General features: G+C 36.9%; 3 protein-coding genes across 3 annotated transcripts; all 3 read right to left on the reverse strand.

Annotated features, from left to right (window-relative positions):
* Positions 1-41152: 41152 nt before the first annotated feature.
* LOC143621997 (putative mitochondrial protein AtMg00820) lies at positions 41153-41566 on the reverse strand. Its single transcript, XM_077093260.1, has one exon. It carries the CDS (start codon positions 41564-41566, stop codon positions 41153-41155), a length of 414 nt encoding a protein of 137 aa, XP_076949375.1.
* A 1542-nt stretch (positions 41567-43108) lies between these two features.
* Positions 43109-43897, reverse strand: LOC143622017 (uncharacterized). The gene is made up of 2 exons (XM_077093276.1): positions 43763-43897; positions 43109-43702 (listed from the first exon to the last, which is right to left on the reverse strand). The coding sequence occupies exons 1-2, from the start codon at positions 43895-43897 to the stop codon at positions 43109-43111; spliced, it is 729 nt and encodes a 242-aa protein (XP_076949391.1).
* Positions 43898-50452: 6555 nt separating this feature from the next.
* On the reverse strand, positions 50453-51439 carry LOC143622028 (uncharacterized). Its single transcript, XM_077093283.1, has 2 exons — positions 51172-51439; positions 50453-51123 (listed from the first exon to the last, which is right to left on the reverse strand). Exons 1-2 carry the CDS (start codon positions 51437-51439, stop codon positions 50453-50455), a joined length of 939 nt encoding a protein of 312 aa, XP_076949398.1.
* Positions 51440-58240: the final 6801 nt, after the last annotated feature.

The raw sequence follows: 58240 nt of genomic DNA on the forward strand, positions 1-58240 counted from the left end.
TCTAATGACATATTTTTGCAATGAGACTTCACCTTAGAGAACTTAAAGCTGGAAGTAATACTTGTATTTTGTCTATAAACCTTAGATTTATCCTCTTTTAGGTTTTAGTGGTGTGAGTTGAATAACATCTTATTTCAGTCTCATACATTTCTTTTCTTGTACATATGTTGCTGATCAACATACTCATTTTCCTTTTGTACTTATGAGTGTTATAGTTGATACTTAAGGCAACAAATTGTAATAATAGAAAATTTTAGTATGTAATGCATTAGAAAAATGCACTTATTTCCATGTGTGAGACCTTAACTTTATGGGTCATGGTATTGTACATTATGATGTATTCAGTAATGCCATTTAACCTTATAGTTAGAACTTTTAAGGAGTGCATGAATCTTAAGAGTTATTTTGATTAGTCTTAGGAAAAACTAAATCTAGAATAACTCTAGTGATAACATTTATTTATATAAGTTCTTGATTATCATTATCGTAAGAGACATTATGATTGACTCATTTTATTTGTTATGCTCCAGTTTATAATGGAATGATTGTTTTTAGAAAGAGTAGTAGATAGTTATATCATGTCTTAAGGGATAATTAAAACTGAGAAGAGCTAAATATTATTGAAACTCTCTATGATGTAAAAACTTATATTATGCTTTAATTTAAAGTGGATGATTTGGATGAGATAGTTATTTATAGAAGAAAATTATAGCGAATAATGTTATGGGATATTAAGATAATACTATTAAAATTTATGATCATTAGATTAATGAAGGATCATTAATGTGAGGATCATAAATTTTAATATGCATTATCTTAATATTCCATAACAGTACTGATGCGTGCGTGCGGTGCGTTAAAATATTAATGAGTTGGAGATTTAAGCTTTGCACAAGATCGTGTTTTTAAATTTATAAAAATGATTTCTACTAAAACTAAACACACACAAAATAGGCAAGTGTACCTATCGTATATGTAGGATAGTATTGGTAAGAACCAAGTATCTATCCGTGGACACAAATGTTTCTAATAATGAATCTTCGTTTTACTTTAATAAGGTGGTTTAATCATCTTTTAGATTGATTTTTTTTTAAACTTTTTATAAAATGGAATTACTTATATATAATATATAGGTGACAAGAAGAGAACTTCTAAATGAGTAATTCAATTATATGAAGGTTTACCATCTGATATCAAGAACCAACTCCAATATTCCTTGATGATTATTAAATAAATAGGTGATAAACTTGTCCTAAGAATATATAATAGAATAGTCCCTCATTTCTAAGTGAACATATTCTATGACATAAAATAAAGTAGCATGCACATTTTAAAGTCCATCATTTTCTAATGTCATACTGCCACGAGAATGTCAATTTAAGTAGACAAGCAGTTTAGTATAGTAGAACGATTAGGATCGACTTCGATTTCTCAAATACCGATCCAAACAACTTCGAGTGGTTGTAGTTAACTCACACAACCTCCCCTTGGTTGATTTAATTAGATTATAATTACACATTCCATTAACATAAAATTTCTTTAACTAGCATGATAACCTAAGCAATCGTGTTAACAATGTTATTTCAGAATTATCAAAACTAGAGAAATAGATCATAACTTATATCTCATCATTTCTAAGTACAACATAAGGATCCATGTTTTATCTTGAATGCGGTATCAAAGTATTCTTTTTACCATTTCTAGTTTCCAAGAACATGAGTTAACATGAGTGATAATAAATCATCAACTTTGATCTATTGAGTTAAAGTGATAAAACATTTATTCATCAATGGATAATTGCAAAATAACCATGTACTATACCAAACTAAACCAAATGTTTCACATAATCATCAAGTAAAACAAAGCTTCTTCATAGATTAAGATGATAAATGGAGTTTAGCTCATAATGAGCATTGTTATGAATATAAAAGAGATGATGATAACAAACACATGATTAAACTAGAACAATCTAACCAATTGCGGATGAATCTCCCTTCTTAATGATGATGGGTTATGATGATGTTGATGATGATGCATGATGATGATAAGCTCCAAGCCTTCAAACTCCTCACAAGATCTTCAATATGAGTGTAATGTGGGTGTTTTTATAAGAGAAACTCGTTTAGAGATCTACGTCAAGCACACCAAGTGAGTGCAACTTAAGCCTCTATTTATAGGCTGTCTGGAGGGAGGAGCACAGCCGCGTGCTTAATGAGGCACGGCCTCGTATCCACGTGTCCCAGTTGCATGATGTTGTCAAATCTTACATGATGACTCACTACGGGGGTGTGCTTCTGAGGCACGCCCCCGTGCTTTTTATTGACATGTGTCTAAATTCCTTTTTTCTTATCTGAAGGTGACCACGGCCCCGTGGTTGAAGAGGCATGTCCCCGTGATTTTGGCTTCAGTGTTTGTCTTTTCTTGTAGATTTTTGTCTTTTCTTGTGATCAGAAGCATGGGGGCGTGTTTCTTGTCTTTCTTGTGTTTTATTCCATTTTTCTTTGTCTTTTTTCTTGTTTATTCGTTTGAGGCTTGGGTTTACCTGAATTTGCATTTTATTATGATAAGTAGCCTTTGAGCTATGTTATTTGATAGAAGTTGCTATTTTTAGAGATTATTTGATGCTGAAAAGATGTATAATTTTATAACATCAAACATCCACACACTTGAACCTTGCTTGTCCTCAAGCAAGCTACTTATAAATATTCTCTAAAATAGCAAGTTAGGACTATAGCTTCAGATATCCCCAAAAGAGTTCTTAAGAAAATGGGAACAAAATAACCAACCTTAAATCATAGTAATATATGTAGTGATATAAAAATATGATTTTTTTATGAGCTTTTGTTTATGCAAAACGTCACATTCTCACAATGTTCACTCTCACTCTGTTTATATATCTGATCATACCTGTGATGTATGCATGTGAACATTCTTAGTCATGATGTGACATGTGAAAAATAAGCTTGTAACAAGTTCAAATTTCCACCTATGTGAAGGTAATTCGGGTTGGTTTTGTCTGAATCGGGATTGGGTGTTTTGTGGTGGTTCAAGGGTTTCGGTTAATGAGGATGGTGAATAAAACTTCTGTTGATTTCTCGGGAATCTTAAGATGTCTTCAATGGTCAGCTTTTTCTCCCGTTTGTGAAACTCAAATATATATATATATATATATATATATATATATATATATATATATAAAAACAAATCTAGTGACTCTTTTAAGGTCAGATCGTCAGGACCAGTTTTGTCGAGGATGTGAATCAGTTCTTCCTCAATCATGCTCTGAACATAACTCCCAACTCTAATGGATCCTTTGGCTTTGAGCCTAATACCCCCACCCTCATTAGTTCAGTATATTCATGTTGAGACTGACTTTGACTTTTTCTACATCTTCCTTCGTGGGACCAGTTTCCGCATCCTAAGCATCGTTCATATCTTTTTGCTCTTCTTTTCATTGCGCTTTTGGAAACTCCACAAAATGGTGGCCTTTGTTCGTTTTGGCGCCACTTTTTCCTCACCTCATTGCTTAAGAGAAAGATTCTCTCCCTAAGTTCTGTAGGCAACCTAGGTTTTGCACATTGTATGTAGCAAAGGAAATTGAAATCGAAAGAATGCATTTCCAGTTCTTTAGGGTATGTCGATAAAAGGTCAGTGTTGTATTTTACCGGTTTGTGAGGGATAAAGTGGTAAGGTTTTGGTTTAGGGTTTTGTAATTTGAAGAAAGGTTTGAGGGGTTTGTAGTGATATTACCTTCTTCCTTATATAAAGTTTCGTACGGTCTTGAATGACTATTTGTGACAAGTTCTAATTCACACGAAACATATGACTCACTCAAAGCTTCCGAAAAATATATATGGTATGAGGATAATCTCATAGTAACAGAGGGATAGGGTATAAATGCCATATTTTGCATAAATTTATTCTCAATATTACAAAACTTCTTTTTACATTTTCACTTTTTGGTTACATAATAGATTTTTAGTTTGGTTATTTGCAAAAAAAATTCCAAGATTTTCTTTTGGTTATATCATGAAAAATAGTCTTTGTGTGCTACAAAATTTTTAGTTTAATAGAGAATTTTTATAACTAGTTGATCAAGCAATTAAAACTTCTATCAAATAACATAGCTCAAAGGCTACTTATCATAATAAAATGCAAATTCAGGTAAACCCAAGCCTCAAACGAAGAAACAAGAAAAAAGACAAAGAAAAACGGAATAAAACACAAGAAAGACAATAAACACGCCCCCATGCTCCAAGAAACACACCCCCATACTCCAAGAAACACGCCCCATGCTTCTGATCACAAGAAAAGACAAAAATCTACAAGAAAAGACAAACACTAAAGCCAAAAGCACGGGGCTGTGCCTCCTCAACCACGGGGCCATGGTCACCTTCAGATAAGACAAAATGAATTTAGACACATGTCAATAAAAAGCACGGGGGCGTGCCTCAGAAGCACACCCCCATGGTGAGTCATCATGTACGATCTGACAACATGCAACTGGGATACATGGACACGGGGCCGCGCTCCTCCCTCCAGACAACTTATAAATAGAGGCTTAAGTTTCACTCACTTGGTGTGCTTGAAGTAGATCTCTAAACGGGTTTCTCTTATAAAAACACCCACATTACACTCATATTGAAGATATTGTTAGGAGTTTGAAGGCTTGGAGCTTATCATCATCATCCATCATTATCATCAACATCATCATAATTCATCATCATTAAGAAGGGAGATTCATCCACATTTGTTTAGATTGTTCTAGTTTAATCATGTGTTTGTTATTGACGTGTTGCAAAACACATAGCGTTTTATCCCGTTTTTGTGTTGTTTTGTGCATAAACCGTTAACGAATATAACTTGTTCGTGCATGAAATTAAATGTTTGTGTATATGATAGGTCCTATGTTGAAGAGAGAAAACAAACGAGTTTAATGAACAAAGAATCAGCTCAAACGGGATTCGGATGAAGCCGGTATGCGCGTTTGAAGATAAACGAGTCAGAAAACGAAGAAACGAGCACCTATGACCTGGCCGCGCTACGCGACCAAGTCAGACATCGATGCCCGCGCTATGCGACATCCCACATGTCCCAAAGGCTACCAAGAATGCTCAGGAATCAGCTATCCCATCTATTTTGTCTTCTAGTGGGCCTTATAGGCTTGTTTTGGACCTAGTTTGGCTTGTTTATCAAGTTTAATGATATATTTAAGAACCCTAAACCCTATGAACGAAAATATACTTCATACCAGCCGTTCCACATCAGTTATATACGAAATACCAATAAGGAGGAGCTTCCAGATCGGAGTTTCATCAAGCGGTTGTCGGTTTTGCTTGTTTTAACATTTGTGAGTTCGTTTTTGAGTTTTAGACTTTTAAACAAGTTCCAATAAGTTTATAATGGATAATTTGAGCTTAATTATGATTATTATCTGTTGTTCATTCATTATGGTTGGATAAACTTGTTTGAATCGCCTAGGTTTGAAGTTTAACGGTTTAAATTAACTAGTTTAGGGTACTTAACAAGTGGTTGATTGTTTTTCTATTGTAAAGTCCATATTTTGTGATATTATTCCGTGTATACCTGCTGCCATAGATGTATCTTTGGTTGCATGTGCTCCGTGTGGTTGATAGCATGAATTAGTTTTGTGTAGGCGTTAATTGTATGTTTCGGTTAATACTTTGTGTGTTGATTGATTGTGGTAGGCATACCATTAGGGTTTGTGTTTCTTGGATCATTAAAGTCAGTAGGTTCACCACCTTTAAGTTGGACCAAAACCTTAGGTGTCAGCGTATCTTGTTGGTTTAGTTTATTTGGTTAGTCGTTGCGAGACCACGTGCGATTTTCCAGCTGTTGACTAGGTTAGTTTGTAAGTTGAGTTATTTTGTCTTTAGTATTGAATTACCCCTCTTCTTCTAGGTTTGTAATTAGGTCGAGCCTTAGTAAGATCTGTGATTTAGACATGGACCAAGTGATATGAGTCATTAGGGTACGTAGATAAACAACCACGAACTAAAAGCTATCTAGACGTTGTTAGGGTTTTCTAGTAAAACTGACCGTAGGGACCCAGTTGCCGTGATCTCACCTATGTTAGCTCATCTTTAGAACCCGGGTTTCAACCACATGTTAGCACCCGTGTCATCTTATAGCCGTTAAGTCATCCTACCTAGGTGATTCGTTTTCTTATTATCGTGAGTTCCATTAAGTTTCACCGTTAGTTAAGTTAAGTTAGTTAAGTTTAGTTAGTTTAAATAACTAAGATAAATAAATATATTATTTAGGCAGGACTTAGATTTGGGTTAATTATTTTAGCCGTTCTCGCGTGTCTTTGTGTTCGACATTCGGACTTCCATTAGACTGTGCTGCTACGCGATCGGTACACTTGCCGTTTGTGTGAAGCTTAGTTAGGATTGTTTGGTTTTACAAATTTAAGACTTATTGTTGAATTGAGAGAATTAGTTATTAATATTTATATATAGCTTTTCGCACATCAGTTATCATCATCTCTTTTTATATACATAACAATGCTCATTATAGCTAATCTCCAATTACCATCTATAATCTATGAAGAAGCTTTGTTTTACTTGATGATTATGTGAAACATGTGGTTTAGTTTGGTATAGTACATGATTATTTTGCAATTATCCATAGATGAAGAAATGTTTTATCACTTTAACTCAATACATAAAAGTTGATGATTTATAATCATTCATTTTAACTCATGTTCTTGGAAACTAGAAATGGAAAAAGAATACTTTGATACCGCATTCAAGATAAAACATGGATCCTTATGTTGTACATAGAAATGATGAGATATTAGTTATGATCTATTTCTCTAGTTTTGATAATTCTGAAATAATAAGAAGGAGGAGCTTCCAGATCAGTTATATACGAAATACCAAGAAGGAGGAGCTTACAGATCGGAGTTTCATCAAGCGGTTGTCGGTTTTGCTTGTTTTAACGTTTGTGAATTCGTTTTTGAGTTTTAGACTTTTAAACAAGTTCCAATAAGTTTGTAATGGATACTTTGAGCTTAATTATGATTATTATCTGTTGTTCATTCATTATGGTTGGATAAACTTGTTTGAATCGCCTAGGTTTGAAGTTTAACGGTTTAAATTAACTAGTTTAGGGTGCTTAACAAGTGGTTGATTGTTTTTCTATTGTAAAGTCCATATTTTTTGATATTATTCCGTGTATATCTGCTGCCATAGATGTATCTCAGGTTGCATGTGCTCCGTGTGGTTGATAGCATGAATTAGTTTGTGTAGGCGTTAATTGTATGTTTCGGTTAATACTTTGTGTGTTGATTGATTGTGGTAGGCATACGATTAGGGTTTGTGTTTCTTGGATCATTAAAGTCAGTAGGTTCACCACCTTTAAGTTGGACCAAAACCTTAGGTGTCAGCGTATCTTGTTGGTTTAGTTTATTTGGTTAGTCATTGCGAGACCACGTGCGATTTTCCAGCTGTTGACTAGGTTAGTTTGTAAGTTGAGTTATTTTGTCTTTAGTATTGAATTACCCCTCTTCTTCTAGGTTTGTAATTAGGTCGAGCCTTAGTAAGATCTGTGATTTAGACATGGACCAAGTGATATGAGTCATTAGGGTACGTAGATAAACAACCACGAACTAAAAGCTATCTAGACGTTGTTAGGGTTTTCTAGTAAAACTGACCGTAGGGACCCAGTTGCCGTGATCTCACCTATGTTAGCTCATCTTTAGAACCCGGGTTTCAACCACATGTTAGCACCCGTGTCATCTTATAGCCGTTAAGTCATCCTACCTAGGTGATTCGTTTTCTTATTATCGTGAGTTCCATTAAGTTTCACCGTTAGTTAAGTTAAGTTAGTTAAGTTTAGTTAGTTTAAATAACTAAGATAAATAAATATATTATTTAGGCAGGACTTAGATTTGGGTTAATTATTTTAGCCGTTCTCGCGTGTCTTTGTGTTCGACATTCGGACTTCCATTAGACTGTGCTGCTACGCGATCGGTACACTTGCCGTTTGTGTGAAGCTTAGTTAGGATTGTTTGGTTTTATAAATTTAAGACTTATTGTTGAATTGAGAGAATTAGTTATTAATATTTATATATAGCTTTTCGCACATCAGTTATCATCATCTCTTTTTATATACATAACAATGCTCATTATGAGCTAAACTCCAATTACCATCTATAATCTATGAAGAAGCTTTGTTTTACTTGATGATTATGTGAAACATTTGGTTTAGTTTGGTATAGTACATGATTATTTTGCAATTATCCATAGATGAAGAAATGTTTTATCACTTTAACTCAATACATAAAAGTTGATGATTTATAATCATTCATTTTAACTCATGTTCTTGGAAACTAGAAATGGTAAAAAGAATACTTTGATACCGCATTCAAGATAAAACATGGATCCTTATGTTGTACATAGAAATGATGAGATATTAGTTATGATCTATTTCTCTAGTTTTGATAATTCTGAAATAATAAGAAGGAGGAGCTTCCAGATCAGTTATATACGAAATACCAAGAAGGAGGAGCTTACAGATCGGAGTTTCATCAAGCGGTTGTCGGTTTTGCTTGTTTTAACGTTTGTGAATTCGTTTTTGAGTTTTAGACTTTTAAACAAGTTCCAATAAGTTTGTAATGGATACTTTGAGCTTAATTATGATTATTATCTGTTGTTCATTCATTATGGTTGGATAAACTTGTTTGAATCGCCTAGGTTTGAAGTTTAACGGTTTAAATTAACTAGTTTAGGGTGCTTAACAAGTGGTTGATTGTTTTTCTATTGTAAAGTCCATATTTTTTGATATTATTCCGTGTATACCTGCTGCCATAGATGTATCTCAGGTTGCATGTGCTCCGTGTGGTTGATAGCATGAATTAGTTTGTGTAGGCGTTAATTGTATGTTTCGGTTAATACTTTGTGTGTTGATTGATTGTGGTAGGCATACGATTAGGGTTTGTGTTTCTTGGATCATTAAAGTCAGTAGGTTCACCACCTTTAAGTTGGACCAAAACCTTAGGTGTCAGCGTATCTTGTTGGTTTAGTTTATTTGGTTAGTCGTTGTGAGACCACGTGCGATTTTCCAGCTGTTGACTAGGTTAGTTTGTAAGTTGAGTTATTTTGTCTTTAGTATTGAATTACCCCTCTTCTTCTAGGTTTGTAATTAGGTCGAGCCTTAGTAAGATCTGTGATTTAGACATGGACCAAGTGATATGAGTCATTAGGGTACGTAGATAAACAACCACGAACTAAAAGCTATCTAGACGTTGTTAGGGTTTTCTAGTAAAACTGACCGTAGGGACCCAGTTGCCGTGATCTCACCTATGTTAGCTCATCTTTAGAACCCGGGTTTCAACCACATGTTAGCACCCGTGTCATCTTATAGCCGTTAAGTCATCCTACCTAGGTGATTCGTTTTCTTATTATCGTGAGTTCCATTAAGTTTCACCGTTAGTTAAGTTAAGTTAGTTAAGTTTAGTTAGTTTAAATAACAAAGATAAATAAATATATTATTTAGGCAGGACTTAGATTTGGGTTAATTATTTTAGCCGTTCTCGCGTGTCTTTGTGTTCGACATTCGGACTTCCATTAGACTGTGCTGCTACGCGATCGGTACACTTGCCGTTTGTGTGAAGCTTAGTTAGGATTGTTTGGTTTTACAAATTTAAGACTTATTGTTGAATTGAGAGAATTAGTTATTAATATTTATATATAGCTTTTCGCACATCAGTTATCATCATCTCTTTTTATATACATAACAATGCTCATTATGAGCTAATCTCCAATTACCATCTATAATCTATGAAGAAGCTTTGTTTTACTTGATGATTATGTGAAACATGTGGTTTAGTTTGGTATAGTACATGATTATTTTGCAATTATCCATAGATGAAGAAATGTTTTATCACTTTAACTCAATACATAAAAGTTGATGATTTATAATCATTCATTTTAACTCATGTTCTTGGAAACTAGAAATGGTAAAAAGAATACTTTGATACCGCATTCAAGATAAAACATGGATCCTTATGTTGTACATAGAAATGATGAGATATTAGTTATGATCTATTTCTCTAGTTTTGATAATTCTGAAATAACATTGTTAACACGATTGCTTTGGTTATCATGCTAGTTAAAGAAATCATATGTTAATGGAATGTGTAATTATTATCTAATTAAATCAACCAAGGGGAGGTTGTGTGAGTTACCTACAACCACTCAAAGTTGTTAGGATCGGTATTTGAGAAATCGAAGTCAATCCTAATCATTCTACTATACTAAACTGCTTGTCTACTTAAATTGACATTCTCGTGGCAGTATGACATTAGGAAAGGATGGACTTTAAAATGCGCATGCTACTTTCTTTTATGTCATAGAATATGTTCACTTAGAAATGAGGGACTATTCGCTCATATATTCTTAGGATAAGTTTATCACATGTTTATTTAATAATCATCAAGGAATAATGGAGTTGATTCTTGATATTAGATGGTAAACCTTCATATAATTGAATTACTCATTTGGAAGTTCTCTTCTTGTCACCTATATACTTTATATAAGTATTTCCATTTTATAAAAAGTTTAAAAAAAATCAATCTAAAAAATGATTAAACCCTCTTATTAAAGTAAGACGAAGATTCATTATTAGAAACATTTGTGTCCACGGACCGATACTTGGTTCTTACCAATACTATCCTACATATACGATAGGTACACCTGCCTCTTTTGTGTATGTTTAATTTTAGTAGAAATCACTTTTATAAATTTAAAACACTTTCTTGTGCAAAGCTTTAATCTCCAAATCATTAATATTTTAACGCACCGCACGCACGCATCAAGTTTTTGGCGCCGTTGCCGGGGACACGGTACGTTTCTAAGAACGATCCAAGTTTTAATTTAATAAATGTTTATAATTGTACAAATTTTTAACTTTTATTTTATTTTCTTTCACTTATTACTATATTAGAATTAATTATTTTTAAGGCTAGCCTAACCTTTACCTTTAATTACCTTTACCTTTACTTTAGTTTAATTAGCTTATACCTTAGTTTAGTTTTAGAATAGCTTAGATTAACCTTTAGCTTAATCTAAATAGCTTGTTTCTCCGATTTCTGAACCGGAACGACTCTTTCATCGACGAACGTGTAAACGGACTGCAGAAACCTCCGAAACAATCGAAGACGAGTCATTAGACGCCACGGCATCAGGAGGAAATCAAAACGAAGAAATGATGGAAGCATAAAACAATGAACCAAACATGAGCCAGTATGCCAAGCCAACTATCGAAGGCTACGACACTGGAGTGGCTCCACCCGATATCACCGAACATTTCTAAATCAAATCCAGCACCATTCATATGGCAGAATGGGAGAGATACAAAAGTCTTATGAGAAGATGCTCACATCATGGACTGAGAGTATGGTTACAAGTACAAACTATCTTTGATGCCCAATCTAGTCAAAACAAACAGGCCATCGACCAAGTCGCCGGTGGAGACCTGGGATCCAAATCACCTACGAAGCATTTGAAATCAAGGAGAAGGCAACAAAGAAGAGTTTCGCTTATAACCCACCAAGATCTACACCAACACATAAAGGACTGCACCACGTCGATTCCAACACTCTTGTTACCGCACAGCTTGAAGCCCTTACTAAAAAAATTCGAACAACTTCAAGCCGAACTTTCAAAAACCAGAATCACCTGTGACACCCGTGGAGGAAATCATAAGACGAGTGACTGCAAACAAGTAGTTATGGCCATGGAAGAAGTCGATTTCATCGCCCGTCAAAACAACGCTTTCAGCAATAACTACAATCCAGGATGGAGAAACCACCCGAATTGCAGTTGGAAAGACGGAGGTAACACTCAACCTCTACCCGGATTCGAAAAGAGACCGATGAATCAATCCTTCCAGCCTAAACCACAATTCCAAGACCGAAGTTCCAGTAGCCATCAGAATCCAAGCTACTCAAAAATCGAAGAAATGTTAATCCAAATCATGACCAAAACAAATGAAGCATAAAAGAAGGCCGACTCAAGAGCTGTTGATCTCGCGCGGAGTAATGTTGAAACATGAAGTTGAACTAAAAAGTCAGCAAGCATCACTACAAAATCTAGAAACCCAAATCGGATATATTGCCTGACAATTATCCGAAAGACCACCTGGCGGTCTTCCAAGAAACACAATCACCAATCCGAATGCGACGGCTAATGCTTTTACACTCAGAAGCGGTACAACCACTGTTGCCTCACCAACTTCAGAACCAGTTATGGAGAAGGAATCTCCTGACAAAACACATGAGGTACTGATTCCAACAGGCACCGTACAACCTAAGGAACCAGTCCGAACCTATGTTCCACCTATTCCATACCCTGGACAGCTGAAGCTGGAAAGATTGGAAGCTCAGTACGAGAAGTTTTTAGAACTCTTCAAACAACTCCACATCAACATCCCTTTTATCGAAGCCATTGCTCAAATGCCAAAATATGTTAAGTTCCTCAAAGAAGTGCTGACAAACAAGAGGAAGCTATAGGAGTTATCACATGTCACCCTGATTGAAGAATGTTCAGCTGTCCTCCAAAACAAGCTGCCGCCGAAAATTACCGATCCAGGGAGCTTTACTATCCCTTGTATCATAGGAAATTTATCTGTTAGCAATGCTCAGGCCGACCTAGGTGCTAGTATTAACTTAATTCCTTTTGCATTTTTTGCAAAACTAGGGATAGGAGAACCAAAGCCCACCCGCATGAGCATTCATTTAGCTGGACGATCCGTTAAATATCCTCGGGGCATTGTTGAAAACATGCTTTTCAAAATTGATAAATTTCTTTTCCCAGTAGATTTTGTAATTCTAGATATGGAAGAAGACAAAAGTGTACCTCTGATGTTAGGAAGACCCTTTCTAGCCACTGCAAAGGCTATCATTGACGTTAGCACCGGCAAACTCACTCTCAGGGTTAATGAAGAGGTTATCACTTTTGACATAGGAAAATCTATGCAACATCCGCAACATCACGACGATGAAATATATTGTGTCGACATCATCAATTACATCGTGAGTTTCTATGTGCGGAAATCTTCCATTAACAACCCATTAGAAACACAGATCTTAACTGATGTAAACACTAAACCCACCTTAGAACACGATAATCTCAATACTATCGATAATTATCAAGAAATATTAGAAGTAGTATGTGAGATCACCGAACATGATGAAAAATCAAAAAGATCAATCGAAGAACCACCAGCCTTAGAACTAAAAAACTCCTAAACCATCTCGAATATGCCTTTCTAGAAAAAGACTCTCGACTCCCAGTAATTATTTCATCTCACCTTTCTAAAGAAGAGAAAGACAAACTTCTTAAGGTTCTCAAAAACCATAAGAAGGCTATCGCATGAAAGATCATGGATATCAAAGGCATCAGCCCTTCCTTTTGTACCAACAAAATTCTCATGGAGGAAGAATACAAACCCGTGGTCCAACATCAAAGATGTCTCAATCCCAACATGCAAGATGTGGTGAAGAAAAAAATAATCAAACTCCTTGATGCTGGATTAATATACCCAATCTCGGATTCACCTTGGGTTAGTCCAGTTCAAGTAGTACCCAAGAAGGGAGGAATGACAGTTGTAATGAACGAGAAGGACGAGCTAATCCCAATGAGGACCATCATAGGCTGGCGAGTCTGCATTGATTACCGAAAGCTTAATGACACCACAAGAAAATATCATTTTTCACTTCCTTTTATCGATCAAATGCTTGAACGTTTATCTGGAAAAATGTTCGTCTGTTTTCTTGATGGATTCTCCGGATACTTTCAAATTCCCATTGCTCCTGAAGATCAGGAGAAAATCACCTTTACATGTCCGCATGGAACCTTCGCCTACCGAAGAATGCCATTTGGACTATATAATGCTACAGCCACCTTCCAACATTGCATGGTGGCCATCTTTCATGAAATGATCGAACACTCTATAGCAAAAGGTGGAGAAATGAAAAACTTCAAAGGGCTAAAATGGAGATGTTATCAGTGTTTTTCCCATGGTTTCTTGATCGTGTACGATACTGGAGAAACTTGAATATTTCATACGAGAAAAAAGAAATGGTTATCGGTTTAAGTGAATTTAACGTGCCTCAAGACAAAGGTAACACTTCTAATTCAGGTGTTCTGGTTTTTTGATGATGAAAATGTTAGTTAAAAAGAATCCCTTAGTGATTGAAAATGACGTTGATGAGGTATGTGCTAACTACCGACGTTAGATGGCTCTTGAATTATATAAGTGGTGCGTGGAACCCGACCTTGTTTAGCGTTTGTTATATTGTCATCACATTGTACCTCTATTTATTTTATGTTATCTAAATTTAGTTGTAAGACATGTTATTTTCCTTGGTTACATATTTATATTCAATTTATATCATGTTATTAGTAGGTAAAATAACATAATTTAGTTAGGTGGGGGTTTGAAGTTAACAGAAGAAAACGGAACAAAAACGGGGTTGTAAACTTGTTCTTCACAAAAAAAATAAGTGAATGGTGAAAGTTACTCAAAAAAAGTTACAACAAAAAATAAGTTAATGGGGAAAGTTATTTAAAAACAAGTGAATGATGGAAATTTATTTAAAAAAATGTTACCAAAAACGGACTGGGAGGGGTTTGAACCCGTGACCTCCCATTCCGTAACTAATGTACTTACCAGCTGGGCTACCAGCGACGTGCGTTAGAAAACCATTTGGATTATTTAAATACTTAAAAGCTAAAAGGGGAAAAAAATAAACCCTAATCCGCTACCTCTAATAGCGGATTAGGAAGAAAAAACAAAACCCGCAACCCGCTATTGGTGGCAGCGGTTAGGATAAATTTTATTTTTTTTCTGGTTTGAATGCTCGTCTTTTTCCCCATGGCATCTTTGAAAATGTTGAAGACATGTGATGTATGAGTATGGCCTCGCAGGGATGCATCAATATCAATAATGTTGAAGACTGATGTATGGCATGCATGTGTGTAGGTGAGACTTTAAAGTATGTAGATGGCAGTGGCCTTGTATTCTATGTAGAAGGTAGGTAAAAATTAAAGTGTATCTGGATAGGTATTAATTAGTTAGGCGGGGGGTTTGAATTTAACGGAATGGAACGGAACAAAAACGGGGGTGTAAACCTGTTCTTCCTAATCCGCCATTGGCAGCGAAGGAATAGGCCCCAATGATTGATCCGCTCCTGTCAATGGCGGATCCAACTCCATTTTCTTCCTAATTCGCTGCTGGCAGCAACAGATACACCATTCCCCCGTTTTTTTTTTACTTTCCCGTTTTCCTTTTTTTTTTGGTGAATAAACACCACTTTGAAAAAAAATTCCTTTTACACTAGCTTCTATTTAGCTATAGTTAGTAATGTTGTTAATTAGTTTGTTAATATATTATTATAATATTATATATTAGGGCTTCTATCAGGGCTGTTTCTAAAGAACCTGAGTTCGGCTTGTTCAACTTACATAGACCTCAATCTCGAGCTCGGCTAGGCTCGTTTACAATTTATTAGTTACATTTTATATTTTTGTTATTATAATATTATATATAACATAATTTATATTATTTAGTTATTTTTTTAAAACGTTATATGTGTATATATACGCACACATCCTATAAAAGTTATGTAAGTGACAGACTCGTTTAAGTTCGGCTCAATCGAGCTTTTTCACAAGCCAAATAATATATATTTATATATGACCATTATAATCATTTATATTATAATATATCAAAATATTAACTATACCTTATTATATATTAGTTTGGTAATTGTTGATGAGCCATATTACTTATAATTAACTAATAAAGGGTTTCCCCTTGGGTGTATATAAAGAGAGATAAATATTAACATCATAACCTAATCACAAACACATAACAATTTTGTGTGCCTCCTCTCTCCTAAAACCGGGTTCCTCTCAAGAACCCTAACACCATCCTTAACTATACATCCTAAAGAGAAACTCGATCAAGATGACAAACATGTCGACTACATCTTACTCTGCTGCGGTTACTACTCTCCATATTGTAACAGGTTTATAGGTTTCTTTTTATTCATGTTTTCTATTATTTACATGAAGAACTGATCAACATGTGGTATCAGAGCGATGTTGATTAATCAGTTCTTCATGTTTTCCATAAATCTGGAATTAAAATCGAAAAACATGAATTTTTGATTAAAACCCTAATTTTTTTTCGGTTTTCTATTTTTATGTTTTGTTAAGAAAACTTGTTATAATAGATAAAATTCATATTTAACACTCTAATATATTCAAAATCTGTTAAAATATGTTTAAGATTTCGATTCCAGATAAAACTGACTAAAGATTCTTCAAAGATGTTTTTCATGTTCATTTAAAAACCGAGGAATCGTACTTATTTTGGTTGAATCGTAGGAATAAAACATGTTGTTTCCAATTTTGATTGATTTTTTTATCTATTAAAGATTTTGAAACATGGAATATTTTATCAATAAAATATTTTAAAATCTAGGATAATTATAATTAAATATTTTAAATTTGGAAACAAGATAATCCAATAAAATTCGAAATCCATCTTTATTATAAATTAGTTTATGGGATTTAAAAATAATCGATGGTATAAAATAATTTATGGGTTAAAAATAGTTTATGGGTTAAGGATTTAAAATTAAATTTCCTTTTTTTTTTTCTTTCTAAAATGGTTTTGGTTTACCAAAATCTCGAAAACATTATAAAACCCGAAAACTCTCCGAATCCAGAAAACCCCCTAAAAGTCGGGCTCACTAAAATTCCCGAGAACTCATAATTCCCAAGAACTCAAAAGTCTCGATGACTAATTTCTCGAGAACTTTAATTTTCCTATAAACTGTTCCTAATTAAATGTTTTGTAAACAATTAAATCTTATAAAATGTTACAAACATAAAAGCTTAACTTGAGTGAATTTTGATGTATCATTTCTGCTCAAAGGTGATGAGTTACATTTACCATATCATTCAAGTCTATCTGAAAGCTTTTGTTAGTTTTATCATAACATGATTCAAGTGTGTCACTTCTGCCCAAAGGTGATGTGTTACATTTTTATCAAGCAAAACTAGCCTGTGTATAATTAAAATAGTTGTTTCACTTCTGCCTAAAGGTGATGTGTTATAATTGTTTTGCACACATACTTAAATAAATTTTATTTCTGCCCAAAGGTGATTTATTTTTTGTTTAAGTAGAACTTTTAATCATAGTCTATTAGTATGATGTTAATAATAGACATATCACATCTTCAATAAAATATAACGATCCTCACATTAATGATCCTTCATTAATCTAATGATCATAAATTTTAATATGTATTATCTTAATATACCATAACATTACTCACTATAATTTTCTTCTATAAATAACTATCTCATCTAAATAATCCACTCTAATATTAAAGCATAATATAAGTTTTACATCATAAAGAGTTTCAATAATATTTAGCTCTTCTCAGTTTTAATTATCCCTTAAGACATGATATGACCATCCTACTGCTTTTTCTAAAAACAAGCATAACAAATAGAATGAGTCATTTATAACGTCTCTTACGATAATGATAATCAAGAACTTATATAAATAAATGTTATCACTAGAGTAATTCTAGATTTAGTTTTTTCCTAAGACTAATCAAAATAACTCATAAGATTCATGCACTCCTTAAAAGTTCTAACTATAAGGTTAAATGGTATTACTGAATACATCATAATGTACAATTCCATGACCCATAAAGTTAAGGGCTCAAACATGGAAATAAGTACACTTTTCTAATGCATTACATACTAAAATTTTCCATTTTTACAATTTGTTGCCTTAAGTATCAACTATAACACTCATAAGTACAAAAGGAAAACGAGTATGTTGATCAACAACATATGTACAAGAAAAGAAATGTATGGTACTGAAATAACATGTTATTCAACTCACACCACTAAAACCTAAAATAGGATAATTCTAAGGTTCATAGACAAAATACAAGTATTACTTCTAGCTTTAAGTTCTCTAAGGAGAAGTCTCATTGCAAAAATGTGTCATTAGATTAGGCATAAGCAACAAGACTATCCATAATTCAAAAGAACAACTGGCTAAAACTGATAATTGTATAAATGATATTTAAGTATGCTAAACCTAATATTCCCATTAACACATGATTGGTTGAGTCTAGTTCTATATGTTTACCCGAAATTAACAAATAGCTAACATGAGTGTTAGTAACAAATTTAAATGCTAAGGTTATTAGAACCATGATAAACTGTATTCTAAGTACGCTTTTATGATACCTTAAATATTCTGGAGATTAATCAGAATTTGGTATCAATACTTTAAGCTACATTATGACAGTTATGAGGTTTGCATAGCCAACATAAAGTCACTCTTACCTTAAACTCTAATATTATTTGTTATCAATATTTGGATTGAAACATTTATAAAATAGAACTAGATGATACTATATACTTTCACAACTTTTGTTATCATGCATATACAAAATTTAACAAAAGATAAATGAGACCTATATTCACCCATTAAAACAAAATTTCATGAGAAATCATGACACGGTTGATGAGGGTGATTTTTCATAATCTCATTCATACTGATTTTGAATCATGTATTTGATGCCCTAAACATTACTTGGCTTAAGAAATAAGTATGGTCCACCAGAAGTTATATTTCACTTACATTCGTGAAACTTATTTAGACATAATTCTTTATCATTTAAAAGGCTATTTACTTGTATCCAATCTGTCTTCTATGGTCCATGGTTTTAAAGAGATCCATTCATATATACCTAATACGATTTCTTCTAAATATGACCATAAGTTTATTATGACATCTAGACGTTAATGAAATCAAATCAAGTCTAACATATATATGAGAAATTCCCACATCGCGTACATCATTGAAACTCCTTATGTAGTTTTTTAGAGATAAAATATCAATGGGAGCCTTAAGTGTCTCAATCATAACTTACAAGATTTGCAAGAGGTGGTGGAGTGAAAAACTTGATAATATATCAATTACACCTATTGTACAAGACACTGCTCTATCACAACATTATTCCATCAAAACTTATCTCTTTTGAATTTACTACTACTCTTACAAAAGTTTCATTGTTGCTTAAACGTGGGCAAATTCAGATTTCTTACTAAATTAATCCTCACCAAGGGAAACTACAACAACTTATATTATTAACTTGTTTCTCTGTAAGAATCTATTGGACTTTAAATATTGACCCTAAGCATGGTAATTTCCTAAGAGTTTCAAAGGTCAGTGGGAGCAGTAAAAGTCCTATAATGACTTGTTAAAAGTACAAGAGGTGGGGGGGGGGGGGGGGGAGAGAGTCATAATGTGCTAAAAGTAGTTATAATATTATTAACTAAAATTACGCTAATCTAGACATTAAGTAATAATTCTAGACTCTTAACTTAACTGAAACTACTAACCAGCAAGTGAACCGGTCGACTCTAGTACAGCTAAGTAAGTCCGGATATCGAACCCATGAGACTCTTTTAATTACGTAAACTAGCTAATTTAGACTTAACTACAGACACTGCTATTTATTTATATTATTTTTTTTTTGTGGGGGGGGGGGGTGGTTTACTAAAAACTAAGATTAAACTAATATTAAAACTAATTAATAAAACTTTGGACGACTTAAACCTGGACTTAATTCAGATGATGACGAACAACCACCTAGGCAAGAATCCCTAATGCATCAATTATCAAATGGTTGGAAAATGCTAAGTTATGGAACCGGGATCTTAAACTATTCACTTAATGGGAAACCAAACAGGACCCTTGACCCTTCAAGAAGACACCTATGGAATCCTATTAAGCTATTAAAAATACCGGTTTAATTAGACTCACTTACGGTCGCTAATTTATTTTATGACAAGTACCTCTATAAGAAATCTTACCTTATAGCGCGGAAATCAAAGGTAGTTTAAAGAACTCACTTGACTCGCTAGACAACGTTAATTAATCAAACTTAGACGGACTCCTTACGAACAACTAAATCTAGCAATATTAATTAACAAAGATCTAAAAATAACCTATCACCTTACAACTTTTTAGGTTAACAGCACACTTTTATTAGATTGACTAATAATATTATTCCTATGATCTTATTGCAAATCAATCATAAACTAGTCAAGAACACACAATAAATGATCTAACAAAATCCTATTATATGACATACAATCACCAAAGATAATGTGGAATAATAAAATTCATCAAACAAAAACCAAGCACACATATGCATCAACTGAATAACTACAAACCTCTTACTTAATCATAAACCATAGACGAAGACTAAATCCAAACAACAATCCAACGTCAACAAAAGTTCATCATTAGCCTAGGCGGTCTAAAGGTTTAGCCAACAACCATATTCAAGAACAAAAGAAAATAACTTGGTTCAAATAATATATTCATAAAGATAATAATAAATTCAAACCAATAATAATGATATTTGGGTGAGTAGGTGTTAAACCCGGACGCTATCTGCTCGAACCAAGATGCTTGCTTCTCTCTCTTTCTTTCTTTCTTTCTTGCACCTCCCTCCTACACAGGACAACCTCCTGAATTCGACTAATAATAATAATCTGTGACGGCTCCCCCCCTTCCTCCAAAATCCAGTCGTGCACCACTCTTTATAATCTTCTTTGTTAAGAGTGCCATTCAAGAAAAGACCTACCGACTTGAAACTTCTTCTGGGCCCAATATTCTTTTAATTTCTTGTCAGTTGAGTTGCTTCCTTCGATTCTGATGGGCCACTGCCAAAGTAGTTAGCTTTGTTTCTTTTAATCCTTTTTGGTCCAATAACATTTGTTTGTGGGATTTTTTTAGATAAATCAAGACAATGAATTAATTGATATGTTATGTATATTAAATTATTAAATGACCAATGTAGTTTTCACACCCACGATACTATAATTTCCCATTTTCTGATTTTTTTTTATTTTTATTCCATAACTATATGTATTTTACTAATCATTTAGTTAGTTTTCATTCAAAACTTTTAACATATGAATATGAATAGGAGCAAGTATAAATTAATAAAACAACTCAAAAGTATAGAAATATTTATATATAACTTATGTATATTTTAGCCCGTATCAAGTCATTAAATTTTACTCTAAATTTAACTCCAGTTTCACCTCTTGTACACCATACTACACCAACTCTTACACACTTAGAATACTTAAAATGATAGCAACCTAACTAAGCGCTGATCTATAAAACTGAGACTTTTAAAATTACCCAATAATCAACTTAGGAGGCCATCTAGGTTTTAAAACCTACTAACATTGATGATTATGTATCCTCCCTAACTAAAGTTGAAATGGATGTTGGAATGTTTAATGATCCTACCCCTTCTAATTAAACCATTAACATCAATCAATCTTCTGGGGGAATAAAGCTAATATTAGCAAATAACTTCATAAGTCAAAATAAATTTGAGATTTTGTTGAAACACCTAAGGGTGTTCATAACTAAACTAAATCTTAATACAAACGTTAAAGACACTAAGAAGCACGATTGGTTGTTAAAAGTTATATGAAAAAGGGAATAAATCATCAAAGAATCTTATAACATATATTACAAAATTTTTCTTTGAGGATCATCATTGTTCAAGTAGCTTATAATAGTTAAAGAGATACGTTAGAAGAACATTAAAACAACTTTCACTAACAACTGACTTACATATTTACATGTTTATAAAACAACCTGAGAGTTCTAAACTGAAGGTCAAAGAACACTTGGTATGTAAGCCAATAAAATCCATGTATGGGTTAATGCAAACATCAAAATGTGATGAAATCTTTATACAATTATTTTCATAAAAAAACCAAGTGGATTAATGTATCTACCTTAAAATGAGTGGGAGCAACTAAAACAAACTTGTCCTTTTATAGATGACATTCTTCTGACAAGTATATGTTACATAAGTCAAAGCATTATTCACACACTTTGATATTATAGATCTCAGAGATATTCCTTACACATGTAACAAACAATATTGCTCTACTTTAGAGGATAATAGGAACACATAGATTATTTCCTTATGCTTCATTAAGTGGAAGCCTTATATAAGTTCAAGTCTATACTCGTTTAGATATTACCCAAAATTGCAACACACCAGATATGTCTAGATTAATGTGAAGCCTCTAAAAGAGTACCAAGATATCTTTAAAGTAAACGAAAAACTATAATTTAAAAGAAGAAGTGAAAATTCAAACCGTTAGATTACCCTAAACTTTGTTATATTCAAAGATAACATAATGTAATTTTCGGGATATATTCTTATGTTAGTAGATAAACCTATCTCACGGAGGAGTCATAATGAACAGATAATAACAATATAAGTTATAATGACATAATATGTTGATTAATCACAACGCAATTAGCAAAAAATGTTGTTGAAAATTTATCAGTGGACTCATAAGTTTATTAACTCCATATAAATTATATATTAAAGATTTACTGTGATAAAGTCAGCTACCATGTTTTCTCAAACAGTAATAGTTTGAGAAGTGCTGCATTAAAATTTTGATATGAAATTAATTATTCGTTTATGAACGAATTGAGGAATCTAAATTTTCGTATAGAATACATTAATGATATGCTTAAGGATCCGATAACTAAAAGTCTCACCATAAATATTATGAAATCGCTTATAATAATGACGGGTTATTGATGACTATGCGCAACTGCATATCATACTATGAATGATTAACTATTAAACTTCCTCATCGGTTTTGATTTTGTACGTATCTTAATATGTTCTGCATGCATAATGATGTACAGACGAATTAATATACAAATCAAACATTCTGAAGGGCTTACTTGAAAATTTTGATCATGACTACTTAGGTTTTAAATAAGGACTGCAGTATGATTAATGGGGGTCTTGAGCTGATGTTCAATTCAGTGATTGTATTTCTCTGCTCCAGTTTAAGTTTAAAGCTAAAATGAGTGTTAACTCCTGATCAGGCTTATCTAATACTCATAATAAATGATTACTCGGCCAAGTGGGAGAATGTAAGAATAATATATAATAATATATATTTATATATGGCAATTATAATCATTTATATTATAATAGATCAAAATATTAACTATACCTTACTATATATTAGTTTGGAAATTGTTGATGGGCCATATTACCTATAATTAACTAATACAGGGTTTCCACTTGGGTGTATATAAAGAGAGATAAATATTAATATCATAACCTAATCACACACACATAACAATTTTGTGTGCCTCCTCTATCCTAAAACCAGGTTCCTCTCAAAAACCCTAACACAATCCTTAACTATACATCCTAAAGGGGAACTCGATCAAGATGACAAACATGTCGAAGACATCATACTCTCTGCGGTTACTACTCTCCATGTTGTAACAGGTGTATAGGTTTCTTTTTATTCATGTTTTCTATTATTTACATGAGGAACTGATCAACACACGCATCCTATAAAAGTTATGTAAGTGACAGACTCGTTTAAGTTCGGCTCAATCGATCTTTTTCACAAGCCAATCTCGAGTGGCTCGGCTCATTTGCACCCCTAGCCGTCCCCGATAGTTGTTAGAAACTTTTGGGCTAAATGCGTAAGAAAAATTGAGTCTTTAAGTAAAAGAGCATTTTTATTTAGGTTCTACGCGTGTGTATGTGCGCGCGCGCACACACACACATAGAGAGAGAGAGACTTAAATGAAGCAGATAATTGGTTTAACGTTTAAATATTAAGAATATTTTTTTTTTTAAAACTATAAATATATATAAATTTTTAAAGCAAATCGGGCCCACTAGGTGATCGGGTAGGCGGCGGTCACCCTCCCCGCCACCCTTAAAGCCGGTAGTGACTTGTATTTCAGTGAGTATTAATGAAATTGAATAGTTTTCTCCCAAATCACATGGAGAAACAAGTAATGTGCGTAAGAGGTCAATGAGCTTCTACAAAAGGAAGGCAAGGAGAGAGGAACGAGAGGTCCGGTTGCAAAACCAGATCAAACGGTACAATGAGATAATAATTGATCAGCATGGGAAGATAAATCGACTGAAGAAGAAAGTGAAGAATTTGAAGGAGGTGATTACTGAAGAAACTAAGGGACGGGAGGCGATACTGATGGTTGCCAAGAACCATGTGGAGCATGCGAAGGTGGTGAGTGGTTTGAAGAAGGAGCTTGCAGAGGCTCGGAATGAGAGCGAGATGCATAGGGAAATGGTGGATAGGTTAACAGTGGAGGTGGACAGTGGGCGTGCGTGGTTGGAGAAGCTCAAGAAGATGGTTGAGGGATTCAATAAGGAGATGGAGGATGGTTTGAGAGTGAAAGATGAAGATCATGTGGTTGGTGGTTAATTAGAAGCTTGTTTAAGTTTTTTCTTACTATTTTGTTAAAGGTTGAAGTAAGAAACTCTATATGTCACATTATATTTATGTCAGTGTCTTAGTACAGGTTAATTAGAGGTTACTCAACCCGTTGGTTGGAATCGGGTCGGTGCCCTTTCATTGCCAAGTTAAACGGCATTCAACGGTTATTGTAATTGTCAGTTTTTTTTATATATTTTCTTGTTCGTTTCTGCACGTACATTCGAATTCTACACAACTTCTATGTTTGGAATATTATGATCTTGGTTTAGTTAAGCTACTTGTATCAACAGTTAGTGACCGTGTCTATGGATAATATGATTTTAGGTTGGTTATGGTGGTTGTGTTTATTTTTGAATCTTGATAAACTTTGTTATTTACCTTGAGAACATGTTCATATCTTAGTAACTTGGTAATAATGAAGAGTTTTTAATTGGTTTGAAGACATTTATTAATTTACTTCCTTGTTATATGGACTTTTATTGTATGCAAGAAAATATACTTTAAATAGAATATGAAACGAATAGGTGATAACAAAGGTATTCAAATTATGTGTTAAGATCTTTACCAACAATAGATGATTTTTAAGATTTACAAGAAAACGTACCCACGCGTTGCTGCGGGCCAAGTTGGGGCCATGTTTAGGTTGTGTTAGCCCCTGTGAAATGTTCAATAGTATTGAAGTTCTTTTGGTTCACAAAAATTGGAATTGAAAACCATTCCTTTCAAAAGTCAATTTGATTAGAACATGTTAGAACTAAAATTGGAATTTGCATACATTCCATCATTCATTGGAATGTAATAATTTCACTACCTTGACGGACTTTCAACATGAATGTTACACATTTATCAAAAATACCCTCCATTCATCATCCTCATACATTACATGTTTTCTAGTTGAAACGTATGGTATATTGGTATAAGTTATGAAACATGTCTTCATACGTCCCAATCCAACCTCTACATCATCTCCTATCTCACAAATTTGAGTCTAATGTGTTCCAAGTATTCAACAACATCAATCAACTCTTTGTTTCTGATAAAAACTTAATTCCATCAGCAATTCCCCTAATAACAAAATACTTTCCATCATGTTTACTGCATTATTAAACCAAATTTAAATAGAAGGATAAAAGAATAAAATATGTACCGTATTTACTTGCAAAGAGTGATCAGTAAAGCATAAGTTACCTAGTTCTTTTGAAGCATATATGGCTTGCTTTCTTTTAACACTCCCATATATAATTTCAATCGTACACATCCCCTGAAAGAAAACATGTAGCATGTAGGTAGGGTTATATATTATGAGGGCAAAAATGGTTCATTTTGTCAACAAAATGTTAATATGTAATACCTTTAATAGACCAGGTATGAGTTTAGTAATGATTTCACATGTTACAACTGAATAATTGATTTGAGTAAATCAAGATATCTTACTTACATCATGAAAATTGAAAATAGTTGATGATTTAACAGCTAACACATCAACAGAAACTCTTGTAACAAAGTGAAAAATATATCAAATCCAACAACAAGTACTAACCATTTCCACGATTATCTATAAGTACCCAATATGATTGATTGAACCTAACTTTCTAATTCAGTATTGCTTTGTTAAGCAACATTAATAGTTACAATCGCCGTCCGTCGTCGGCAAAAAAACGATTTGTAAGTGGCCTGTTGAATATTACTAATATCCCTCATCACCGTTGATCATGTCGGTTGCCAGAAAAACGAACCCTAGCCGTATAGCACCTACAAAATATGAAAACTACAACTAAAAGAATCAATCAAATGCATAACCCAATCGTCAAGAGATGAAGCCTGGCGGTACCTGCAGCAATCAGACAGACGATCTGACGGGAAGATGAATTTGATTGAATTTGTATGGTGTTCAAAACCATGTAGATTACGATGAGAGAGATCAAAAAGAGAAAAGGAAGGTATCGGATGGGAAGACACGTGGTTGTAGCTGGAATTTATTACTACGTGGCAGAAAAAGTACCATCATGAGTTTGAATTCACCTTTTTAAGACCATCTCCAACGGTTTTTTGTTCAAACCAGCCACATCAGCTTTCTTAAAAACCATCTTTTTTACTCCAACAATACACATTCTTAAACCATCTTCACATTTCCACATCATCACTTACTTTTACATTTACTTTAAAGAAAATTCTGCAATTTGCCTCCCTGGGTTATAATGGCGGGATATGGAATAACCACTGAAAACGAATATGCCCATGTTGAACGTCTGTGATATTTTGGCGGGGTAGTCTGTGCCCTTCCCGTTAGTTGACCGTTAGTTGACTGACCAAAAAAGGTTGAAATGACCATTTTACCCCTGAGCCTATAATTAATTCTAAAACTAATAATCCAAAATCGTGTAGAGGGTGGGATTTGGACCCCCGACCCCTGGTTTAACAACAAACAACACCAACCATTTGAACTGAACTAATGTTTCTTTTTACATATACAATATGAAATATATATTCCTTCTTTTCATTAAAGAGTTCTCCCTACCTCCATTATTCCCTATCTTTATCATCATAATCATATTATTTTAGTACACTTTTAACCCGAAAACAACCAAACGAACCGCTTTTTAGTAAACTTTTAGCCCGAAAACAACCAAACGGCCCGTTTTTTAGTAACCAAACGGGCCGTTTTTTGTAAAATTTTCACCTGAAAACAACCAAACGGGCCGTTTTTTAGTAAACTTTTCACCCGAAAACAACCAAACAGGCCATCTTTTAGTAAAATTTTCACCCGAAAACAACCAAACGATCCTTGTTGTAGTAAAATTTTCACCCGAAACAACCAAAACGAACCATTTTTTAGTAAACTTTTCACCCGAAACAACCAAAACAAACCGTTTTTTTAGTAAACTTTTCGCCTGAAGCAACCAAACGGGCCGTCTTTTAGTAAAGTTTTCACCCGAAAACAACTCAACGAACCGTTTTTAGTAAACTTTTCACACGAAACATTCAAAACGAACCGTTTTTAGTAAAGTTTTCACCCGAAAATAACCCAACGAGCCGTTTTTCAGTAAAGTTTTCACCCGAACCGAACCCAACCACCCGAACCCGAACCCGAACACAATGAACACAAACATTTGTTTTTTATATATATAACACGAACACAAAATACATATAACAAAACTCCTGAATTATAAACTTCGAGATTTTACATACATAATATACTTATAACGGTAGGAGACGGAGACGCGGCCCAAGATGCTATATCCGGTGGAAGTTAATTTGGTTTTGGCCAGCAAAGGTGACCAAAAAACGAACCAAAATTGCTCGATTCCGGAGCCGGAATCGGATATTGACAACAATCGGGACTCCAAGGAGAGCCCGATTGAAGTTCACGGTGATGATTAGAACCACTGAAGTTCACGGGGAGCCGGGTGCCAGGAAGCCTGGAGCGACGGAAAGAGGTGCGACGGGGAGCCGGGTGCCGAGAAGCCAAGATGAGGTGCGACAGGGAGCCGGGTGCGACGGGGAGCTTGGTGCGAGGGGGAGCCGGGAGCCGGGTGCGACAGTGGAGACGGCAACGGTGGTCGGACTGCCGTGGAGGTGGCTACGGTTGGCTGAAGGAGGAGTCGGACGGGGAAGTGGCTACGGTGGATGTGGTCGGATGAAGGGAGGTATATATATAGAATGTAGAAGAAGGAAGTTGAGAAGAGTAAGGAGAGAAGGAAGAAGGTGAGGAAGAAGGGGTGGAGAAAGTGGGAAAGAGTACGGAGGAAGAAGATAATACTCGGTGGTGATCGGACTGCCATTTTTCCAAGCTCTTGAAAAATTAATAAACAGAATGGCTCAGATATTCACATAATTTTGTATTTGTAAAAAGACTTAAACACCCTCCATCTCAACGGTCATTAACAGAATTATCTAACGGAAGGGCTCAGACTGACCCGCCCAAATTTCACAGACGTGCAACATGCGCAAATTCGTTTTCAGTGGTTATTCCATATCCCGCCAATATAACCCAGGGAGGCAAATTGCGGAATTCTCTACTTTAAATAAGAATTTCACAATACTATAAAATATTTATTTTTTATAATTTTTATTTAAATAAATAGCAATATAATAAAATTTAGTAAAAAATAGATTAACTAAAATATAATAAATAGATAAGCGTTGTAAAATAAATAATAAATTCGTTAAAAGACTAGCAGTTTTAAAAATTAGCCGTTAAAAAATTTAACCGTTAAACTAGCCGTTATGTAAAAAGAATACACTAACAAAAAGACGTGATATTTGAAATAAATATAAAAAATATGTATATATGTATAATATATTTTATAAATTTAAATATTGGTATATATATGAGGTGAAAGATGTGATGTTTGGGCCCATAATGAGTGGTTTTTATTGGTTTGAAAAATCAAACCTAAAATCTTGGTTTTAGGTTTGAACCACCACTCTAGTGTTTTAGGTGGTTTTTGGCTTGGTTTAAACAAAAGAAAAACAACCATTGGAGATGGTCTATTTGAAACCTCAAGTGTTCTTGAGTGGGATTGAAATCTTGTCATGACTAAGACAGTTGCCAATTTTGATACACAAGACAAAACAATGATTACTAAGTGTTGATATATATATTATTAAACTTTTGTTTGTATTTATAGTGGAAGAACTTAAGTTATTAGTTGAGACGCTAGGTGAATTGGAAGATGAGAAACGATATGAATTGCAACAACAAACATCGCTTGATCTCAAAGTTGGTGACATTAAGACGACCTTGCTCATTTAGGTAAAACATAGAAGCAGGTTATTGGGCTTGGCTTGGATTGGGAGTTCTTTTAATATTATTCATTCTCAACCTTATTATAATAATAAAAACTTTACATTTTCAATGAAGCAGTCGTTTGAGAGCTTTCTCTCCACATTATGTTCGAGTTTTGCGACTCTGACGGCTAAAAAGTAAAAATATCTAGTTTCACCGGTGGTCTAGTTGTTTAAATGGTGTATATTGTATAAAATGAATCTAAATCAATATTTTAAATTAGTTTGTGTCATTAAAGAAACAACAAAAATAATTAACTATAACATAATAAACTTTAAAACTAATACAAAACACTGAAACTTAAAACTAGAAAATTAAACAACACATATAAGTAATGCAAGTACTCATTGGGATTTTTAATATAAAAAACAAACTATCCCTTATGACTCTTTATATCTACCTATATACCTATATTCTAATAAAGTAAAATAATTGTATACACATGTCAGTTTGTGGTTAATCCTCACAATATTTTCCCTTCAAAACTAATATATGTCATAGAACAATAATTATTCACTTTCCTTTTACACTCCATTATATTATATTTACAACATGATTAAATTATTGACTCTTCTTTAAACTCTATTTATATTTATATATAAACACTTTTATAGAAATAAATATTTACATATTATACTATTATACATTGTTAGAATATATTTCACAACATACATGGTAAAATTCAAAAATCAAATATAAACCGTGTTTGTTAAATATTGAAAAAAAATATAATAAATAGGGTAAAGTTAAGATACAAAACAAGACAAAAATAAGAAGTGTTAGAAAAATTTGTGTCCATATAAAAAACCTTTTAAAAATAAATTCAAAAAAATAATTATAACTCAAAATATAAAAAAAACAAAAAAAAATTAAAACCTAAAATATTTCTGGCATCGTTCCCGTTAAAAAAAATAAAATAAAATAAAAAAATGACGAAAAGACAATGCCGAGAATGAAGACACAATGACGAAAATGAACAAAAGACACCATTATAACTAAAAAAGACACAATAGATCGCAAAATATAACGTAATGCCGAACAAAATATAGCACAATATAAAATAAAAAAGACAAAATGTCAAGGAAAAAAGACACAATCAATAGCGAAAATAAATATAAAACACATTGATAAAAAAATACGCAATGATCTTTCCACTCACCATTGTGTCTTTTTTTTAGAATGAGAAATACGGTGGAAACAATTTTGTGTTTTACTTTCTTTGTTTTTTTATTAAATTTTGAGTAATGATTTTTTTATTAGTTTTTATTTTTATTTTTGTAAAGAGGTTCTTTTTGTGTAGCTACAAATCATTTCCATTCTTCTCATTTTTGTTCCCCTTTATAGAATAACTTGACCCATCATTAATATATTATACTATGTATATTGTTGAAGATTGTAAATAAAAAAACCTATGAAGTAATTTTTTTAATCATTAAATTATAAATATATGCTTAAAAGTTGATCCATTTATCTATTGGTATTTTTTTTGTACAATGTTATATAAATTTATAAATTATAAATATATGATTTAAATTTATCTATTTATTTTTTCGGTTAATTTAGTAAACTATACATATATGTGTTAAATTGTAAATATATCGTATGTCATTCACTTTCAAATACAATAAAGTTTATCATATTTAGTTTATTAGGTTTTTTTATCAAGGATTACTTCGGGTTTTTTGTTAAACTTAAAATTGATTGTTACGGGTTAAAAGTTGGAAAATAAATCGTTTGGTACAAATTAACTACATTTGACTCAAATTTGTTATGGGTAAAAAAAGGGTAATTTGAATATTTTTAAAATTTTGAGAATGCAAATAGATTTATCGTCAAACTTGTTACGGTTTCAAAGTTTTGACTTGAAAATTTAAAACAAATGAAAGTTAAAATTTTAAATGCTATTGGATTTCGAATTTATTTTTAAAAACATTTTTGGAAATAGTTAAAAGATTCTTAATTTTGCACATTGAGTATTTTTCCCATGACTATTTAAATTTAAGAAAAAATGACAATCACTTCCGACATGCCACGTCCTGGTCAACATTGACTTTTCCTTGAATAGTGATCAGAATGTTGTATGTGGCAACGTGTCCTAGTTCATCACACCGATAACATTTAATCTTTGACCGATCCTTGTTTACTCGGGGTTCTTTCTTTTCCCGATCCATAACCTTACCCTTTCCATTGTTCTTTTGACTTGATTCGGTTCCCATCTTGCATTTCCCACGACGCCTTTCATGATTGCTTTTAGCTCTCCATTCTTCATATGTATATAGTGTTGGGTTTTAACAAGATTATCAAAGCCATATAAACCCAATTATATGAAAAACGCAGCGGATATATTAGTTTTAAATCTTGTTATTTAGATTAATATAAAACCCGTTTTATATGTAAAAACCCAAGCCTCGGATCCATATACGAATTTACATGCATAAAAAACAACATCCATAGGGGGTTTATGTAAAACAACCTTTCAAGATTCAAGAAAGATGAAGAAGATGACGGTTTGTGAATGCAAGCCTTCAAAACCGAATGCCTCAAGCTAGTATACCCCAAGCCACCAACAAGACACCACTTTAGCTAGGATTTGTACTTGATTATGAACACCTCCTTTCCTTGTTCTTTGGCCGAAAATATGGAGAGAAAAAGCAAGGAGTTGTCTAGCAAAAATGAAAGAGAGATGTTGAAGAGTGAGAGAGAGTTCTTGGATATGTAATAAACAAAAGGAATAATGCATGTCATTTGGTTGGGTGTGTGGTTTTCCCATAAAGGGGCGGCCACAAGTGGGTCCCACCCAAAATTTGAATTTCAAATTTTGTTACACAACCTTCATGTTTGTTGCATGCACATTTTATTTGTTACATGTAACATTATGCTACATGTTACAAGATCCAAGTAAAAATATTTACATATTAATCTCTTTGATGTTATTTAACCAATTAAATAACACTATGAATTAATCTCTCTAAAATAAATTATCCATATATTATTCTTTCAAGTGCAATTGTTTAGGAAACCAATTCCCAAAATCAAGTGTTGATATTTATTTACTATGATCACATCATTTCAAAAAATATCTATGGTGTTTGTCTAGCTTGTTATTGGGTATGACCCGACTTAGATCATAACGCACTAGCCACATCAACACTGTATGTGTCTTGGGAAGACCGAGTCCTACAATCTCCCACTTGCACAAGATACATAGAAGATTGATGAAAATAGTGAATACCGTCTAACTACGGTTCACTACCCCTAATACGTATGACGAAGTGCCATTCAATAACATCATCCCCTTCAAGTCCCTTACTTGAAATGATTTAGGTGAATCTATCATTTATCCTTTTGCCACAAATGTCATGTTATATCCAGAGACATAGAGTGATCATTCTCTGTTGATTTAACTAATCAGGCCTTAGACATTTAACTCTCAACGAATAAGAGGGACAAATCCCCTATTGACTACATACGTCTCTCACTATCACCTTGTACTATACTTGAGCTCAGCCTTATGTACTGACATGTTTCAGAGTAGCGAAGAACTAAGTCAAAGTATAACAGTTGATGAATATCAAGACCTAATATGTATCTCAGGTCGGAGGATACTATGATGTTCGCCTTTACTCAGATTTACTTATGATCACAAATCATAAGGATTCCATGCAGTAAAATTTGAGGGCGGGTCAATCCAATATTTATTCCATAAATATCTATGAACCTTGGTAGCAAATCCTTGCTCTATATTCATGCCTTATGAATATCCACCAATCCAAGTTCATAATAGTCTTACCTTCATACTTGTTCCTACAAACATGAACGACTACGGACATTTATAATAATTAACTTATTCAAGTATTAAACATGCTAAAATGGAACATAACTCAAAAGTCATAATCATAAACCATAATCATATGAATGAGCCAAAATAACAATTGTTCCGATATCCAAATACAAAATAGATCAAATCCAATCACTAGAATATCGAAGTCCTAAGGCGCAAGTATGACCCTCATGCTTCGGCCTTTCAAGGAGTTTCGTGAGTGGATCCGCAATGTTTTGATCAGTGTGAACTTTGCGAATACATATCTTTCCTTTTTCAACTTCATCCCTTATGTAGTTGAATCTCCGCTCAATGTGCCTAGTCTTTTGATGTGCACGGGGTTCCTTGATTTGAGCAATCGCACCCTCGTTGTCACAAAAGATTTCTAGAGGGTCCTGAATGGTACGGACTACCCCTAGATCGGCCACGAACTTTCTAATCCATGCAGCTTCTTGAGCTGCCAATGAGGCGGCGATGCATTCCGATTCAGTGGTGGACAAGGCTACCACGTCTTGTTTTGCGCTCTTCCAAGAGACAGCACCACCATTCAGAACGAAGACATATCCCGATTGTGATCGAGAATCATCTCGATCAGTTTGGAAAATCGCATCCGTGTAACCCTTTACAACGAGTTCCTCCTCACCAGAGCCACATATTAGAAACAAATCCTTAGTCCTCCTAAGGTATTTCAGTATGCTCTTAACCGCCATCCAATGGCTGGTTCCCGGATTTTGCTGGTATCTTTGAGCATGACACATCCGGTCTGGTGCAAATCATGGCATACATGATGGATCATATAGCAGATGCATATGGGATTCCATTCATTTTTTCTTGCTCATCCTTTGAGCTTGGACATTGAGAAGCACTCAATGTTGTTCCTCTTTGAATGGGTACGAAACCTTTCTTAGAGTTGTCCATCTTGAACCTTTTCAACATTTTGTCAATGTATGCACTTTGATTCAAACCTATCAACCGCCTTGACCTATCCTTATAGATCTTTATTCTCAGAATATAGGTGGCTTCACCAAGATCCTTGATGGAAAAACAACTTCCAAGCCAGGCTTTTACACCCTCCAAGGTTGGAATGTCATTTCCAAACTGCAGTATGTCATCGACATATAATACCAAAAAGGTAATGATGCTCCCACTAGCTTTCTTATACACACAAGCTTCATCAGCATTTTTGATGAATCCAATTTCTTCACTTCATCATCAAAACGGTGATTCCAACTTCTAGATGCTTGTTTCAATCCATAGATTGATTTCTTCAACTTGCACACTTTATTAGGATGTTGGGATCGACAAAACCTTCAGGCTGAACCATATAGACATCTTCTTCAAGATGTCCATTTAGAAAAGCGGTTTTGACATCCATTTGCCAAATCTCATAGTCATAATATGTGGCTATGGCAAATAATATCCTTATAGACTTTAGCATTGCCACGGGCGAGAAAGTTTCATCATAATCAACCCCTTGAGTTTGAGTGAAACCCTTTGCTACAAGTCTAGCTTTATAAGTATCCAAGTTTCCATGCATATCAGTTTTCTTATTGAAAACCCACTTACTTCCAACCAGTTTGGAATTAAGTGGTGGAGCAACTAGGTCCCATACTTGGTTGTTATGCATGGATTTCATCTCAACGTTCATGGCTTCTAACCATTTATCACAATCAGATTGTGACATTGCATCTCGGTATGTGGTTGGTTCGTCGGAATCCACCACATAGCATCCATCCATGAAAAATCCATATCTTTCAGGTGGGGTGCTAATTCTACCAGATTTGCGAACGTTTTATGTGGGTTGATCAACCAATTGATCATTATCAACAACCTCTTGTTGATCGCTAGTGTCAACCAAACGTGTATCGGCTTGTGGTTCTCGATCCTCCTCGAGTTCCATAGTTCTATCAGTTCCTTCCATAAGGAACCTTCTTTCCAAGAACTTAGCCTTACGAGCTATAAACACTTTATGCTCATTTGGATTGTAGAAATAATATCCCATCGAATCTTCGGGATATCCTACAAAGATACACTTAGTGGATCAACTTTCAAGTTTGTCTGGGGTGTAGATCTTAACATAAGCCTCACAGCCCCATACCCTTAAATATGATAATGATGGAACCTTTCCATGCCATATTTCAAAAGGTGTCCTTTCCACTTTCTTGGTTGGTGCCATATTTAAAATACGGGCAGCAGAGATCAGTGTGAAACCCCAAAATGATAGAGGTAATGTGCTTCTAGCCATCATGGATCGAACCATATCCAATAGAGTTCGATTTCTCCTTTCAGACACACCATTATGTTGTGGTGTTCCAGGTGGAGTAAGTTGTGAGACAATCCCACAACTCCTAAGATGTTCCATAAACGCGTCATTGAGGTATTCACCTCCTCTATCGGAACGTAGTACTTTAATCGTTTCTTGAGTTGATTTTGTACTTCATTTTGGAAGACTTTGAACATTTCAAAGGCTTCATTTTTGTGTCTTAACAAGAACACATACCCATAGCGACTATAATCGTCGGTAATGGTAATGAAGTATCTTTCACCATTCCTTGTCATTGTCCTAAAAGGACCACATACATCCGAATGTATGATACCTAATAAGTCTTTCGCCCTTTCATTAGTTCCACTAAAGGGCTCCTTGGTCATCTTTCCCAATAAACAAGATTCGCACTCATCAAATGAATCATCATTTGATTTCAAAAGACCATTCTTTTGAAGTGTATGAATGCGATCCTTGTTTATGTGACCGAGGCGACAATGCCAAAGAAAAGTTTTACTCAAATCCAATTTGAGTCTTTTGGTGCTAGCTTGGTACAACGAGTTATCAATGGATGTATTATCATGAACCAATTCATAAATGCCATTAAACGGCATCACTTTAAAATAAAAGACATCATTCATGAATACATAAAAACCATTGTTTACAAACTTGAAATCATAACCAAATTGTCTTAATACAAAAACATAGATAATACTCCTAGTCAAACTAGGAGAATACAGAATGTTTTTCAAAAGAACTTCCAAACCATTTGGAAGCTTCAAAACATAATCTCCTCGGGCTTGGACGTCAACCTTTTCTCCATTTCCCATGAAGAGACTTATATCTCCTTTCTTGAAATTATTTCTTCTTTTGAACCCCTGCAATGAATTTCATATATGAGTTCCACATCCGGTATCTAATACCCATGTGTTAGAAGAAATAATATTAAGATCAATATGAATCATGTAAGTTGTACCTGAGGTTTGCCCCGCATCCCTCTTAGCTTTCAACTCTTTGAGATAGGTCGGACAATTTCTCATCCAATGACCTATCTCCCCATAACCAAAGCACGGATCCTCAACGCTAACCTTTAGCTTCTTGAGTTTGGGTTCCGCCTTTGCCTTTCCCTTGAACCCCTTCTTGACTTGCCCTTTACCAACGACAACCTTTGCCTTTGGTTCCGGGTGATGCCTTTTCTTCAAGCCACCCTCATTGATCGCAAGAACAGGTAAAACCTTTTTACCCATGCCGGCTTCGGCTGTCTTAAGCATTGCGTGAAGCTCACCAATGCTTTTGTCCCATCCGTTCATGTTGTAGTTCATGACGAATGTCTCAAACCTTTTAGTTAGGCCGTTCAGGATCAAATCCGTGGCTAACTCTTTTGAGACGGGACAGTTAAGCCGTTCAAGCCGATCAATGTGGCTTTTCATCTTTAGCACATAAGATGACACGGATTGGGTTTCTTCCATATGACATGCATGAAGTGCTCGAACCGTTTCGAAGAGCTCCACCCTTGCTTGAGTAAGGAACATTTCCTTAAGCTGGGTTATCATGTCATACGCCCCATGATTCTCGAAATCCTTTTGGATCTCGGGAATCATTGTTCCCAACATGAGGCAAGAAACTTGCACCGAATCTTCGGTGTATTTCAGCCAATCCGCATAGGCATCCAAGTTGTTGACATCGGGTTCATCGGGAATAGGATCGCCTAAAATATAGGACTTTTTCTCTTGCTTGAGAACAATTCTCAAGTTTCGATACCAGTCCATAAAGTTGTTAAAGTTTAGACGATCCTTATCCAGAATGGATCTAAGTGATAGATTATGCACATGAGGGATAATTGTGTTAGGTGGATTGTTGATTGCGGCCATCTATAAAAGAATTTAACAAAGTTCAATTTAGTATTTTCGATATCAATAAGTTTTAATCTTTAATACCCTTTAATGTCTCCAAGACAATTAATGATTAAAATCTAGAATCCAACGTTTCATTCAAATAGTAGTTAGGTGACCTTTATCCTACTATTCAAATTAACAAGGTAGTCAACGTTTGACAATTGCAACCCTTTCAACTTCTAGTTTTATGGGATCGGTTAAACATCATATGTTTAGTTGGCATGTTTAATCCCATCAACACCTTTGAACGCCATGTGTCGGTGACCCTATTCACATGGTTTCCAAATCAAGTCGTCCTACTTACACACACGTGTGAGTTTACACATACAAGTGGTTAGGTGACCCTCATCCCAAAAGTATTGTAAAATCACCTTAAGATCACAAGTTTTCTTAAATGTGGTTAGGTGACCCTATTCCACGATTCAAGTCTACAAGTGACTTAAGTGTCGTATAAATGGATGGTGTTTAACTCGTTTTAAAAGGGATTTTAGTTTTCAAAATTCTAGATTGGAATACTATATAATGTACCTTCCATTTGCATGCATTCAAATGTATGGTACCGTTGAAAACCATTTTTCAAGTTCCTTTTAATAAAACCCATTTCATTGTGAAATCATTAACCTTTAATAAAACCAATTTTATTACCTAATGATTTCTAAGGAACCAATTTTATGCAAGTTGTTGATATTAAGTTTGTTAATTATCCTTATCCAAATAAGATAAAACAAAATATATAAATCAACCATGCAAGCATAAATAAACAACCACAAGTTCATAACCATAGCCACCTAAGATGACAACACTTGTTGACCGAAACAGGTGTGCCAAAAGGTCTCTCCTAAGGGACGAGAATGACACAAGGCATATGTCAGTGAACTCCCACTTGATCTCGCATCCATATGCTTCAAGTGTCCACCTTGTGTTGTGACTCTTCCACTTTATTTGGGCTTCCATTTGGGCTCCAACTTCAGCTCCTAGCTTCCATGGGCCTCCAAGTTTGGGCTTTGGTCATTGGGCTAAAATCCCATCTTGGACTATGAGGTCCATTAAGGCCCAAAACCAAAACCGTAACTTTGTTGCTTCTTCTTTTACAAAAATATATCCTAATACATTTTTCTCTAGTAAAAGAAACACAGCTAATCTACTTATTATTACAAACCAATATGAAAGAATAAATAGATTACAAACCCAAATAAAATAATATTACAACCAAATTGAATATTGAATTAATCACAACACAAACACACATCCAAACACAAGGTCATGGCTAGGTTATGAACATCCAAATGCACATCCAAATATGCAAGTATTACATCTCTAAATGGTTCCCCCTTGTGAACCTCAAACTTTCGGCCAAGGATAAGAAAACCGAAAGTTTCGGGTTTTGTCCAAACAAAACAACCAATAATCCAAATGACTTAATTCTTCAAGATAATCACATGCATGTAAAGTATAACCTTAATGAACTAAGGGGTAACCAAAAGCCCCAAAAATTTCGGCCATATGGTGAAACACACCATAAAACCCTAAAATTTTTAAATCTATTAATGCATGTATCCGTATAAGCGGCTCTTGATGCCATTGTTGGGTTTTAACAAGATTATCAAAGCCATATAAACCCATTTATATGAAAAACGCAGCGGATATATTAGTTTTAAATCTTGTTATTTAGATCAATATAAAACCCATTTTATATGTAAAAACCCAAGCCTCGGATCCATATACGAATTTGCGTGCATACAAAACAACATCCATAGGGGGTTTATGTAATTCAACCTTTCAAGATGCAAGAAAGATGAAGAAGATGACGGTTTATGAATGCAAGCCTTCAAAACTGAATGCCTCAAGCTAGTATATCCCAAGCCACCAACAAGACACCACTTTAGCTAGGATTTGTACTTGATTATGAACACCTCCTTTCCTTGTTCTTTGGCCGAAAATATGGAGAGAATAAGCAAGGAGTTGTCTTGCAAAAATGAAAGAGAGATGTTGAAGAGAGAGAGAGTTCTTGGATATGTAATAAACAAAAGGAATAATGCATGTCATTTGGTTGGGTGTGTGGTTTTCCCATATAGGGGCGGCCAGAAGTGTGTCCCACCCACAATTTGAATTTTAAATTTTGTTACACAACCTTCATGTTTGTTGCATGCACATTTTATTTTTTACATGTAACATTATGCTACATGTTACAAGATCCAAGTAAAAATATTTACATGTTACTCTCTTTGATGTTATTTAACCAATTAAATAACACTATGAATTAATCTCTCTAAAATAAATTATCCATATAATTTATTATTCTTTCAAGTGCAATTGTTTAGGAAACCAATTCCCAAAATCAAGTGTTGATATTTATTTACTATGATCACATCATTTAAACAAATATCTATGGTGTTTGTCTAGCTTGTTATTGGGTATGACCCGACTTGGATCATAACGCACTAGCCACCAATATTGTATGTGTCTTGGGCAGATCGAGTCCTACATATAGGAGTTGTTCTTGTTTACCAGACACGGGTTTGTCTTCATCTCCAGATAGTTCCTCAAACGCTTTTAGGCGTCCAACGGCTTCATGGAACATCATGGTCTTTATATCAGCAAACTGTTCAATAGTAGCAACAATTGCTATATACCTCTTTCTCCGATTGAAGTCCTTTCCGAGAAAGAGGTATATAGCAATTGTTGCTACTATTGAAAAGTTTGCCGATATAAAGACCATGACGTTCCATGAAGCCGTTGGACGACTAAAAGCGTTTGAGGAACGATCTGGAGATGAAGACAAACCCGTGTCCGGTAAGCAAGAACAACTCCTATATATATATGAAGAATGGAAAGCTAAAAGCAATCATGGGAAAGGCAAGCTGGAACCGAATCAAGTCAAATGAACAAGGGAAAGGGTAAGGTTGTTGATCGGGAAAAGAAAGAACCGAGTGAAGAAGGATCGGTCAAAGATTAAATGTTATCGGTGTGATGAATTATCCACCTTCAACGCCACGATTTCCTCCTTTTCTTCGGTCATCTCTGACAACAAAACCCGAAGCCATAAGGCTTGACATGCAGCTGATGTAGCTACCATAAATTCAGCCTCATATGATGATAATGCCACCGTTCCTTGTTTCTAAGAAACCCATGGTATTGGTGATGTACCATATAGAAAATCAAACCTAAGGTGCTCCGAACATCATCCATATCCACCGCATGACTACTAGCACTATACCCATGCAACATATTGTTTCCTCCTCTCGAGTAAGTAATACCAAATACTAGTGTACCTCTTAGATATTGGAGAATATATTTAACCGCTTGAGCATGAGCTTGAGTTGGTGATTGGATGAACCGACTTGCATAACCAAACGAGTAGCTCAAATCGGGTCGCGTATGAGTTAAATACCGCAAGCTTTTGATTATCTTTCTATAACCGGTCGGATCTACCTTAGGATTTTCATCTTCCTTTGACAACTTTAAGCCCGATTACATAGGAAATTGAGTCGAGTTGCACTCCCAAAGATTTGCTTCTTTTAGGATCGTCGTTGCATAACCACTTTTCTTTAACGTTATCCCACGATCACTTTGCTTCACTTCGATCCCGAGATATTAATACAACAACCCGAGGTCACTCATCTCGAACCTTGACTCCATTTGTCTTTTGAAATATGAAATTTCTTGCAAACTTGTACCCGTGACTATCAAATCATCAACCTAAACTCCAACGAGTAGTAGCCTTTGACCAGAACACCGTTTGTAAACCGCTTGTTCTTGTTTACATTGAGTGAAACCGAGTTCCTTTAATGACCCGTCTAGTTTAGTATTCCACGCCCTCGGAGCTTGACGTAGATCGTATAACGCTTTAGCCAACTTGTACACTTTTCTTTCTTCACCTTTCTTAACAAACCCATCCGGTTGAAATATGTACACATATTCTTTCAAATCACCATGAAGAAATGTGGATTTTACATCCAAGTGATGCACTTCCCAACCTCAGTTTGCTGCTAAAGCGAGTAAAAGTCGAACGATTTCGATCCTCGCCACCGGTGCGAACACTTCTTCGAAGTCGATCCCATATTTCTGAACATACCCCTTAGCTACGATTCGGGCCTTGTACTTGGGTATTTTCCCAGCTTCATCTCTTTTGATTTTATAGATGCACTTTAAACCTATCGGATTTACTTTGGCTGGTGCTTCGACTAACTGCCATGTCTTGTTTCTTTCAGTCGAATCGATCTCTGCTTCCATTGCTTTTCTCCAATGTTTTTCATTAATCGCTTCTCGAAAATTTACCGGTTCATCATCGAATAATAATAGGAGATTCACCTCGTCGGTTGTCGGGTTTTGCTCGGCGGGAATCGGTATACCTTCAACCAGAAAGTCTCTAAATTTCATGGGCAAAGCCATCTTTCGAGTAGTTCGACGCGGTTAGATAACTTGTAACGGTTCTTCGCTTAGGCTAGTGTCGGGCCTGGTCGGGCTTACAGGTGGGCTGTCACCTTATGAATTTGACGACTCACTTCCGTTTCAGATACGAACCAACTCACCTGTGTCATGTTGGTCTACGGACACGGTGTCAAAACCGGTTGTCACCTGCTCTGGTTCGGGTTCAACAACGCACTTGACAATAAACTCGGTCCATTCTGGACCCTTCTCGCCCTCTTGTTTGTCAAGATCAGCCCCCGCGTACCTTTTACACTCGTCAAACTTGACATCCCGCGTAACGTGTACTCGCCTTTTGATCGGATCAAACATACGGTAGGCTTTTGTTCCAGGTTGAGTACCTAAGTAAATCATCACAATGCTTTGGTCGTCCAACTTTTTTTGACCGGTACCAAGGACTTTTGCATACCCATGCATCAGAACACTTTAACCTCCTTTCGGATTTGTACTTGTACGGAGTCGAATCCTTCAAAGATTTTGTTACTGACCGGTTTAGTAAATAAACCGAATGATGAACCGCTTCTCCCCGTAGGTCTTGTGGTAGAGACATCGCCTTTAACAAACTTCGATTCGTACCAAGTATGGTTCAATTTCTTCTTTCAACCACCACGTTTTTATGTGGGGTGTACGGGGCCGTAAACTGATGTGCCACACCTATACTTGAAATGTAATCTTCCAACACATAGGATGTAAACTCACCCCCGTTGTCGGTTCGTATGGTTTTAAGTTTCTTGCCCGTTTCGTTTTCCACCCTTTTCACGAAATCTACGAGTAAACCCGCAACTTGGTCTTTCGTCTTTATCGTGAAAACCCACATATGGCGGGTGTAGTCGTCAACAACTAGTAAAAAGTATCGGTTGCCACCATGTGTCTCGGGAGTAATCGCGCCGAGCGGTACCTTTGCACTATAATTAGATTCTTTCGGGATATCCGATCTTGTTTGTTTGCCTAGCATACATGCATCACAAATTTGCATCGGGTGTTCGATTCTTGGCACTCCATCAGCGAGTATTGAGAGACCCCGAAGGGCATCAAAATTAAAATTTCCCAATCGAGCATTCCATATCCATGCAACATTATACAAATTGACTTGTAAGTAAACCGGGAAAACAACCTTTAAATTAATTTTATAAACCCGGTTAAAGGAACGCGGTACCTTGATTAGAAGTCGTCCATCTTGTTCGAATATCCATAAGATACCATCTTGGATCCTGATCTTGCATCCTGCTTCGTCTAATTGCCCGAGACTTATGATATTATTTTTGAGAGATGAAATAAAATAAACGTCAATCAAGGCTCCTTGTTCTTCCTTTTGACCTTCTACTACTATCATGCCCCGACCTTCGATTTCAACACACGAACCATCACCAAAACTTACTTTACTGGTCTTGTTACGATCGATGTTGGAAAACCAATCCGGATTTCCCGTCATGTGGTTACTCGCCCCGTTATCAAGAATCCACATGTTTCTGGGGTTGAAGCATATTGCTTCGGATCAATCCGGTCTTATTTTAGAAAAACGACATCTTCCTTACTCTGAGCTACCGTCATCATGTTTAGAACCGGTCCGCCATCTTGAGCGAGGTTACTTTGATCGTTAATCTCCTTGTTTCGGTTAGGACATGACGTGGCTAAGTGTCCTAGTTCATCACACCGATAACATTTAATCTTTGATTGATCCTTCTTCATTCGGGGTTCTTTCGTTTCCCGATCAACAACCTTACTCTTTCCCTTGTTCTTTTGACTTGATTCGGTTCCCATCTTGCCTTTCCCATGACGCCTTTCATGATTGCTTTTAGCTTTCCATTCTTCATATGTATATAGGAATTGTTCTTGCTTACCGGACACGGGTTTGTTTTCATCTCCAGATCGTTCCTCAAACGCTTTTAGGCGTCCAACGGCTTCATGGAATGTCAAGGTCTTTATATCGGCAAATTGTTCAATAGTAGCAAAAATTGATATATACCACTTTCTCGGAACGGACTTCAAAAGCTTTCTCACAAGGGTATTTTCTTCAAACGGTTCTGCAAGATTGCTTGGTTTGGAAGGTATTTGGCTAATCTTGGTCGAGAAGTCATCAAATTTATCCGTTTCTTTCATCTTGAGTACATCGAATTAATGTTGAAGAGACTCAATACGTGCTTCCCGAACCCTATTAACCCCAACAAAATGAGTCTTTAGTGCATCCCAAATCTCTTTAGCGGTGGAAAGGTGAGCCACTAGCATCACCAAAGCTTCTGGCATGGCTTGATAAAGATACACAATCGCCAACCCGTCTATCTTCGAGTCAACCATCGTTCATGTTCTTGTTTTGATAGCCTTCAACTACCCTTGAGCCTTGAAGATGGCCTTGATTTTTACCGTCCAAATCGTATAATTAGTGGACGTAAGAATCGGAAACTGAATCGAGAGGGAACTCGATTATTTAAGAAAACCGACTTGATTACTTGGCCCATCTCCCATCTTTTTCTTTGATCGATGGAATTTTAAATTAAACCTCGGTTCAGTTTTCTTGAACACATAAACAAGTAACGTGTGATTTCAAACACAAAACAAAAAAAATTGGGTTTTGTTCTTCGAACTCTTGTGTCCACAAAAGAAACCAATTAAGAATTCAATTGCAAAAAAAAATTGTATTATTTAGTTGGGCAGGCCTTAATTTTTTATAAGACAAAACAACTATATGACTTTTCTTTTCAATTCTTCAATCACAAGAACCTTTTCTTCCCTTTGACTTTTGTGACTATCATGACAACCCAAACAATTTAACAAATCTAAAAATTTTTACTGCCAAAAAGAAACACAAAACAGTTTTTCCAATCTCTTCGTCAGATGAGGATAAAAACTTCTCCAAGTTCCGACTGACCTGCCACTGTTACGCCGTTAAAATCCAACACACCAGTAACCGGAATCTTTTTCTTTGCCGCTGACTCTTGATCTACGATCACCTCCTTCACAAGCTCTTGCGGTGAAACACTGTCCTTACTTGCCGGATCTTCTTGATCGGTAATCCTCGCAGACGATCTTAGAACCTTAACCGTGGCTCTTGATACCAATTGAAGACAATAAGATTTCAAGTCTAAACCTTTATTTTATTGATTGATAAGTTATGAATACTTGATTACAAATAACCCTATATATAACCATACAATTACTTGTTAGACAAGAATAGGAGAAAAACTAACTCAAAAACCCCCCTAGGTTTGTAAGTACGACAACTAGGTCCCCGCACTTATGCAAGATTACACTAACACATCTTGTAAAAAAAGACTAAATATAAACTACTTATCACACGAATAGATTGTCACCCAATATTAGAAGCAAGATTTGTCTTTTGAGTCAAAATAAGCATAAAAAGCCTTTTGAAAGAAAAAAATATGCTTCAAGAATTCTTTTTTCCGTTCATACATTTCTCGTTGAAGATGCAAGAAATGTTAGATAGCATGTAAGCGAATTTTGGAAACAAAATGAATTTGGTTTACCATTCAAACATATCTCAATTCAAGACATTTAATCATATCTTTAGCACCTCAAGCTTACAATCCAAATCTTATATAGACTAAATCATATTTTATTAGCACCCTGAACTTATGGAAGATAATAAAATAATTAAACCATGATGAACTACCACTGAATGGCGTTATTCACCCACTGATTGAATGTCAAATTGTAATGGTATAGAGAAAATAAAATCTTATTGAAAACGATATTAAGGAGATTGAATATTTTTTACATTGATACAGAGGTACAAGGACATACATATATAGTCATGATTACATAATTACAGCCATGATTTAAGAATATATACAAGGAAGGTAAATCAACATTTGACTAGCATAATTCTCTAGAATATTCTTTGATATTTAGAATTTGAAACTAAATAATGTGGAGTCCTATTGGATGCCATAGTGTTAATAGACGAATCATAATTTCTGTCATTGATTTGCTTAAACTTAAAATCTGTAATGATACCTTATTCTACTTTACTATTGAATCATTGGGCTCTCAAGTCACGTGCCAGTTTCAAGTTTCGATGGCGAGAGATTAGCAATGGTGTTAGGAATGAAGTCAGCACACGGAAGAAAATAATAGTCCTGATTGAATAACAATGAAGAAACACGGATCTAATCCCCTTACGGGTCCTAGATCCAATGGTGTTAGGAAAGAAGTCAACCTTTTCTCTTTTTTTTGGTTTTCCCGCGTGACGTGGCGCTATTTCATTAGACCAATTATTTCTCTTTCCGCTGTTCATATCCAATCGCATTTATTGCGATGGGTATAAATAGTGAGAATTATCTCTCTTGTAAAGTTTTGTCGTCCTTGATTTCTCATTTCTTCTTCATCTTTTGCTCTCGAATTCCTGATTACATGATTATCCTTATTCAAAATTGCTCGTTGCTTCCTTTTTCCGTCGAATCAATGGCTGGTGACAAAAAGTTGTTGTTATCACCAAATATTGACACTGTATAGGTTAATTGGAAAGGATATGATTATGAGAAGATTATCACAACGTATGGAATTCCGGCCGAATGGGGTCCGGAGTCTCCTGCATCAGGATCTGTTGCCAGTAAACCTCCTTCTGGTAAGATGGCAGTTTATGCCGACTTCTTTTCTCATAGGAATCTTCGGTTTCCGATAATCAAGTTTCTCATGAAGGTACTTAGTGCCTACGGGATCCATCTTTCCCAGGTGCACACGTTCGGACTCATGCAGATTCGACATTTCGAATTCGTGTGCAGAGCGAATGGGATGGTTCCCCGTATTGATCGATTTCCGGTCTTCTGTCGGGTGGTCAATCGTGATGGGTGGTTTAATTGCGCCCCGATTCCAAAGAGGGTTATTGGAACTGAGCCGCCCCGTAGTGCTCATGACTGGAGGACAAAGTTCTTCTGGATCTCATAGGACGTTGTTCCCACCACTATGGTTCGTCGTCCGGCCAAAGAGATGCTACCAGATGTTGTTGCTGCTCCACACGAGGGTCAGGAGTGGTTCCTCATGTTATTGCAAACACCTACCCCTATGCGGGTCATTCCAGAGGAAGCCTTAGTGTGGGCGGGTATGAGCCGTCTGTGGCCATACCCGGAATTGGAACCGTTTTTTCAAAATGTGGATGAGAGTAAGTCCTACATCCTTTATGACTTTTGGTGATTTTTTTTTCGTGAGATTTTTTGTTTAATCCTTATTACATATGTTTTCAGGTGAAGGGTCCATGTAGAACGCCATCCTGGACGATATGGGTTATCCGCAAAAACGTATACACGATGTTAATAACTTGCCCATCTTGGAAAAGACTCGAGACCACTTCCTCTTTCCCACTAAGGTGTGCGCCGAACCGATAGCCTCGGAGGCTATTTTTCAACTAGGTGCTTACATTCTTAACCCTCGTCCTTTAAATGTCATTACCTCTGATGGGGTGATTGTACTCTTGTCTTCGAGCGACGAGTCATCACTTTCCGAGGGAGAGTATATTGATGATATGTTCGGTGTTTCATCTGTCGCGCATGCACTGGCAGAGTTGGAGCGAAAGAGGAAACAACGGTCCTCCAAGGCAGGTGATGCATGGGCAAGCCACGCGGATGTTGAGGAGGGACTCGCAAAAAAGAAGCACCGGACCCATCGTCCGAAAAAACAAAAAACCAGCCTCGCCGATCGTATTAAGGAGCTATCCCAAAAGTCTTCGCGGAAACTTTGTCTTTTCTTTATGTTTTTTTATCCAAATGTTATTTCTATTATTTGCAGAGCCAAGTGGGGCTACTGGTGAGGGTATGTCGTCAGAAAAACCACCATCTCCCCCACTAGACAAAGAGAAACTACCATCTTCGCCACCAAAGACAGAAAAAACAATGTCTCCTCCGCCAGATACCGAGAAGTTGCAATCTCCTCCACCAACATTTATCATGGCTGAAGATGTTTTTGGTTCCAAAGGGAAGGAACCGGTTACGAATGTTGAGGCGCCCAAGACGCAGGAATCTCCACGTCAACATCCTCTTCCTCCTCCTCAATCTCCGCCCCGATTTTCTATTTCTTCGTCTCCATTTCCGACGAGTGGAGGGGAAGCTTCTCATTCCCAACATTCATCGTTGATTTTTTATGGAATGAGAAATCCTGGGAGGATGACCACTTATATATCCCGCATTGGAACTTAGTGAAAGGGTCGCGTTTTTCGAATTATGTTGTTTGTGCTGAGTATATCAATAGCGGGGTACCTCCCGCTGAACGTGCGTTTCAACGAGGACGCCCCCGCTACGACCTCGCTCAAGACTTTTCGCCTGTCCTAGCCAACACCGTGGCTAGTGGACAAGAGATTTTGTGGGAATGGTGGTCGATGGGAGAAATATGGGGCGATATGTCTCGAGCCACAGAAGAGGCTAAAAATGATGCCGAAGAGCAGCGTTTGATAGCTAACACTGATAAGTGGAAGCTGACATATGCTGAAATTTCTCTTAGGGCTGAGAAGGATAGGCATATCGCTGTAGCCCGCCAATGGGAGGAGGCTTGTAAGAAACAGAATACCCTCCTCCAAGCTGCTCGGGACGAGACTCAATGAAAAAAGGAAGACCTGGATAAGGCACTTGAGGCGAACACCGCTTTGGAAGCCCAAGTAACTAGCCAAGGCACCATTATCCAGAGCCACGAGGTAAAGTCTAAGATGCGGAAGGAGCAAGCAGAGCTTATGGAGCAGAGGGCTACCGACATGCAAGTCGTGTATGACTCTCTTCTGAAAGCGCATGACGACGTAGAAGCCTGTGCAGCCAAATGCTTAGAAGACAACAAGAAGATGGCTGACGGGTATCGCGAACTGCAAGAGAGAACGATGCGGGCTGAGGAAGAACGACAGTGGCTCTTGGATGAGGGCCTTGCTTTGGTATGTTATTCCCTTTCTTCCTTTAGTATTTCTTCTTAATTTTGATTATGCTATTGATATTTATGAGTGTTTTCGTCTTAACAGGTCATTAAGCATATTAAAGAAGGGCCCGAATTGACAGATAGTTTGGCTACCTTGCTCAATGCATCCTCCCAATCTGGCCGCCTGATTGGCTTCGAGGAGGGGTTAGAGTATGCTTGGGCTGGCCGCTCAGTTGAGGAGCACCCACTGCATAGCCTTGATATCCATACGGAATATGACATGCGCATGAACGAGTTTGACAATCTATCATTTCCTCTTCAAGACATGCTACCAGAGTTTGCAGCGGCGGGTGATGGTGTTTACCGCCTGAAGGAATACTTGAAAGAAGAATCTGAAGACACTCCGCCTACTCTACCAACTTCACCAAAACCAGATACGCCATTTTCCAAGGCCCAAGAACTAGGAGAGACGTCTGCTCCGGACCCGTAGAATAGTTTATTACTTTGTAATTTTATTTTTGACTTTGTAATCGTATTTTGATGTGAATAAAATAAATTATTCGTCTTTATGATATTCCTGATATGTTGAACTTGAGATATTTCTTTGAATATTTTTGAACTTTACAAGCGGAAGTGAGGAAATGACGTATTAGAAAAACAGTGATGGGACAGTTGAAACGACGTGTATGTCAGTTTTCTGTTGTCTTTTTCATCTTTCCCGCCTGACGTGTCGCCCTTTGGTTGGACCACACCTTCTCTCTCCACTGGCAGCCCTTCCATCGCATTGATTACGATGTGTATAAATTGGGCGATTCTTACCCAACCTCATTCTTATCCTCTAGAAATCCCTTCCTCTCCTTGAACTTCTCTCAAATTTCAGATCTGCATATTGCAAATATTCACGACTGTTCATTGCTTCCATTTACCCACTAAAATAATGGCTAGAGAAAAGGAAAACAGTCCTTATATTGATAACATTGTTATCCATTGGAAGAGGAGGGATTTTGAAGACATCGTGAATATTTATGGCTTAGCACCGGAATGGGAAACAGAATATCCAGTTGCTGGTTCTACTGCTACTAAGCTTCCGGCAAAGAAGATGGCCCTATACGCGGAGGATTTCACCACCAGAAATATTCGATTTCCGGTGACGAAGTTTGTTGGGGCCGTCTTGACGGAGTACGGAGTACACTTGTCACAAGTTCATCCATTTGGACTGATGAGGATTCGTCACTTCGAATTCTGCTGCCAAGCTCACAATTTGGTGCCTTCGGTTGACAAATTCGCTGTTTTTTACAAAATGACAAGTCGGGGTGGGTGGTATAGTTGGGCTACCACCGGGAAAGGTCGATCAAGGTAGGCAATTCCATCAAGCACTTTTTGACCTCTAGAAATACTTGTTCAGCTTATGTGGTCCACTTGAAGTGTGCTTTCTTGAGACAATTTCTCATAGTTGAGACGAACGGATAAGACTTAGCCGCATGATTGGCTAAGAATCTGTTCAGCGCAGCCAACCTTCCATCAAGTGTCTGCACTTCTTTGAGGGAGGAAGGTGAAGGCATGCGGGCTACTGCCTGGACCTTATCTGGTTTGCCTTTGAAAGCCGCACTCCTTACTATCAACCCAAAAATTTTCCTTCTTCCATTTCGAAGGAGCACTTGCTGGGGTTCAGTTTCATGTTGATATGCCTGAGAGTCTCAAACGTTTCCTCTATGTCTCGAAGCATCTGATCTTCCTCAACACACTTTATCACCAGATCATCCATATACATTTCCAGATTTCACCCAATTTGTTCCTTAAAGGCTTCATCCATCAAACGCTGATATGTAGCACCCACGTTTTTCAATCCAAAGGGCATCATCTGGTAACAAAATATGCCTTGGTCTTGCGAAACACTGTCTTGTCCTCGTCACCTGCCGCCATGCGGATCTGGTGGTAGCCTTTGTAGGCATCAAAGAAACACTTAAACTTGAACGGGGCTACAACATCAACTTTGAGGTCGATTTATGGTAGTGTGTAACAATCCTTTGGACACGCCTTGTTTAGATCCTTGAAATTTATATACATTTGCCACGTCTCGTTGCTTTTGGGAACGATGACTGGGTTGGCGACCCGGGTCTGGTACTGGTTTGGATGGATAATTCCAGCATGTAGAAGGTCTTGAACTTGTTCGTTCATAGCTTTGGTCTGCTCCGGACCCATCTTACGCTTCTTTTGTACAATTGGTGTGAACGTTGGGTTCACCTGCAGCTTATGCTCTGCAATCATCCGCGGGACGCCAGTCATATCCGCGGGCTGCCAAGCAAATAGATCTATGTTCTTTGTTAACAGTTGCTTTAAGAATGTCCTCACTATCCCAGAAACAGCGGGCCCAATCGTTATCGTTTGGTCCGGAAACTTCTTGTTCAACACCCACTTTTCTGGCTCAGTCCTTTGAACTTGCTTTGGAACTTTGCTGGGTTTTGAACTTTCTGTTGTGAAGCAGTGATGGTTAATGCAAATGATTGCTACACCAGTGCGGGTCAGAACTCCTACCACACTGTGTGCTGTAGAGGGATGAGCATTAAAGTCACCGATTGCCTCACGTCCCAAGATGATATCATGCTTTGATGTCGCCGGTAAGACCAAAAAATCAACTTCTTCAGTTCTTGAATGAGTTCCATTACTAAGAGTGACTGGAAAAGATATTACACCTCAAGGGTGCATCACTTCACCCCCAAAACCAGACACAGGTGCGTGAATTGGTTTCAATCTTTCCTTGTCATCTTCATCAAGTTGTTCAAAACACTGTTCATACATTATGTCCGAGGTAATTCCAGTATCAAAGAAGACATAATGCGAACGGTAATGACCTATGAGGGCGGTGATTATCAATGGATTATTGTTGCAAGGTCCTTCTTTGACCCACAGAAAAATTACAGGTTCGTTTTTCCACTCCTCTTTATCAAATTCTCTCATCTTTCTTCCAACCTTGTGTCCGCCTTGTATCATGTGAACATTTAGGTCCTTGACCTGCTTCTTGGGCGGGCCCTGGTTATCTCGCGCGAATCCTTTTCAGTCCCTGGTCTTGCATTTCTGACCAAGTGTCCAAGCTTTCCAGAATTTACTGCCGCCTCGATTTCACCTTTCAAAGTTGTACATTCATCTGTGTTATGACCTATGTCGTCATGAAACGAACAGTGTTTCTTAGGATTGAGGAATGATCTTTTCGTGAGTGGCTGAGGTTTCCTAAAATTCATGTTCTCAGTGGTAAGAATCTCTGAAGGAGTCTTCGACAGTGGAGTCCAATTGTTGGTGACTCGCGCTAAAGAGCTCGCTTTGTTCTTGTTGCCTATCAGAGACCTGGCGTCAAACTACTTTGATGTTTTCGCGGATGGCTAGAGCCTTGACCAAATTGTTTCTTTGGCCTATCTATTTGGCCGCGGAGTTTGAAATTCTACTTTCGGAGTTTGTTTTTGGTTCTCAGAACCCAAAGTCTTATCAGTTCTCGCGAACAACTTGGCCGCAGTCATAATTTCGTCCCAAGTTTTGGGCATTCCGTCTCTACCAGTCAATGTTCGGATCAAAGCATCATTTTCACATTCTTGCTGAATGCTTCCCTCAGCATGTCCTCACTGACTCCGCCGATATTAAGACTTTCGTTGTTAAATCCAGAAATGAAGTCTTCGATAGACTCATTGTTTCGCCTAACAACGTCTAATATCTCGGAAGGATCACGGGTGTGCTTCTTCTGTTGACTGAAATGTTGGGAGAATTTAGCCACCAAGTCGTCCCAATTATGAATTTTCCCATCCGAAAGTTTTTCAAACCATTCACGTGCTACCCCCGCTAACATCAACGCAAACATGTGACACCGGTAGGGGAGAGTCCAACCACTGACACCTCCCTCTGCCACAAAGTTCAATAGGTGATCACTAGGATCAGTCATCCCGTTGTAATTTCCCAAAGATGTGGGAATCTTTGCATTAACTGGGAATGGCGCTGCTGCGATGGGCGCAACAAATTTTGACTTCTCAGCAAAAGGCTGCTGGGTGATACAGTTTGGTGAAGTCTTCATCTGCATCACTATGATACTCAGTATGGCGAACTATCGCACGTGGGCAAGTAGTTCACTCCCAACCATGAAGTCTGCTATCCCCGCTATAATAGCTTATAGCACTTGGACGGTACAACGAATCAAAACATTCAAATCCTCGCTATAGGAGGGTGGGCAGACGACCATACGAGGATGCTCGTGCCTCCTCCTAACAAATTCATCTTCAGGGAACCCTTCAGTTTGCATGGTTCCGCGCATCTGACTCCTCCGCACGGTTGTGGGAGGAGAAAGATATCTCCTGGGATATTCATCATAGGCCAGAGTACGAGCACGGATTCGTTCTTCACGAACCATGCGCTCGTACTCAGCCGTCGCATTCTCCTACTGAATACGTAACCATTCCTTGGGGGATATGGTTCCTTCAGCTCTGGAACTACGACGATGGGTTCTCACCGGCTCAGAATTGTCAGATCCATCGTCTAGACCCACCTTTATATGAGCCCGGCGAGTTTCCACCGTGACACGTCCTAAGTCACCCGGAGTAAACCTCCAAATGCTTCGACATCAGCAGTACATCTGGCAATCACAGGAGTTTCCGTCGGCCCTTCAAGAAATTGAGTCATATCGTTCGAACCAAAAACCAACAACAAATATTTACAATTCTAACACAAGCACGGATGGCGCTAATAAAGAAACACGGATCTAATACCCTTACGGGTCCTAGACCCAATGAGTCTAAGGGATGGGTCAAATACAATACTACCAAAGATACGAGTCCAATCTCCCAAAGTCCAATGACAGAAACCTGCAAAACAACCACCGTGAGCTCGTTACAGGAAGGACAAGAGGGAGGTCTTTCCGTAACCACCCTCCGATGTGATAATAAGTACAGTTCCGATAGAGAGAAAGTACTTTAAGTATTTAGAGTAGATAGTGGAGTGTGTATGTATTACCTTATAGAGATTGTGAAGTATTTATAGCCGAAGAGTGTGGGAATATTATTGGCCCAGATGTCCCTTTCTAGAAGATGCCCTTGTAACCGCTTAGACACGTGTCCTCTTGTAATAGGTTGGGCTATACGGCCCATGTGCATGGTTGTAACAACCTGGACAAGTGTCTGTACACGATAAGACGAGATAAACTTGGCCATGTGCATGGTTATAACAACCTGGCCACTTGTCCTTCTTCTATTGGCTGAATGATTACGTATTCACCAAGAAAGGATCTTGGTATATCTTCTAGAATAGAGTTCATTAAATATAGTTGTCCTATGAAGTTGCCTACTGGCCATCCTTGCGGGTGTGAACAGATGCGGATGACTCCTAAGGGTGTCTGGATCCTCCCGCACATAGTTCCTAGGAAGTAATGTTTGTTCTTCCTTTGTCTTGGGTTATGCGGGTGAATATATGTCCCACGGGTGGCATCTGAGAGGGTCCACTCTGACCCGCGGGTGGTACTTAAGGGTATTTGGGCCTTTTTAGTACCCTACCTCTATAAGTTCCCCCAGTCCATTGTTTCTTCTGCGTGAAGCTTTTATGCGGGTGAAATTTTGGACTTAAAGATATTTTGGGGATTTTTTGACTTTGCAAGTTGTTGTGGAGATATTTTTTGTTGGTGTGGATAATGATGCAAAACGTACGAAAGGACATTCTGCCAGCTGTCGCATAGTTGACGTGACGTCAGTGTCAGCTGTCACTGTACCCGACTGTTCACTTTTTTCGCTTTTTTTGGTTTTCCCGCGTGACGTGGCGCTATTCCATTGGACCAATTATTTCTCTTTCCACTGTTCATATCTCATCGCATTTATTGCGATGGGTATAAATAGTGATAATTATCTCTCTTTTAAAGTTTTGTCGTCCTTGATTTCTCATTTCTTCTTCATCTTTTGCTCTCGAATTCCTGATTACACGATTATCCTTATTCAAAATTGCTCGTTGCTTTCCTTTCTCCGTCGAATCAATGGCTGGTGATAAAAAGTTGTTGTCATCACCAAATATTGACACTGTATAGGTTAATTGGAAAGGATATGATTATGAGAAGATTATCACAACGTATGGAATTCCGGCCGAATGGGGTCCGGAGTTTCCTGCATCAGGATCTGTTGTAAACCTCCTTTTGGTAAGATGGCAGTTCATGCCGACTTCTTTTCTCATAGGAATCTTCGGTTTCCGATAACCAAGTTTCTCATGAATGCACTTAGCGCCGACGAGATCCATTTTTCATAGGTGCACACGTTCGGACTCATGCAGATTCGTCATTTCGAATTCGTATGTAGAGCGAATTGGATGGTTCCTCGTATTGATCGATTTCTGCTCTCCTACCGGGTGGTCAATCGTGATGGGTGGTTTAACTACGCCCCGATTCCAAAGAGGGTTATTGGAACTGAGCCGCCTCGTAGTGCTCATGACTGGAGGACAAAGTTCTTCTGGATCTCCAAGGACGTTGTTCCCATCACTATGGTTCGTCGTCCGGCCAACGAGACGCTACCGGATGTTGTTATTTCTCCACACGAGGGTCAGGAGTAGTTCCGCATGTTAATGCAAACACCTACCCCTATGCGGGTCATTCCGGAGGAAGCCTTAGTGTGGGCGGGTATGAGCTGTATGTGGCCATACCCGAAATTGGAACCGTTTTTTCAAAATGTGGATGAGAGTAAGTCCTACATCCTTTATAACTTTCCGTGATTTTGTTTTCGTGAGATTTTTTGTTTAATCCTTATTGCATATGTTTTCAGGTGAAGGGTCCATGTTGAACGCCCTTCAGGACGATATGGGTTGTCCACAAAAACGTATACACGATGTTAAGAACTTGCCCATCTTGGAAAAGACTCGAGACCACTTCCTCTTTCCCACTAAGGTGTGTGTCGAACCAATAGCCTCGGAGGCTATTTTTCAACTAGGTGCATACATTCATAACCCTCGTCCGTTAAATGTCATTACCTCTGATGGGGTGATAGTACTCTTGTCTTCGAGCGACGAGTCATCACTTTCCGAGGGAGAGTATATTGATGATATGTTTGGTGTTTCATCTATAGCGCATGCACTGGCAGAGTTGGAGCGAAAGAGGAAACAACGGTCCTCCAAGGCAGGTGACGCAGGGGCAAGCCACGCGGATGTTGAGGGGGGGCCTACAAAGAAGAAGCACCGGACCCATCGTCCGAAAAAAGAAAAACCAGCCTCACCGATCGTATTAAGGAGCTATCAAGTAAGTCTTCGTGGAAACTTTGTCTTTTCTTTATGCTTTTTTTTATCTAAATGTTATTTCTGTTATTTGCAAAGCCAAGTCGGGCCTAGTCGGGCTTACAGGTGGGTTGCCACCTTCTGAATTTGACGACTCACTTCCGTTTCTGATACGAACCAACTCACGGTGTCATGTTGGTCTACGAACACGGTGTCAAAACCGGTTGTCACCTGCTCTGGTTCGGGTTCAATAACACACTTGACAATAAACTCGGTCCATTCTGGACCCTTCTCGCCCTCTTGATTATCAAGATCAGCCCACGGGTACCTTTTACACTCGTCAAACTTGACATCCCGCGTAACGTGTACTCGCCTTTTGATCGGATCAAACATACGGTAGGCTTTTGTTCCAGGTTGAGTACCTAAGTGAATCATCACAATGCTTCGGTCGTCCAACTTCTTTTGACCGGTACCAAGGACTTTTGCATACGCCATGCATCCGAACACTTTAACGTGTGAAAGGTTTGGTTTTCTTCCTTTAAAATGCTTGTACGGAGTCGAATCCTTCAAAAATTTTGTTGGTGACCGGTTTAGTAAATAAACTGAGTGATGAACCGCTTCTCCCTATAGGTCTTGTGTTAGAGACATCACCTTTAAAAAACTTCGAGTCGTACCAAGTATGGTTCGATTTCTTCTTTCAACCACCCCGTTTTGATGTGGGGTGTACGGGGCCGTAAACTGATGTGCCACACCTATACTTGAAAAGTAATTTTCCAACACATGGATGTAAACTCACCCCCATTGTGGTTTCGTATGGTTTTAAGTTTCTTGCCCGTTTCATTTTCCACCCTTTTCATGAAATCTATGAGTAAACCCGCGACTTGGTCTTTCGTCTTTATCGTGAAAACCCACATATAGCGGGTGTAGTCGTCAACAACTAGTAAAAAGTATCGATTGCCACCATGTGTCTCGGGAGTAATCGTGCCACAAACATCGGCATAAACAAGCTCGAGCGGTACCTTTGCACTATAATTAGATTCTTTCGGGATATCCAATCTTGTTTGTTTGCCTAGCATACATGCATCACAAATTTGCATCGGGTGTTTGATTCTTGGCACTCCATCAGCGAGTATTGAGAGACCCCGAAGGGCATCAAAATTAAAATGTCCCAATCAAGCATTCCATATCCATGCAACATTATACAAATTGACTTGTAAGTAAACCGGGGAAACAACCTTTAAATTAATTTTATAAACCCGGTTAAAGGAACGCGGTACCTTGATTAGAAGTCTTCCATCTTGTTCGAATATCCATAAGATACCATCTTAGATCCTGATCTTGCATCCTGCTTCGTCTAATTGCCCGAGACTTATGATATTATTTTTGAGAGATGAAATAAAATAAACGTCACTCAAGGCTCCTTGTTCTTCCTTTTGACCTTCTACTACTATCATGCCCCGACCTTCGATTTCAACACATGAACCATCACCGAAACTTACTTTACTAGTCTTGTTATGATCGATGTTGGAAAACCATTCCGGATTTCCCAACATGTGGTTACTTGCCCCGTTATCAAGAATCTACGTGTTTTTATCACATGGGGTTGAAGCATATTGCTTCGGATCAACCCGGTCATCTTTTAGAAAAACGACATCCTCTTTACTCCGAGCTACCATCATCATGTTTAGAACCGGTCCGCCATCTTGAGCGAGGTTACTTTGATCGTTAATCTCCTTGTTTTGGTTATGACACGACGTGGCAAAGTGTCCTAGTTCATCACACCGATAACATTTAATCTTTGACTGATCCTTTTTCACTCGGGGTTCTTTCTTTTCCCAATCCACAACCTTACCCTTTCCCTTGTTCTTTTGACTTGATTCGGTTCCCATCTTGCCTTCCCATGACGCCTTTCATGATTGCTTTTAGCTTTCCATTCTTCATATGTATATAGGAGTTGTTCTTTTTACCAGACACGGGTTTGTCTTCATCTCCAGATCGTTCCTCAAACACTTTTAGGCGTCCAACGGTTTCATGGAACGCCATGGTCTTTATATCGGCAAATTGTTCAATAGTAGCAACAATTGCTATATACCTCTTTCTCGGAACGGACTTCAAAAGCTTTCTCACAAGGGTCTTTTCTTCAAACAGTTCTCCAAGATTGCTTGCTTTGGAAGCTATTTGGCTAATCTTGGTCGAGAAGTCATCAATCGTATCCATTACTTTCATCTTGAGTACATCGAATTCATGTTGAAGAGACTCAATACGTGCTTCCCGAACACTATCAACCCCAGAAAAACGAGTCTTTAGTGCATCCCAAATCTCTTTAGTGGTGGAAAGGTGAGCCATTAGCATCACCAAAGCCTCTCGCATGGCTTGATAAAGATACACAATCACCAACCCGTCTATCTTCGAGTCAACCATCGTTCCCGTTCTTGTTTCGATAGCCTTCAACTACCCTTGAACCTTGAAGATGGCCTTGATTCTTACCGTCCAAATCGTATAATTGGTGGACGTAAGAATCAGAAACTGAATCGAGAGGGAACTTGGTTCTTTAGGAAAGCCCATCTCCCATATTTT

The sequence above is a fragment of the Bidens hawaiensis genome, unplaced genomic scaffold (assembly GCF_021521415.1).
Source record: "Bidens hawaiensis isolate Kalapana, Puna unplaced genomic scaffold, B.hawaiensis_p1.1 tig00000326_1, whole genome shotgun sequence".
NCBI lineage: Eukaryota > Viridiplantae > Streptophyta > Magnoliopsida > Asterales > Asteraceae > Bidens > Bidens hawaiensis.

What these genes read in the sequence shown, in the direction of transcription:
- LOC143621997 (XM_077093260.1), bottom strand. Translation starts at nt 41,566, where the DNA reads ATGGCTTTGCCCATGAAATTTAGAGACTTTCTGGTTGAAGGTATACCG.
- LOC143622017 (XM_077093276.1), bottom strand. Translation starts at nt 43,897, where the DNA reads ATGGTTGACTCGAAGATAGACGGGTTGGCGATTGTGTATCTTTATCAA. An exon ending in TAAAGACTCATTTTGTTGGG is followed by an intron (nt 43,703 to 43,762) that starts GTTAATAGGGTT and finishes GATGTACTCAAG; the next exon opens with ATGAAAGAAACGGATAAATT.
- LOC143622028 (XM_077093283.1), bottom strand. Translation starts at nt 51,439, where the DNA reads ATGATACAAGGCGGACACAAGGTTGGAAGAAAGATGAGAGAATTTGAT. An exon ending in AATTCACGCACCTGTGTCTG is followed by an intron (nt 51,124 to 51,171) that starts GTTTTGGGGGTG and finishes TATCTTTTCCAG; the next exon opens with TCACTCTTAGTAATGGAACT.